This window comes from Drepanopeziza brunnea (genome assembly GCF_022702325.1).
Source record: "Drepanopeziza brunnea f. sp. 'multigermtubi' strain 214-2 chromosome Unknown ctg18, whole genome shotgun sequence".
NCBI classification, from domain to species: Eukaryota; Fungi; Ascomycota; class Leotiomycetes; order Helotiales; family Drepanopezizaceae; genus Drepanopeziza; species Drepanopeziza brunnea.
In genome coordinates this window covers 32,357-103,300 of record NW_027094081.1, presented here as the reverse complement: position 1 = coordinate 103,300, position 70,944 = coordinate 32,357, and the positions used below count along the sequence as shown (strand labels likewise).

Sequence of the window (70,944 nt, the reverse complement as noted above, 5' to 3'; positions counted from 1 at the left end):
ACCCCCCCCCCCCCCCCCCCCTTTCAATAGCCTCTAGCTATACGTATTGACCTGTATTAATCTGTATTACTTATATTGATCTGTATTTACTTGTATTAAGCACTTGCAAATAAGTACCGACAACCCCCCTCCTTAAATAGCCCTCAGCTATACGTATTGACTTGTATTGACCTGTATCGACCTGACTTATATTAACCTTTATTAAAAGTATATAATAAAAATAGAAAATCTTAAAAGAATTATAATTATAGATTCATTATTAATTAAATTGAAGGTCAAAGCATTGCTATAACGATATCAGCGCTTTAACAATCAAGTAGCAATAAGATTACGCGAATTATACCCCCTCCCCCCCCCCCCCCCCCCCTTCCTTGAATAACCTTTAGCTATACGAATTGACTTGTATTGACCTGTATCGACTTGTATCGACCCGTATTAACTTGTACTGACCTTTATTAACCTGATTTAACTTATATTTACTAATCACATTTACTAATCACATTTACTAATCATATTTACTAATCACTTTTACTAATCACATTTACTAACCGACAACCCCCCTCCTTGAATAGCCCTTAGCTATACGAATTGACTTATATTGACCTGTATCGACCTGTATCGACCCGTATTAACTTGTACTAATTTGTATTGACTTGAATTAATTTATATTAATTTATATTAACTTTTATTAACTTGTATTTTATATTTCATAATCGATTTACTAATCACATTTACTAATCACATTTACTAATCACATTTACTAATCATATTTACTAATCACATTTACTTATTATATTTACTAATCACTTTTACTAATCATATTTACTAATCACTTTTACTAATCACATTTACTAACCGACAACCCTCCTCCTTGAATAGCCCTTAGCTATACGAATTGACTTGTATTGACCTGTATTGACCTGTATCGACCCGTATTAACTTGTACTAATTTGTATTGACTTGAATTAACTTATACTAACTTATATTAACCTTTATTAACTTATATTTTATTTTTCATAATCGATTTATTAATTATATTTACTAATTATATTTATTAATTATATTTACTAATCACATTTACTAATCACATTTACTAATCACATTTACTAATCATATTTAATCATCATATTTACTAATCACTTTTACTAATCTCATTTACTAATCTCATATATTAATCGATTTATTAATAGATTTACTAATCGATTATAATATACTTAGCTTTAATTCAAGAGCTCGGCAAGCACGTGCAAGTTAAATCTTTTCAAGTAACGTGACTTATAACTAGCCCCACTTTAAACCCATGGGGTTTCCCTATCCCCCGTGGGTAATTTCACTTAAAAAAATCCTCCCCATGGGGCTTTAAAAAAAAAATCCCCCATCGGCCAAGGCCCCATGGGGCGAATGGGGAGGAAAACCCCGTGGGGCCCCCACCCCATGGAGCAGCCTAAGTCTAGCAAAGCTCAATTAGCTACGGATGCGCTAAACTTTATTTTTGCTAAGCGCTGCGCTATTACAACTCGATAGCTATCCGATTAATATTTAATTAATAAATTAATTAATAAATCAATTGCAAATAGCTGATAAGCATTTATAGAAATTCTTAACTTTACTTTTGCTAAGCGCCGCGTTATTACAACTCGATAGCTATCCGGTTAATATTTGATTAATAAATTAATTAGTAAATCAATTGCAAATAGCTAATAAGCATTTATAAAAATTCTTAAAACCTCGCGCGGTATTGCAAGTCTATAACAAAGAACCGATTTATCCTTGTCCTTTTTTCGCCGAATTTCTTAAGGTCAAGCTAATAAGTATTAATTACTTCATTAATTAATAATTGTTAATTTCTATTATTTTAAGTGACGCTCTTCAAATACTAATAAACTTTCGCGCAAATATAAACTAGCACTTATCATTTCTTAAACTTCGATCCGGTAATGTTTTTAACTTATAATTAATAAATATTTACTAATTAAATTTTTCTTTAGCAAACGCAATCAGATTTACTTTAACTATTGTGGTGAAGTTGGGGCTCTGTATTTGTTTTGTCCATGTATATAGTACTGATGCTAAGCACCTTTATCACGTGGGTGCGCTGCATGCTCTGGCCTTGCTAAGCACGTGGTTAGGTCACGTGCAGGCTCTTATATAGACGAGTAGTTAGTTCTTCCCTGAACCAGCATCACATCACCACACAATACAATACACGTACTCACAGCACACATTCGAGTGTCCTTCGATCGTCCTCCTTTTCCCCCCTTATTCACCTACGATTCTACCATGGCTATATTCATATATATCTCTTGATTTGACGTTAGGTATATGTCGGAGCTCTTCCCCTCCACACTATTTAATCCGAAATAAACAAAAGCATCGTTCTTAATAATACTAGCATAAATACTAACAGCTTTTAATAAGTTTAATCTTTTTAAACCTTTTTCTTTCGTTCGCTAATTGTTTTAAAACTGCTTTAAAAGTAATACAATAATCGACGAGCTTAGCGAGTGCATCAGCTTAGCTTTAAAACGAAGATCCGTTTTACGACTTAAATGCTAGAAACGATTCTTTTGCAGCTGCTAAACCTTCTTTTGCTTTTACTAGCAATCGCATTAAAAAAGCTTTCGCGTAAAAAGCTTTTAAAAAGTCTCTTACTGTCTCGAGCCTAATTATAGCTATAAAAACCGCGACGAAGACGATGCTTTATTATAATACAAATAAAGAAAAGCAAAGCGATAATAAAAAAAACTTAAGTGAAAATGATATTCTTTTTTCTTAATACAAAAGAATTAAAAAATCACTTTCGACGGCTAAAGCTGCTCGCTTTATTCTATTAACTAGCAAATCACATTCGGCAGCTAAAACTTCTTTTCGTTAAAAATCTAAAAAAGGCAAGTATCTCAAGAAGTTTATAATTGTTGCGAAAAAAAGAGGTTTAAACTAACGAAAGCGCCGTCGCTATAAGCCAAGAAGTAAGTTTAATCAATTAATAAATTGATTTTTAAGTATAATTATTAATTTATATAGCTATTGCGTTAAAAGAGATCCGACGATACTAAAAAAGCACCGAGCTTCTTATCAAAAAGACTCTTTTCTAACGTCTTGTTCGAAAGATCACTTACGATTTTAAATAAGACTTTAAATTTCAAAGCAATGCTTTAAAATGTTTATAAAAAGCTTTAAAAGCATTCTTCGTAAGAGAATTTAAAAGTAAGTATTTATATATTTATTTATTAATCGATTTACTAATCACTTTTAATAACGAACTTATATGCTATTCACGCTAAACGAATAACAATTCAAAATAAAGATATAGCGTTGGTTAAGAAATTACGGAAAATTATAACTAGAAGTTTTATTTAATAATTTTAGTTTATTATAATATAATGCAATGTAATTGTAAAGTATAACATATGTGATTAATAAATATAATAAATAAATATAATGATTAAGTAAAATTAATAAATATTCGTAAATTTATTTTATTTTTAGCGGCCTTATATATATTATTTTTAGCTATCTTACTTTAAACTTATAAGGTTTCTCTATCCTTCGTAAGGAATTTGACTTAAAAAAATCCTTTCTATAAGGTTTAAAAAAAAAAGTCCTCTATCGGCCAAGACCCTATAAAGGGAATAGAGAGGAAAACCCCATGGGGCCCCCACCCCATGGAGCAGCCTATTAAGATCAAAACTATAAAAAACTTAAGAATCAATTGATTAGCTTCGCTAATAACTCCGGATTATATCAATTGCTTTAATTCAAGATAGAAGCTAAAGTATAAAAAGGTATTTTTATTAATAAGTGAAAATTCTTTTTTATTAATAATAAAAGAAAGTTTTTACCGGAGGACCGAAATATTGCACTTCGGCTATTGCGGCGTTTCAATGTCCGAACTTATCGAAAATAAAATTTTAATTGTTTTAAAGTTATAATTATCGAGTATAAAGTGTTAAATAATAAACGAAGGTCAACTTGACTGCGAATCAAGCGATTATAATAAGTTGTATAAAGATAAAAACCAAAAGTTTACATCCTTGCGTAAGTCATTAATGTAAAAGCACTAAAAAGGACGTGTCATATAGGCTGCTCTATAAGGCCCCATGGGGCCCCACGGAGTTTTGAGTCTTTTCCACGGGGGAACTTACGAAGGGTACAAAATTCTGCCTTCTTTATAAAGAAACCTTATAAGGCGTAGGGTTACTTTATAAAGTTTATATATATAAAAATATGCATATGCATAATTATTAATTAAGTTTACTAATCACATTTACTAATCACATTTACTAATCACATTTACTAATTATATTTATTAATTATATTTATTAATTAAAGACTTAGAGTATTAGTTAAATTTACTAGTTACAAAAGCTTAAGGGTTAGTAAAGACTTGTTTTTTAGCTCAAGTCTATTAGTTACAAAAAGTTGATAAAGACTCGTTTTTCTGCAGTTACGTAGAATATGTTCAACTCGGTCTCCGCCTTTAGCTTAAGTTCTTGCTTATAAGCATAGTTTAAATGAATCTCGTTTGACTTAAGTAGCTCTTTTAGCTTTTAGCACTTATTACTTTACTTAAACTCATTTTTATCCGAGAACTTGAAAGTAAAGCGTTTGTATGCTAAGGTGCTATCGATAGTGAAAAGGTATAGTATTAATAGCTCTTTTAAGATGCTTTTAGCTTCGGCATGATCGCTATCGAAAAGCTTAAAAGTAAGATCATTTAAGATCAATCGAACCTTAACATTTTTATAAGTGAATTGCTTTTTAATTTAATTAAAGAAAAAGATAAAGTGATCGAAGAGATAAAAGACTTAAGCGTTTTTTTTTTAAATAAAAAATCAATTAGTGATCATAGTATATAGATATTATTATTAACTTTGTTAGCACCGTAGTGCTTGATACCGAACTCGTCGACAAAACCTTTGCGACTCTTTTATTCGTAATCGAGGTCGATTAGTCTTAAAAACAAAGCGGTATCTTTTTCGTTATAATAAGTAAATATTGAATTAACAACGTTATTATCAACATAAACGATTATAAAATCTTTATAGCGATTAAGTATCTCGTTGATTAACTTGTTGCTACCGGTGCTAAAAAGGTTGACCTCGATTATAACGTTATAAAGAAAAGGAATCGACATTATTAAATAAAGAAAATAATTAGCTTAAAGCAAAGAATTAAAAAGCAAAGAATCAAAAGGAAAATAATTACTTAAGTTGTATGTAATTGTAATTGAGTGTTAAGGTTAGTTGAGAAGTTGAGTATTAAGGTTAAGAAGTTGAGTGTTGAGGTTGAGAAGTTGAAGTTGAGTATTAAAGTTAAGAAGTTGAAGTTAAGTATTGAAGTTGAGGTTAAGAAGTTGAATGTTAAAGTTAAAGTTGAAAAGTTAAGTGTTAAGGTTAAGAAGTTAAATAGAATGTAGTTGTAATAATAAAAAAAAAAAGAAAAAGAAAAAGAAAAAGAGCGAGTACTTATATAAAAATAAAAGTATAACTTAATCGTAATCGAGGCATTGCTTCGATTCATTAAAAGTGAATTATAATATTTAAAACAATAAATCGACGCAGAACAAAGAAAATAACGATGCAATGCTTCGATTCATTAAAAGTGAATTATAATATTTAAAATAATAAATCGACGCGAAACAAAGAAAATAACGCGTCGCTTAATAATAATCGATATAATACTTCGATTTATTAAAGGTAAATTATAATATTTAAAATAATGAATCGACGCGGAACAAAGAAAATAACGCGTCGCTTAATAATAATCGATGCAATGCTTCGATTTAATAAAAGTGAATTACAATATTTGAAACACGAACTCGACGCGGAACAAAGAAGGAACGCTTCGCTTAATAAATCTAATTAGTAAATCTGATTAGTAAATCTGATTAGTAAATTTGATTAATAAATACTGCACGAAAGAAACTTTGTATACTGCACGTCCTTTTGCTATACGTGCTTAGCTCGGCTATAGCTCGGTTATAGCACGTGCTTTACCGTACGTAATTTGATTAGTAAATCTGATTAGTAAATCTGAGTAGTAAATGCTGCACGGAAAAAAACCTTGCTTGCTACACGTCCTTTTGCTATACGTGCTTAGCTCGGTTATAGCTCGGCTATAGCACGTGCTTTACCGTACGTAATCTGATTAGTAAATTTGATTAGTAAATCTGATTAGTAAATCTGATTAGTAAATCTGATTAGTAAATCTAATTAATAAATCTGATTAGTAAATTTGATTAATAAATGCTGCACAGAAAGAATTAACGTACTTGAGGCTGCTATACGTAACTTACGTAAAGCTGCTATACGTAACTTACGTAAAGCTGCTATACTTAACGTACTTAAGGCTGCCACACGTAAACTACGTAAGGCTGCTATACTTAACTTACGTAAGGCTGTTACACTTAACGTACTTAAGGCTGCTATACGTAACTTACGTAAAGCTGCTATACGTAACTTACGTAAGGCTGCTACACTTAACGTACTTAAGGCTGCCACACGTAACTTACGTAAAGCTGCTATACCTAACGTACTTAAGGCTGCTATACGTAACTTACGTAAAGCTGCTATACGTAGCGTACGTAAAGCTGCTACACGTAACTTACTCGTAAACTATAGTTTACGGGCTATATAGCTTTACGAATAACTTAACTTTATTAAAAAACTTAATAGTTATAAAAAGAATCAGCTCTTTTAAAGTTTAGTAAAAGTAATACTTATGATTAAAAGAATTACGTGCATTAGCTAATTAAAAGGTTTTATAATTAAGTTAAAAGTCTTTTAATTAATATAACATTTTAAGCGAAGCATGCTAACTGACCCGTGAACTATGGTTCACGGGTGAACTCTTCTTTTAACTACTATTATCGGTATTCTTAGCTAGCTAGATAAGGTCGATATAAATATATTAATAATAATAAAAAAACTAAAGATATCGATAAAAAAGAATTTAATTAATCATTGCAATCAATTGTAAATAAATAAATACAAAAACTTAATAATATAAAAAAAGCAATTTAGTAAATAAAATTAAAATCGCTAATTATAAAACTTAGCAAGAGCGATACTCTTTGTAATTAAACGCTTGATTCTAAAAGAAGCTTTTTTCTTTTTATCTTATATTAATCCCGCTTTATTATCTTCTTTTTTTTTTATTCGTTTGCGCTTTAAAGTTGATAATAGATTTATAATTCGTTCGCTTATAAAAGTATTAGATTTAAAGTCGTTAAACTTATATATAATAATTAATTTACTTTGACTTTGAATAACGATTGAAAGAGTTTTAAGTTTCGAAATACTAGGTTTCGAAGTTTAAGCGGCATTTAAAGTTTTATAAGATAGCAAAGCCGAGTCCGGTATTCTATCAGCTTCTTTTTTACTCATTATCTTTTTATCACTTTGCTTAAGGCTTGATATTTCTTTTGCGTTAAAATAATTTTATTAAGAAATATTATTCGAATCGTTTTGATCGCATAAATTTGCTATCGCTAATATTTAAGTTAGAATTTATATTTAAATAAAAGCGTATATTATATAATATCGTACTTCGTTGCACTTTATTTTTATAATTTATATAGCGTTTAAAGCTAGTCGATTCGTTCGTACCGTTCGAATTTGAATTTTTTAAATCCTTTTCGTTTTTTATATTATTAAGAACGTTTTAATCTGTATTATCTTAAGTTTGCTTATCGAAAAGTAAATCCGTAATTACTTTTAATTGATTTACTTTGCTTAGTTTTCTTTCTTAAGAATATAATCAATTTGCTATAACTTTGCTTTAAAAAGCGAAAGAATGCGCTTTATATAATCTTATATAATAGTTAGTAAATCGATTAGTAAATCGATTAGTAAATCGATTAATAAATCGATAAAAAGTAAAAATATCGCAAGTAAATTAACTTACTTTTTGAATGTCTTTCGTAATTTAAAGACTTTCCGTATTATAATTGTCGCATTTTAATCGAAACATCTTTATTAATATCTTGAAACTTATTTAAGTTCTCTTTTATTTAATATAATTAATAAATATTTATAAAATCAATATTATTTAAACTTACGTGATTTTCGCACTTCAGCTTTTAATATTATTAACTTAGCTTTTCGTTACTTAAAACTTATTGTTCGAAAGTCTTAATCGATCGTAAGATTATCGTAAGCAAAGATATATTTAAAATAAAATAAGCTTTGAAATTAACGATTTTGCTATTCTTGAAACTTTTGTACTTTTTATTCGAATTCTTTTTTAAGCTAATCTTTATTTAAATCATTGTAATTTACTAAAATCGATTCGAATAAGTGCTGAGCTTTATTTAAACAAGTATTATACATTTTAAAATATAAAGCAGTTATTTCTTTTGCGATTATTAATAGCGATAAATTACCGCGACGATAATCGCAAATATCTTTTATAATATTAAATACTTTTTTTACGCAAATACTAATTAAAAAGATGTATAAAAAATCTTTAGCTATTCGAGCTAAATTAAAGTACCGAAGCTTAAGGTTTCGCTAAGAAGTCAAAATCTTTTGTCCGTCGACCGTTAAACTCAATTAATAAAAATTAATAAAATTAAAGTTTTGAATTAAAGTTTTAAACTTACGAGCTGAAAGATAATTATACATTTCTGACGACTCGTGATTTGTATTTTCGAAAGAAGCTTGTAAAAAAGAATATAGTATTAATTTGCCGCGGAGTAATAAAGCGGCTATCGGTTGACGATCGATTGCTTTGATATTATTAATACGTTAAGCTATAAATATTAAAGATTTATAATATTCGTTAAAAAGCTTTTCGAATCTCGCTCGATATATTATAAATTAATCTTTACTTTCGTAAAGCTAAAAAAAATTTAAGTCGAAAGTCTTTAGCTTAGTAGCAAGATATAAGATTATCGCGAAAGCAAAAATATCTTTTAACGGCTTTTGCGTTTTTTTATAATATTTATTTAATTTCTCGATAACATTAATAACGCTTTTTTTTAATTGCAAGATCTATTTAAAATCATTGCGATCTTCTTTTAAAATCTTTATATATTTAGACTTTAATCGTGCTTGTGCTTTATTTAAACGTTCGAATATTTTATCGAATATTAAAAATCCGTATTAAATAATAAAATTAAGCTCTTCACTTAAGTGCATAATTAAAAGGTGAAACGGTTAAAAGATATCGATTAGCTATAAGATTTGCTTTTATTAAGTATTAGATAATTTGAAAATACTTATTTTATCGATCTTTATATAATGTTTTTAAATAACATCTTTAAGAGTTATAAATCGATTAAGTATATAAAATATAGAATCTTATCTTATAATAACATTTAAAACAAGCTTTAAGCTTTTCGTTAAAAGATGTTTTAAATCGTTAATAAAAGCTTTTATCGTTTTATTAAATCGCGATTTTCGAAGTTAGCTAGCCGTAATATACTTAATAAACTTCCGAACTTAAGTACGTTGATTAATAATTAATAAATATAATTAATAAATATTTTTTTTAAAAAAAAAAAACTTATAATCGCAAGTATATATGCAATCTTTCGTTTATTATGTTTTTTTACTCTTTTTAGCTCGTTTATATTAGAATCTTTTTTTTAATGCTTTTTTAAGCTTTCGTTCGTTAACGATAATCGCGGTTCGAATAACGCTTTAAAAGATAATTGCAAGACGTAAGTTATATACGGAACGTATAAAATCTCTTAGCTTATAAAAAGCTTTTTTTTAAACGCATCTTCGACGCATTTAAGCAATTCTTTTATTATTATATTATTCGAAGATGCGTTATCCGTTGTAATCGCGATTATCTTTTTTATTAAGCTTAATTTAATAAAGCGTTCGTGAATAATTCTTATTAATTTTTTTTTTATATAATTAAACTTAACGTATATAAATTTAAGTACAAGCTGAATCGTATACTAATCTTTTGTAATTACAATTCCGATTATGCATATAAAAGAATAGCGCTTAGTGCTAGACTAATAGTCTAGTGAAATGCTAAGTTTTTAATTAGCTAGTAAATTGTTTAGTAGATAGCGATTAATTTTTAAAATCTTATCGTCGAGGTCTCGTTTAATAATTAAAGTACTAAAGAGCTTAAGATGTAGGTTTTGTAATTCGCAAAAAGATTTCTAATTCGAGTTATTAATTATTCGAAACGAGCTTTGCGTAAATAATATAATATTTAAAACACTTTTTCGAAATGCTGATTTTAAGTTTTAATACGAAAGCGTTCCTTGTAATAAATATGTTTATTTGATATTAGTTTTATTATTTATTAATTAGATTTATTAATCCGATGTATTAATCCGATTTACTAATTAGATTTACTAATTAGATTTATTAATTAGATTTATTAATTAGATTTATTAATTAGATTTATTAATTAGATTTATTAATTAGATTTACTAATTAGATTTATTAATTAGATTTATTAAATTTATTAACCGAATTTATAAATAAAAACAAACGTATTAAATTACGTTAAAGAGATTTAGATTTTAATTGAGTTTGCTAAAGCTTTTGTTTTGGCTTATTTACGACGCGTTTGCAAACGTCCGTTTTCTAATGATCGGCTAATGCTTTCGTTCTAGAAGCTTTTAGCTTCGGATGCTTTAAAGCTCGGTCGCACTTTTTATAGCATATTACAAGCTCTTTTGTTGATTTTTCAGCTGCTTAAACGAATCTAATCTATATAAAAGAAGTTTCCTTTTTATTTTAATCGATTCATAAAGGATTTTAATTAGCTTTTTATTGTTAAGAATATTATAAGGTCTATGACTATTAAGTATTAAAAGTCTTAATCTCTTTAACGTTTTAAATATAATATTAATTAAAACATTTAATAGTTGCTAATAATATTAGGCTAAAGAAACTAATTGTAAAGCTTTCGAACTCTTGACTTTGAAATAGATCGGTATCTTCGTAAGTAATTGAAATAATTTAAGATGAAAACGAATTAGTAGCTTAAGAAAACATGTTTAGATTTTAGCGAATTTGCTATGAAACTATTGATTTGAACTTATATATCAACGTCTTATATACTTGAATATTATATAATATCATTTTATAATTCAAATATATTTTATTAAGTTAGTTTATTTTTAAAAAGGGTTTTGCTTACGCTTAATTCTTTTTAAGCAGCATTCTTGCGAGCGTTAAGTTTTAACTAGCGGTTTTTTTTTTTTTTTTTTTTAATTCTTTTTATTTCCTTTTTATTAAAGCTTAATTATAATTATATCTTTTAACGCTTTTAAGCTCTTTTTACTTAAGTTGACTATTACGAACAACCTTCTTATATATAAATTTTAATATCGGTATATTTATATCGACTTTAGTTAGCTAGTAGTATTTAAAAGAGTTTACGAGCTATTTAATATGCTTCGCTTAGCATATTATACTAGTTAAAGGACTTTTAACTTAATTAATAAACTTATTAGTTAGCTAATGCGCGTGATTCTTTTTAATTATATAAAAGGAATCAGCTCTTTTGAATTTTAAAGAGTAATTAGAATTCAAATACTTTTACAACCGAGTGTTTTATAATTGCAAGTACTTTAACGACCGTTACGAAGTTACGAATATATTTTTTAATCGCTTAAAAAGAATCTAATACTTAGTTTTTTTCAACTTTTACTTTCGATAATTATTAATTTCAAATTTAAATAATGATTTTATAATCTTCTTAAGCTTTATATAATCCTTTCGCTTTTTTATAAATTCTTTAAATAATCGCTTAAGGTCGTTATAACAAGTACTTACTTAAATTTATTAAGGTTTAATTAATATACAAGGATAAAGTGCTTATAGAAATCTTAATTTAAATATAATCTTTGCAGCTTTCTTTTCGATTATTGCTATGCGGTAAATAAAATTAATATAATCTAATAAATATTAAAAATAAAAGCATTTAATTAAAAATTTATTATATAAAACGATAGAACACTTTATAATCGTATTAGCTTATAATTATATCTACAAGCTCGAATATCTATTATAGCTAAAAAATAGATAAAAGAAATTCATATTTTAACGGACGCTTGCCGATTTATTTGTAAGTGCCGTTTTATTATCTATATATTAATCAAGTTATTAATTTATTAAGGATTGCAAACCAATTAAACTCGATCTTTACCGAAGTAGATAATAAAACTTATTATTCTTTTTCTATTAGACGAACGAACGGTCGAGACGCTCGATGTGCAATAGAAATGCTAAACGAAGAAGGGCGTAATCGTAGCTAGTTAGTTAAAATAAACGAATATCGAGTTAAGCGGTTTTTAAATAACGGCTATAAAATTAAGCTATCTGTTGAATAGATTAATAAAAACGAACATAACGACGGATATCATAAAATTAGTATTATTAGCGAGCAAAAGACTTTTTATATATAAAAGAAAAGTATCGCAAAAAAAAAAAGTAATAAATTCGATAGCTTGCGAAAGCTTCTTGAATTTCATTATTATAAATTAATAGATGAGTTTATATAGATAGTTTTAAAATCGTTATTATATTAAATAAAATATATATATAATTAACTTTAAATATAATTCATAAATCTAAATATTAAAATAATTTATTAATATATTTATATCGATTTTAAATATAGCAAGTCGGTCAATTCTTTTGATTCAAAACTTCAAAATGTAACGACCTTAAGCGATTACTTAAAAGAACTCACGAAAGCGCGAAAGTTCATATAAGAGCTCAAGAGAATCTTAAAGTAATGATTTAAAATCAACAATTACCGAGTATAAAAGTCGAAAGTAGCTGAGGTCTATATATACGAAAGTAAAAGCGCTAAAGATTCGTAAACTATAGTTTATAAGTCAAAAGCGGGGAATAAAAGAATACGAAGAATACGAAAGAAAAAATAAAAGAAGTAGCTTAACGCATGTAAAGTACGTCTAAAAGACCTAGCGTATCGTTATATAAGAAACCGACGATTAATAAATATAATTAATAAATATAATTAGTAAATATGATTAATAAATATGATTAATAAATATAATTAGTAAATATAATTAATAAATATGATTAGTAAATATAATTAATAAATATGATTAGTAAATATAATAAGTAAATATAATTAATAAGTATTATTAATAAATATAATTAATGAATAAGATAAATAGAAGTATTTTTATAAAATATAAAATTTGTAATTAATCGTGAATTCTATTCTATATAAACTTAAGCATTGAGTTTAAGAATGATTTTAATTCCGTATCGCTATCTTTAACGGCGTAAAACAACTCCGGAGCTAGCTCGTCTTTTTTCTAAATCAATTGTATAACGCGTTAAAATAAAATAAAATCGCAATCAGCTTTTTCAAATTCAGCATTCTTTTCGAATCCTTTTATATTTTATTAAGCGGCTAGACCCGGCAATTCGTATTCAATCTCATCGGTATTTGCTTTAATTTTAGCTCGCTAATACTTCTTTTTATTAAAGGAAAAGTAAACGTAAAGAAGCTTGATTAAATGAAGACTAAAAGTTATAATATTAGTTCAGTTGATTAAAAGCATAATAAAATGAATTCTTATTTAATTCGTTTTAAAACCGTGCTTGCTAAGTCTTAAGCTATCAATTCAAAGAAAGCTTTTTTACTTTTTAAATTAGCAGCTCGGCACTTCTTTATCAAAGACCGCGCTACACTTTGCTAATAGCGACGAAATTGCTAAACGGTTATTATATAGCGTGACTTTATATTATTAGCAAAATATAAATATTTAAATAAAATAAATGCTTACTTATGCGTATTAACGTGCTAATTGCCGAGTGACTTTTTTTATCTTTTTATCGGTAATCGAGACGTATTTATCGCAAAGTATATTATTATTTTCTTTTTCGTCTTTTCGCAAATTAAATTCTTTATAAACCTCTTCGTTTAAATTGAATGCTTCATCAACTTAATCGCTATTCAAGTATTTTCTATCATTAAATCTAATTATAAAAGAAGCGGCTTACATAATAAGATTATCCGCGTAAATGCTTCGATTCTTTTTAAAATCGATTAATAAATTGCTTAGTAAATTAAAGAAAAGAAAAAGTACCGTTCATCTATAAGATTCTTTCGTATTTCGGCTTATCGAGTTTTCCTTTTAGCTTTTAATGCTTAAGAATATTCTAAGGTTTGTTTCTAAATTATAAAAAGCTAATTAACGGCCGCTTGATTTCGTCTTTTAGCTTTTCGAAGCTTATCTGCTTAAAGATCTTATTTCAGCTTTGCTATACGAGCATTAGCTTTTATCGTATAAAGATTAGTTGATAATTAGCTTCTTTTTAGCTTTTTTCTTTAAGAAAAATTAATAAATTAATAAAAGTTAAAATACTACGTAAAAAAGATACTTACTTTGCGCTTGCCAAGGTTTCTTAGTACCGGATTGCTTGCCGCTACGATTGCCGTCGTATCGGCCGCATTTTAAAAAAGACGTTTTTGATTAATAAATAAATTAATAAATAAGAAAATGATTTTTATTATAGATTTTTTAATCTTTTCTATCAAATCAAGCTGATTTGTATTTGCAATGATACCTTTTATCGAATCAAGCTGATAAGCGGCTATATTGAATAGTATTATAAAGAAGCCAAACGTTAAAAGTAATTGTTTAAAGTAAAATCAAAAGTAATAAAATAAAAGTATTAAAATTAAAAGTGAACTCGTACATTTTATTTCTAAAACATCTTAGCGCGGCCGCTAGTGAATTCACGAAGTGATAAAGCAGCCGCAGCTAAGATAAAGCGGCCGCTCTGCGCAATTTTTATTTTATAAAGTAAAGTCTGATTCCTTTCTCTTATTACTTAGTAATCAATTACAACTATTGTTGGATCGCCGGTAGCGATCTCTCGTAATAATTCGTAAAAGTCGTGACGTCGTCAAAGTACTTGCAATTGCAAAACACTCGGTGGTAAAATACTCAATTCTTGCTTGTTTTTCTGGTTCTAAGAGAGCTGACTCCTTTTATATAATAAAAAGGAGTCACGTATACTAGCTAAATACTAGGTTTACAAGCAGGTTGGGGGGCCCCTTGACCTGTGACAGGCTAAGCGAGGCATGCTTAGTGGCCCGTGAACCTTGGTTCACGAGTGAGCTCCTCCCAACTACTATTTAATAGCTAAGGTCGATATAAATATACCGACACCGGCAAAACTTTCTTTGGCAAACAGTGCTTTGCTAACTATTATATCGACCGAAAAGAGGAAGGTAATAAATAAAGAATAATTAAAAAAAATTCAAACGCAAGGAACAAAGAAAATTTCTTCTTGAAACAGGCCCCCTTTCTTCTAAAAAACCCGTCACCTTGCGAAGTGTTCACAGTGCTCTCTTCCGTATTGGCAGCCTTGAATAAAACACTCGTACTCGTCTTTAAGGTCTTCGGAATCAGTGCGCTGAAGGGAGGTTTAAGAGGAGTGCTGAAAAGAGTGCTGAGGAGAGTGCTGAGAGGAGTGCTGAGAAGAGTGCTGAGAGGAGTGCTGAGAGGAATGCTGAGCAAATGGCTCGCTAAAGCTCGCGTAAGCTCTGCTTGCTTTGGCGGGAGGTCGTAAGCTCTTAGTTGCAAACGCAATTGCTCGGCGAATATCAGCAATTGCGGCGGTAGAGGTAGAGGCGGGGTTCATCCGAGCTATAATCGTCTTTAGCACGTTTTTACAAGCTGAATATAGCTTGTCAACGAGACTCTTATCATCCTTCAGACTTGGCCGAAGAGCTCTTTGCACTGCTTTCAGCTCTTTTTCGAGCTTTTCAAAGCATTTAGCTAACGAATTGGCTGGATTTTCCTTCCGAATCAGCTTTAAAGAAAGCTCTTCTTACCGATCGTATTTAGCTTAGCGTCGGTGTTCAGTCTTAAAGTAATCCTTGACTGCTATAGCGTTCTCCTTGAAAGTAAGAAGTTTAGCTTTGATTACGTAGTTGTAATAAAACTTAATTGCTTCTTCGGCGAGCATAATCGGGAAAGCAGCTAAGTAATCATCGGTTGTCAACCCGTATCGGCACGCGTGATCGGCAAAAATCTTGAGCCGAGTATTAAAATCGTTTTTCGGCTTTGAATATTTCAATTCCTTAGGAAAACTCCTTGCAAGTAGAGCCAATTCCTTCGCTTTCGGGTGTGGGTCTGCCGTTTCGAGCTCAAGAAAATCGTCGTCGTTAAGGGCTCTCGGGGTGCCGTAGGTGTGCCTAGCTATTACTCGGGTCGAAAAAGGAGTGCTGGTAAAGGGTCGGTTTGGCCCAGGTTCGCCGGGGGGCTCGTATTTTCGTCCAAGGTCTCGTCCAAGGTCCTTTGGCGGCTCATTTCCTTGTCCCTTTGTCGGGCTACCGTGTCCTCTTCCTCTTCTTCCGTGCCTATTCTACTCGCTTCCCTTTCTATTCCCTTCTTCTAGATCACTGTTCGAGCTATCTGGATCGCTAAGGTCGCTAGCAAGAGCTTGCTCTCTTTTTTAATCGTATCCTTGGGCTCGGCCTTGGCGGTATCTATTGCCTTGGTCCTCTTCTTTCCGACTTTCTTCCTTGAGATTATACCCTCGGTAGGTTTGATCTCTGCTCTGGGCTTTAACATTAAGAGGCTCGTCGTTATACTCGTTGTACTCCTTTGCGTATTCTTTCGGTGACAAAATCGCTAGCTGAAGTAACAAAGGGACGGGAGAAGGGAATGAATCGCGAGAACTTCGCTTTAATAACGATTGCCTTGCTGCTTTGAGCTCCTCCTTATGCTTTGTAGCCTCTTCGATTCTCTCTTTACGCTGTTGCGCGTCTTTCGTAATCGTCAAATTGCGTAGATCATCGAAGTCACGAGCAATAGCGTTATTTCGGCGCTAGAGTTCCTCGTTCCGTAGTATTTGCCTTTGAAGTTCCTCGTTTTCCTCTTCTCGGAGTGATTAGCGAAGCGAATTCGAAGTTGTAAGTGGAAGTGAATTCGAAAGTAAAGGTTCGTCGATGATTTTAATAAGACGAATAAGACCTGATTGATTAAGAAACCTCTCGACTTGCTTCCTTTGAATTTTAGCGACCTCTTCAGTTTGTCGATTTAAGCGGGCGATTGTAATATCGTTCCACTTAGAATCAAATCCCTCGATTGATTGCTTTCGCTGTTCTTCTTAGGTCCATTGGTGCTCCTTTTCTATTTGAACGATTAAGGCTAGTCCATTAGCGTAGCCTTTTTGCCTTAGGAGGCACCAAACTCCCTTAGACATTAAGTGATCCTTTAATCTAATAAGCAAGGTAAACTTGCTTCTTCGGTGGCCGTAAGCTTGTTTAGCGGCTAACGAGAACTCGTCCGCGCTCTATTTAACAAACGCGTGTCGGAATAAAGACTAAAGCTCGTGGTCTTTTAAACCTTTACTTTTTATATCTAGGAAGTCTTCGATAATTAACCTTGCTCTTGTATGATTCTCTGGCCTTAGATACGGTAGTGAATCGAGGTTAAAACCGAGGTCCGACGTATCTTCGTTTATATCGTCGAAAGTAGTTTGAGTGCCTGGATTAAAAGGTTGTGCCGGTAATCTAAGAGGAAGATCCGCACGCGTCGTAGAGATTCGAGGTGCTTGAATCTCTATTGTTTAAGCTCTTGCTAATGTTCCAGAAGCTCTTTGTATATTCTCGCTGCTTCGGGGATCGATTGACTGCATGTTGCTTAATTGAGGTTCCTTTAGCGTCGAGTCGTAGTGTTGTGCTGTGTGTAGCTAGCGTGGCTCTACAGCGTTGATAAGTTGTATATAAGTGACTTGGTTCGGAATCACTCTTCCGTAGTAAATGAGGTATTCGAGGTGTAAGAAAGCGACTTGGTACGGAATCGCTCTTCCATGGAAAGGTGTAAAGGTATCGAAATGTAAGAAAGCGACTTGGTACGGAATCGCTCTTCCGTTATAAAAGGAGGGAAGTATCGTAATAAAAGGTAAGTGATTTTCATTGCGGTTGCAGGTTTCTTATAGCGCAAACTCACCACTTTTACACTCTTCGAATAAGTAGAAGTAAAGTCCTAACTCTTCGATCGATCTTAGCTTCTTTGTGATTGAGTAATGCTATTAGCGATTAAACAATCACTGATCAGTGTTGGATCGCCGGTAGCGATCTCTCGTAATAATTCGTAAAAGTCGTGACGTCGTTAAAGTACTTGCAATTGTAAAACACTCGGTGGTAAAATACTCAATTCTTGCTTGTTTTTCTGGTTCTAAGAGAGCTGACTCCTTTTATATAATAAGAAGGAGTCACGTATACTAGCTAAATACTAGGTTTACAAGCAGGTTGGGGGGCCCCTTGACCTGTGACAGGCTAAGCGAGGCATGCCTAGTGGCCCGTGAACCTTGGTTCACGAGTGAGCTCCCCCCAACTACTATTTACTAGCTAAGGTCGATATAAATATACCGACAACTATCGCTTTTTTATTTGCTACGGTTTTAAATACAACGCTATTCATTGCTTTATAAGGTCGTCCTTTTCTTGTTTAAAATTATCAACTTACTAATCGTAAACTAAATTATCGCGATTAAGTCCTTCTACTAATACTTTCAAATAGCCTTTCTATTAAACGAACCTTTGCTTTCGAACCGACTTCTTTTTATCGATATATTAAGCATTACGGTTAAAAAAGATAACGCAAGCTAAGATAAGTTAATTAATAAAGCAATTGAGAATCAAGCGATTAAAAGTTAAGCGGCTGAAAGTCAAGCGGCTAAAGGTCAAGCGGCTAAAGGTCAAGCGGCTAAAGGTCAAGCAGATAAAGACGAAGCATAAAAAAGTGAAGCAGATATAATACGCGGCGAAAGCGTAGAAAAAGAAAACTTAAATTTGCAAAGTGAATAAAGTAAGTTTATATTTAATTAATCGAAGTACTATTAATACTTTTTCAATTACTTTGCTTAGCGCAAATCCTTATTTTTAATCTAGTAAAGCTCAATTAGCTACGGATGCGCTAGACTTTACTTTTGCTAAGCGCTGCGCTACTACAACTCGACAGCTATCCGGTTAGTATTTGATTAGTAAATTGATTAGTAAATCAATTGCAAATAGCTAACAAGCATTTACAAAAATTCTTAACTCTACTTTTACTAAGCGCCGCGCTACTACAACTCGATAACTATTCGATTAATATTTGATTAGTAAATTGATTAATAAATCAATTGCAAATAACTAATAAGCATTTATAGAAATTCTTAAAACCTCGCGCGGTATTGCAAGTCTATAATAAAAAACCGATTTATCTTCGTCCTTTTCTCGCCGAATTTCTTAAAGTCAAGCTAATAAGTATTAATTACTTTATTAATTAATAATTATTAATTTCTATTATTTTAAGTAACGCTTTTTAAACACTAACAAACTCTCGCGCAAATACAGACTAGCACTTATCATCTTTTAGACTTCGATCCGGTAATATTTTTAATTTATAATTAATAAATATTTATTAATTAAATTTTTCTTTAGCAAACGTAATCAGATTTACTCCGGCTATTCAATCCGAAATAAACAAAAGCATCGTTCTTAATAATACTAGCATAAGTACTAACAGCTTTTAATAAGATTAATCTTTTTAAACTTTTTTCTTTCGTTCGCTAATTGTTTTAAAACTGCTTTAAAAGCAATATAACAATCGACGAGCCAAGCGAATGCATTAGCTTAGCTTTAAAACGAAGATCCGTTTTACGACTTAAGTGCTAAAAACAATTCTTTTGCAGCTGCTGAACTTTCTTCTACTTCTACTAGCAATCGTACTAAAAAAACTTTCGCGCAAAAAGCTCTTAAAAAGTCTTTTACTATCCCGGGCCTAATTATAGCTATAAAAACCGCGACGAAAACGATGCTTTATAATAATACAAATGAAAAAAAGCAAAGCGATAATAAAGAAAACTTAAGTGAAAATAATATTTCTCTTTCTTAATATAAAAAAGCTAAAAAATCACTTTCGACGGCTAAAGCTGCTCGCTCCGTTCTATCAGCTAGCAAATCACTTTCGGCAGCTAAAACTTCTTCTCGTTAAAAATCTAAAAAAAGCAAGTATCTTAAAAAGTCTATAATTGTTGCGAAAAAAAAAAGTTTAAATTAACGAAAGCGCCGTCGCTACAAGCTAAGAAGTAAGTTTAATTAATTAATAAATTAATTCTTAAGTACAATTACTGATTTATATAGCTACTACGTTAAAAGAGATCCGACGATACTAAAAAAGCATCGAGCTTTTTATCAAAAAGATTCTTTTCTAGCGTTTTATTCGAAAGATCACTTACGATTTTAAACAAGACTTTAAATTTCAAAGCGGTGCTTTAAAATGTTTACAAGAAGCTTTAAAAGCATTCTTCGTAAAAAAGTTTAAAAGTAAGTACTTATATATTTATTTACTAATCGATTTACTAATCGATTTACTAATCGATTTACTAATCGATTTACTAATTACTTTTAGTAACGAACTTATGTGCTATTCACGTTAAACGAGTAACGATTCAAAACAAAGATATAGCGTTAGTTAAGAAATTGCGAGAAATCATAACTAAAAGTTTTGTTTAATAATTTTAGTTTATTATAATATAATACAATGTAATTGTAAAGTATAATATATATGATTAATAAATATAATAAATAAATATAATGATTAAGTAAAATTAATAAATATTCGTAAATTTGTTTTATTTTTAGCAGCCTTACATATATTATTTTTAGCTGTCCTACTTTAAACTTATAAGGTTTCCTTATCCTTCGTAAAGAATTTGACTTAAAAAAATCCTTTTTATAAGGTTTAAAAAAAAAGTCCTTTATCGGCCAAGACCTTATAAGGGGAATAGGGAGGAAAACCCCATGGGGCCCCCACCTCATGGAGCAGCCTAAAAAAAAATACTTACTTTGCGCTTATTAAAGTTTCTTAGCACCGGATTGCTTGCTGTTACGATTGCTGTCGTATCGGCCGCATTTTAAAAAAGACGTTTTTAATTAGTAAATAGATTAGTAAATAAGAAAATGATTTTTATTATAAATTTTTTAATCTTTTTTATTAAATTAAGCTGATTTGTATTTGCAATAATACTTTTTATCGAATCAAGCTGATAAGCGGCTATATTGAATAGTATTATAAGGAAGCTAAACGTTAAGAGTAATTGTTTGAAGTAAAATTAAAAGTAATAAAATAAAAGTATTAAGGTTAAAAGTGAACTCGTACATTTTATTTTTAAAACATCTTAGCGCGGCCGTTAGTGAATTTACAAAGTGATAAAGCAGCCGCAATTAAGATAAAGCGGCCGCAACTAAAATAAGACGGCCGCTTCGCGCAATTTTTACTTTATAAAGTAAAGTTTGATTTCTTTTTATTATTACTTAATAATTAATTATAATTATCGCTTTCTTATTTGCTACGCTTTTAAATACAACGCTATTTATTGCTTTATAAGGTCGTTTTTTTTTTCATTTAAAATTATCAACTTATTAATCGTAAATTAGATTATCGCGATCAGGTCTTTTTATTAATACTTTTAAATAGCTTCTTTATTAAACGTACCTTTGCTTTCGGACCGACTTTTTTTTACTAATATATTAAGCACTACGGCTAAAAGAGATGACGCAAGCTAAGATAAGTTAATTAATAAAGCAATTGAGAATCAAGCGATTAAAGGTTAAGCGGCTGAAAGTTAAGCGGTTAAAGGTTAAGCGGCTGAAGGTCAAGCGGCTAAGAGTCAAGCAAATAAGGACGAAGCATAAGAAAGTGAAGCAAATATAATACGCGGCGAAAGCGTAGAAAAAGAAAACTTAAATTTATAAAGTGAATAAAGTAAGTTTATATTTAATTAATCGGAATATTATTAATACTTTTTTAGTTATTTTGCTTAACGCAAATCTTTATCTTTAGTTTAGCAAAGCTTAATTAGCTACGGATGCGTTAGACTTTACTTTTGCTAAGCGCCGCGCTATTACAACTCGATAGCTATCCGGTTAGTATTTGATTAGTAAATTAATTAGTAAATCAATTGCAAATAGCTGATAAGCATTTATAGAAATTCTTAAAACCTCGCGCGGTATTGTAAGTCTATAATAAAGAACCGATTTATCTTCGTCCTTTTCTCGCCGAATTTCTTAAGGTTAAGCTAATAAGTATTAATTACTTTATTAATTAATAATTGTTAATTTTTATTATTTTAAGTAACGCTCTTTAAATACTAACAAACTCTCGCGCAAATATAGACTAGCACTTATCATCTCTTAGACTTCGATCCGATAATCTTTTTGACTTATGATTAATAAATATTTATCAATCAAATTTTTCTTTAGCAAACGCAGTTAGATTTACTTCAGCTATTTAATCCGAAATAAATAAAAGCATCGTTCTTGATAATACTAGTATAAGTATTAATAGCTTTTAATAAGTTTAATTTTTTTAAACTTTTTTTTTTCGTTCGTTAATTGTTTTAAAACTGCTTTAAAAGCAATATAATAATCGACGAGCTAAGCGAGTGCATTAGCTTAGCTTTAAAACGAAGATCCGTTTTACGACTTAAGTGTTAAAAACAATTCTTTTGCAGCTATTAAACTTTTTTTTACTTTTATTAATAATCGCATTAAAAAAGCTTTCGCGTAAAAAGCTTTTAAAAAGTCTCTTACTGTCTCGAGCCTAATTATAGCTATAAAAACCGCGACGAAAACGATGCTTTATAATGATACAGATAAAGAAGAGCAAAGCGATAATAAAGAAAACTTAAGTGAAAATAATATTCTTTTCTTTTAATACAAAAGAGCTAAAAAATCACTTTCGACGGCTAAAGCTGTTCGCTCCGTTTTATTAGCTAGCAAATCACTTTCGGCAGTTAAAACTTCTTTTTGTTAAAAATCTAAAAAAAGTAAGTATTTTAAGAAGTCTGTAATTGTTACGAAAAAAAGAAGTTTAAGCTAACGAAAGCGCTGTCGCTATAAGCTAAGTAAGTTTAATTAATTAATAAATTGATTTTTAAGTATAATTACTGATTTATATAGCTATTGCGTTAAAAGAGATTTAACGATACTAAAAAAGCATTAAGCTTCTTATTAAAAAGACTCTTTTTTAACGTTTTGTTCGAAAAATCACTTACGATTTTAAACAAAACTTTAAGTTTTAAAGCGATGCTTTAAAATGTTTATAAAAAGCTTTAAAAGCATTCTTCGTAAAAGAGTTTAAAAGTAAATACTTATATATTTATTTACTAATCGATTTACTAATCGATTTACTAATCGATTTACTAATCACTTTTAATAACGAACTTATATGCTATTCACGTTGAACGAGTAACGATTTAAAACAAAGATATAGCGTTGGTTAAGAAATTGCGGGAAATCATAACTAAAAGTTTTGTTTAGTACTTTTAGTTTATTATAATATAATATAATATAATTGTAAAGTATAACATATGTGATTAATAAATATAATAAATAAATATAATGATTAAATAAAATTAATAAATATTCGTAAATTTGTTTTATTTTTAATAGCTTTATATATATTATTTTTAGCTGTCTTACTTTAAACTTATAAGGTTTCTTTATCTTTCGTAAAGAATTTGACTTAAAAAAATCCTTTTTATAAGGTTTAAAAAAAAAAGTCCTTTATCGGCCAAGACCTTATAAAAGGAATGGGGAGGAAAACCCCATGGGGCCCCCACCCCATGGAGCAGCCTAGTGTCATATAGAAGCTTGATACTAAAGCTAGACCTTATGGTTTCACAAAGAAGTGCTAAAAAAAATAAGTGGAAAGCTCGTTGATTGTTCTAGCTAAAAGATCTATGCCCTTTTATAAAAGATAGGTCCGTCTAGTGTGGCCTTAGTGGCTATAGCAAGTACCCCATCAGGCTGGGTGTTTACATTATATGCCTTCGATCTATTATATACGATTATATTATATATATAAAGCAGACCTTACTCGAAAGCTAATTCAAAAAAGCATGCGAAAAATTTATTGCATTAATTATTTAGCAAGCTATTGATACGCGATAAAAAACCCTTCGACTTTATAACTTAAAGCTAAGTAGAATAGTACGAGAGCATTTCGCAGCACTTTAAGCATTGCTTTTATTTTTTAAAGACTTATCGATATTGCTACGGCTAAAACCTTTCGAAAAACTATCGGTATTGCCGCGATTAAAAGCCGTGCGAGCACTTTTGCGAAGTCTTTTTGCAAAAAAAGCAAGAAAAGCAAAAAGCGATAGCGAAGATAAACGAAACGAAGCTTTATCGGAAACTTATTATAATTAGATCGAAAAGGAATTATAAAAGTCTTTTAATATACGCCTACGCAGCTAAGAAAATTGCTTAGCAAAGTATTATTTCGATTTATAGCGGCTAAGATCTAACGCAGCAAGTCTAGCGAAGCTAGATCGGCGGTAATAGCGGCGGCAAATAAGCGTAATATCGAGACGAGACTTAAGCTAGCTAAGAGACCTTTAGCATTAGCAACGGCAAAAAAAGCAGCGGCGATATAGGCTTAAAAAAAAGAAGTATCACCGACTCGAAAAGCATTCGCGCGGCGGGTTTTAATAAAAAAGTTATTCGCATTTGCATTTAAGCGAAAAACCTTAACGGCCGATCCAATTTTATTATTTATAGCTATTATTGCATTTATTAAAGCTATGCCGGCCTCGACGACTTTTACGAAAAGCTATCGAAATTAAAACGGGTATAAAACGAAAAGTAAAATAATTTATAAAGATATAAATCGATTTTATATTACGGTAGCGCTTGCATTTAATAAAGGTAAAAAAGGAAAAGATGTACCGGTTCGTAGTATTATCGATGCTTTTGCTTGCGTAGCTTACGTATCGAAAACAAATTAAAAAATAGCAATTAATAATGAAATTAATAAATAATACTATTAAAAAAAAGATAGAAAGAGTATAAAGTTAATAAAAAAAGAGGATTAATTATTTATAGCAAGACCTCGAGTATTATATTGCCGCTTTTATTTTTTTTATTACGTTATCGCTTTAAGCTACGCGCTATTACCGATTCGATAATGCGTTACCACTTAACTTTTTAAGCTAGCTTACGCTTATTTTAACGATAATATTAACGCTCGGATTAATATTATTTTTATAATTAAATAAAAATGTTATAAAAGATATAAAAAAAAGTTAGACCCGAAAGATTATTTTGCATTTTCGTTGCTATTTTTATCTTTTTTATTATATTATTAATACGCCTCCGTATTAATATTGATCCGGCGATATATCATTGAATAATACTTTAAGATCGTATTGCGATTATACAATTCAATTATATGCTCGTTTTGCAAACTAACTTTACTACCTTAATAAAAGATAACTCAAAAGCGAATTTAACTCGAAATGAAGACGTATATAATAAAGTTAAAAGTCTATATTTATTTTGTTTATATATATAATACTAATGCTAAGCATTTTTATTACGTAGATGCACTGTATATTTTAGCTTTGCTAAGCATGTAATTAAATTACGTATATACTTTTATATAAACGAGTAATTAGTTCTTTTTTAAATCAGCATCATATTATTATATAATACAATACGCATATATATAAAACACAATCGAGTGTCTTCGAACGTCTTTCTTTTCCTTTCTTATTTACTTACGATTCTATCATGATTATATACATATATATCTTTTGATTTAACGTTAAGTATATGTCGGAGCTCTTCCCCTCTATAATATCTATTAATTAGCCGAATACTTTTGCGGATCCGATAACGCGGTCGCGGTACGAAGATTTTTAAGATTTTTAAGATTAAGATTTAAAAATGAAAAACTCTTTTTTTAAATATCTTTCGCTTTCGCTTCGTCTTTTCGCATTTTATTTCGAAAAGTAAACGAGATTCGGCGGATAGCAAAACGAAAAAGAAAGCTATTGCCGCATTTAAAGCATAAGAATAATAGCTTTCGTTAAAAGATATTACGATTTTCTTAAACGAATCAAAACAATACGATTTAAGCAGCCGATTAATAAGCTACGGATACGTAATTTATTAAAAACAATAAAAGATAATTTACGAGTATAATTTTATTAATTATTGCCTTTACGTTTTTAACGCGAAAGCGATAAAAGCATAAAAAAGCCTCGAACGAATGATGCACGCTTATTCGACGGCGAAACGGATTTAGTTTTATATCGATAATATATTAATTATTTAATGTTTTCGCGAAAATGCTATTTTATTATTATAATAAGCGTTTTTAAACGTTTAAAAAATAATAAAAACTCGAAATGTACGAATACGATAGTTTTTAAAGCATATAAGCATTAAAAGAAACGAAAAAGCGAATAAGCTTGCAAACTTAAAAATAAAAAAACCGAATTAAGATATTAATTTAGCGTTGCAATTTATAATTAACGGCATTCGCATACTCTTTCGCGATATACGAAATAAAGTACGAAAAGCGTAATAAAGCGCAAGCTTTTTTAAGCTCTTTCGCTTGTATCGAAAATAAAGCTTTTTATACTTAATCAAGCCTTTTTCGAAATTAAAACTTTTACGATATACTTTATATAAATTATTTGCGATCCGGATTACACACGAAAACTTTACTTAATATTTTATTAAGTTTTAATATTACGACGCTAATTTAAAGTATGCTTATAGCAAACGCAAATCCTTTTTGCATTTAGCTTTTTATCGATTTACGCAACGACGCTTTTTCTTCTAGCTATATAAACCTCGATTATAAACCTTTTCGAGTACGATTTCGAAAGCTTATAATTTTTTTAAAGATTTTTTTAATAATTCGGCCGACTTTTAAGCTTTTTTTAATTATTACGAAGTTTTAATTTAAGCATTGCACTCGATAAAAGTGCTATTTTAGATAATTAATATTACTTTAATAAAAAGAACGGAGTACGCTCCGCTTTATTAAAACTATAAAAGCTCGTTAGATTAACCGTATAATAAGACTAAGACTTTAAGATAGCGTAATGCGGTTTCGAAAGAACTCTTTTTAGCATTAATACATTATATTAAGTTTTTTTTTAAGTTTAAGCTTTTATATTAAACCTTTTTCTTTTCTTTTATATTCGGTTAATTCCGGTCCGGCCTCGACCCCCGTCGCTATGCGACTTAAATAGCTCGCTTTTAGCTAGCTATAGCAATCTATACTTGCTTAATTCTCTTTTATAATTTTCCTTTAATGAAAGGTTTCTTTTTATATGATTCATCTTATTTATAAAGGAAAGGCGCATGCGATAATAGCTTTCGCTATAGCATTACAAATTGCTTTCTAAAGCCTTTTTGTATATAACTCCTTAGCTTAGCACGTCGCCGTACCTTATAAGAAGTCCTAGGGCGGCAGGCTTCGCTTGCTACCCGCCCGACGTAAATAAATACAACAACAACAATAATAATAACAATACTCGGCAGTTATTGATTCTAAGTTATTACTTTAAGATTTTCTAAAGCTCTTATATGAACCCCCGCGCTCTCGTAAGTTCCTTTAAGTAATCGCTTAAGGTCGTCATATTATATATACGAAAGTAAAGAAGCGCTAAAGACGCGTAAACTATTAAGAGCATTAGCATACGGTACGGATCTCCGCTCCGAGCTAGCAGCGTAAATAAGTCTCGGCAAACTATTAGATAAGAAGTTTTAAAAAAGCGTTCTTTTTAATTTTTTAATGCATTTGATACTTATGCTTATTATCGAGTCCCGGCTTTATGATCTTAGAAGCTACGTTTGTGCCTTAACAAAACAGAAATCGCGCGCTAGCTATATATCAGAAGATAGCTTTAGAAACAAGCAAAAATAGAAGTGTAAGAGTTTAAAAGTATGAATTAGTAGTGGACTGATCTTTAAGGCTTTAAAGAGCTCTTTCGGATCAATATATATAATTCCACGCTACTATTGAAATAAGACTCTTTAATAGCCCGGATTTAAATACGATATAATACGAGATTATAATACGCATTATTAGAATCTTCAACTTGTCGGATCTTCATTTTAATTATAAGTGTAGCGAGGGTTTCCTTGTAGTTAAACGGATACTAGGTATTCAAATAAAGTTTTTTTATCGGGTGTGATATGGTAATCTTATAAGGTATTACTGTCCCGCATGACATTATACGATATAAAAGCCGCTATGACCCAGCTTTTCTTTGAACCGGTATCGCTCGATCGGCCGCTTTCTAATATTAAAAGGATAGGATGACCTTTTGTAATATAAGTAATAAAGCTCGGTACCGTTATTTACGTCGCATGCGTCGAGTCGTCGATGCTATACGGGTCGTCGATCAGCTTGCCAAGGTCTCCGCTTTTATTTTTATCCGCAGCCTTCGGCTGATTATCAGCATTACTTATCGATATCGATAATCGCGTAGATACGGAGTTTATATTGGAACCTCAATCTTTTTTAAAGTAAAGATTGCTTAAGCGTTGATCGTAAGATTAATGATAGGATCTCGCTTAGTATTGTTATTATAGTTGTGGTGGTTAATTTCGATGTGGTTTTTCGTGGGCGTGTCGATATTAAAGTACGTATAGAAGTTGATCTTGAGGTTCTTTATCTTGGGGTCAATCTTTTTAAGGTTGGCCGCCGTTTTTTTGAAGTTGGTATTCTTTCAAAGGTTAATCGTTTTAAGATTGATACTATTCTGCATGTTTATTAATAGAATCTTAGAAAAGGAAAGACGAAGTATGATGGCGCAACATTGGAAGAGGCGTCGTAGCATAAGAAAAGGGCGGTAAAGAAGACTTAATATTAGTTCTAGGATTATCGGTTCGCTAGTAGCGAACGTTCTTCCCTCGTATCTTACTAAGGTGCAGAGCACGTGGTCTTTTGCAATTACAAAACAATGGGTTTGGATAGTATCTGATTTCTGATCACTTTTCGAGAATTAAAAGAATAAACCCATTTTATATGATTAGAAGGAATTGCATTGACTAGCTATACGATAGTGTTTACGGGGAAGTTGGGGGTCTTTATATATATGGCTCGCTAAGCGAGCCGTATCCATCTCTTTAAGCAATCTGTGACGACCTTAAGCGATTACTTAAAGGAACTCACGAGAGCGCGGGGCTCATATAGGAGCTTAGGAAGATCTTAAAGTAATGACTTAGAATTAATAATTACCGAGTGTAGAGGTCGAAGGTAGCTGAGGTTTATATACTCGAAGGTAAGAGCGCCAAGGACTCGTGAACTATGATTCATAGGTCGAAAGAAGGGAATGAGAAAATACGAAGAATACGAGGGAAAAGATGCAAGGTAAAGAGAAAGGAAGAAGGTAGCTTAGCGCATATAGAGATACGTTCAAGAGACCTGGCGTGTCGTCACACAATCTATCGGTACCGGTCGATATTGATGAACCGATAAAGGTGGAAGGAATTAAGAAGGACCGGAAAGCTAAAAGGAATTGATAGAGATAGAAAATAAAGATTAAAGGTTGAGAAGAAAAAGAAAAAATATTATTAATTCGTCTTTTTCAAACCGAATTTAATTGTTTTATCCGTACGACTTTTACGGCCATGAAGTCTGCCCGCCCAAGCGAGAATTGCTTTAAATAAGATGCAGGATTGTGCATTTTCAAGATTTTCGCTTTAAGCGGGCAGACTTTATGCCGCACGATACTCGTGCGGACCAAACAAGTGGATAGTTGCTTAGATAAATATAAGCTTCTGCTGTCTCCTTTTCGCGGAAGCAGCTAGCTGAGCTTGTTTGGCTCATAATTGCACGTCCGTGCAACTATAGAATTGAGATGATCCGAAATAATTATCATGCGCTTGATGAGAAGCTGGGGTAAATGACAAGTAAACACAATTAATTCCTTTGCAATTTGCATTGATTCTACATTCTGCTTTCTCTTATTATTGACTATGCGTCGAGCACTGCAGAAAAGGGACGTGGCCCGCTCGTCATTTGGTTTCGGTACTCTGAACGCATTATTTTACGTACCTGGTACAAGCCCGAAATAACGTACATACGCTGTCTGAGCGCAATTCTACAGTAGAGGTTTCCGTTGCCAGGGCCCTTGTGCCAGGAGTACTACCAATCATGTAACGATAATACTACGGTACAGGCCTAAGTACTACGTAGTACGCAAAGAAGATGTTCGAGGCGGGCCGAACCTTAGTTACCCTCGACTGGGATTCCTTATCAGATCGAGCTAAGCTGGGTTGGGGCTGAGGGCTGAGTTGCCTTGGTCCCGCCATCTCACGTGCCCTCGCTCCGCAATATTCAATTCTCCGTCGCGCGGCACAGCGCGTCTCTTTTTTTTGGGTCGGCTGTGAATGAACGATTCCCGTTTGTCTTCCTCTGATCCTCTTGATCTTACTTCCTGTTCACAACACACCAACATCAGATTTTCATCACATCTACCTGCAGCGATATTAACTGCTTTAGTCCATTATCATCTTCATCACTTCTCCAGAACGAAGGTAATCTGAAGCTCGAACTCAAGGCGAACCCAGCTATGGCAGCACATTTAACTTTACAATCCGCTCTGGCACTGACCAGCCATGATCAAAAGACGCAACCAGCTATCTCAGGTGGCCCACGCGTTCGGCTTAGCACACCATCGAAGGACACCGACCATGACCCTACCAAGGAGTACACGATCAAACATATACTCGCGACCGAGATGCGGATCGTACGCTGCCTCCTTTATCCTTTGCTCCTGCCCTTGCCCTTGATGATTACACACAGCTAACAAACATTCTCTTGTCTAGGCACCCGGCGACACCAGACCTACTCGACACGCTCTTATCCATTGGTGCTACGAAGACTTTACGGACGCGTTGACTTGGGAGCCGATGCCCGGCGCCGTGGCCAAGTGGAAGCCGTACTGGTCTCTGAGGTGGCAATACCAAGAATACAAGCTGGTGAGGGTGTGGGCCGGTCGGAAAGTGAGTGCGCTCCGTCGCGTGAGATACATAGGTATGGATTCCTTGCTTCGTTACTGACGAGCGTATAGACCGCGAGAGGCGTGGAATATCTCGTAGAATGGGACGAGTTTCCTTTCGTAGACTATCTTACATGGGAGCCCGAGGAGACAATCACGTAAGTTGCTGATGCTTGATTCTAAGGAAGATGTCTGATGAGTGTGTAACAGGTCGACGTTTCCCGAGGGGCTGCAAGAGTATAAGAAGACGGGTGGCATGGTTGCTGTATAAGCTTCATCGTTCAAGCATAGTTTTGGTTTGGGCCGGTGGAGGTGACGTCGATAGTTTGCAGCTCGTGATGCGCATAGCAAGGGTCTGGTGTTGCTGATGTTGCTGGCGTTGCTATAATGCTAGATGCATCAAATGAAATAATTAGTATACGAATCCAGGTCCAAGTCTTTCAGCCATCGACACTCATCATCCTCCAACCTCTTGTCCACTTAACCTCGACCCTGTTTCAGATACAATAGTAATTGTAAGCACGGACAGATACTCAGCTTCAAACAACATTCCAGCCTTAGTTCTATACCATATCACAGCTCAATAGTCTATCATCATCGCTACTTTTCACCGATCCCTTTCCTTTATGCCGCCGACATAGTCTCTTCTTCTTCCTCCTATCTGCAAACAAAAGCCGTCACCAAGTCCACTTATGTCCGATTCTTAGTCGAAACCCAAGTCAACCAACTGGAGGATCTCCATCGAGCCGTTTCTCATGATGCCGATTGTTTTCTGCTAAGTAGACGAAAAAGTACGGGATGGCTATCTTCTCCCGATCCGTGAATTTGACGTTATCGACCGCTTCGACGAGTGCGGTAATCTCGACGGCGACCTTATTATCGCAATGCATTTCAGCGTCGAAAGGAGCAAAGAGTTTTACGCGGTGTTCGGTTTGCGGACCGTGTTTATTTCCAAGTTCGCGCCGTCGCCCGTTCCCGAACAGCCATCCTTCATCGATCCTAATAGCGTGCAGATCGCGGGTACCTTTCGTCCTAGCGATGCTATGCTTGCTTGCGTCTATGCCGGTCCTGTATACGGTAATGGTCAACTTCGCGGTCGCGCAGGTCAACGGGTGCATTAAGGTCGGGAAGTTTATTAAGGGCATCGTAAGCAAGGCCGACGAAAAGACTCGATATTGTCCTCTTTATAATTAACACCCGACCCTACTATCATGCCAGTTCTTACCTATGTACCCGTACGGCCGTACGGGCCAGCCAATCCGTTCTTGTTAAGGTCCGTGTAGTAGATCCTTTCCTCGCTCCTCGCGATAGACATCTTCTAGTAATTCTCGGACATCATAAGGTGTATATATAGTTCCATGACTTAGGCTCGAAAAGTATTTGCCCGTATACATTCTAACTCGAGTGCGTCCTTATTTCCTTTAAGTTATCGTAATGAATATCGCCGGGTCGGCCTCCAGCTCGATAGTCGTTGGGATTAGCGCTTCGAACACGCCCTTGGGTCTGTCGGTCAGCCAAATCCTCCTTTAATTCTCGAGCGCCTTCTCGACCTCTTTTTAATCAAAGGCACGATCTGCTAATCTCGTTTCTATCGAAGTCCGCATTCGTCAAGGTCTTGAGCTCTAACGAAAAGAGGGTAGAATCGACGCGTTGAAGGGCGAGGGCCATTTTAAGCGGGGTCTTGCTGTCGTGTATCTGCGGAAGGTGGCTCGATAATCACTATTTCTTTCAACTCTATCTTTCTTGTGCTGCAGAACCTGTTCTCCGAGATGGATATGAAGTTGGCTTTATTAAGGACCTTTCTCGGTACGTACGCTGAGCCATTGGGCGGCACGTTCGGGCCGACGTTGATCCGCAGAGCAAGCGACGAGACGAGCTTAAAGCCGTTGGTCGGCCTCGTCTCGTTGATCAGCTTCTAAAGCAATAGTTAGCTATTTGGCTTTTTTGGATCTCGCTTTTCGAGAAATTCTGATTGATGATGCTGCTTTTTAATAATTCGTCTTTTCTTTTTCTCGCGAATCCGTATGGTATTAAGAATTTATTAGAGTCATCGTCGTAGCACAAGTGCCTTAAAGCGGTCCGTTTCTACCTTTTTTTCGTCCGTTTCCTCTTCTTTCGTATCCGTCTGCTCCGTGTCCGTCTGCTCCGTGTCCGTCTGATCCGTGTCCGTGGCCTTTATTTCTTCTTAGTAAATTTTCATCGGAATTTCTACCGCCGTCAAGGTCGCTTGCTGGTGCTTAGGCTTGTCTTTAGTCGTACACGCTCGTTCCGGAGTAGATGTGAAATTAGACTTAAAGATATCGATATCCGGCCGATCCTTAAAGCCGTTACTAGCACGGGTATAATATAAACTCGTCGTTATCGACCACGAAAACTCTTAAAAAGAAGCAATCGTCGTCATTCGTTAAGCAGATTAAGTTGGTATCGTTTATTTACGTATCGGGGACGCCCGTTCCGGAGTAAATATGAAGTTAGACCTAAAGATATCGATGTCCGGCTGATCCTCAAGGCCGTTACTAGCACGAGTATAATATAAACTCGTCGTTATCGACCGCGAGGACCTTTAAAGGGAAGCAAGTGTCGACATTCGAGCAGATTATGTCGGTGTCGTTTATTTACGTATCAAAGACGCCCGTTCCGAAGTAAATGTAAGGTCAAATCTAAAGATATCGATATCCGTATGGAACGTAATGCTTTCTCGGTGCTTCGAGGTTTGCGCGGAAACTAGCTACACTAAAATGCCGTGCATTAAATATATGCCGATGTACGAGACTAACGCGTCGATTAAAGATAAGACCAACGACGATAAAGACTATCGAGTTTGTACCGAGGATGGTTTCTTTACGGCATCGGAATGAGCTTAAAGAAGCAGTTGAATGCGCTAACATGGTCTTAAAAATAAATCTGGAAATCAGCCCTCACCCTTTCCCCTTCCCTTTTTCCTCACCTTACCTTTCCTTTCCTCTCTTATCTTTCCTTCTTTCCCCTCCTTTCCCATCTTCCCTTCTTTCCCTTCTTCCTTCACTCAAATCAATAAACCCTTCGACTTTTAATTCTGATTTCCGCAGCGCCTTGGGCGAACACGACCATATTGCTGCGGAAGAACGTATCGCCGAGGAACTTGAGCTGGCCGTCCGAGCCACCGATGCCGCTCTAGCAAGCATCCGTGCTACTAAAGTCGTCGAAGATAAGCTTGCCGGTTTTGACGGCAATAAAAACTCTAGTTCCGGAGAAAGTAGCCTGTCCAGTTCCGGTTGCTTAAAAAGCCAGTATTTCTTTATCTTGTTTTTTATATTTGTTAGTATTTATTCTTGTAAATCACGTTGTATATATTTATATTAACCAGCAGCCGCGACCATTATCCTTAAGTCGTCCTTTCGCGGATCACGTCACTAAATTAGCTAGCAAATATACCGTAGCTGCTAGCTCTCGATCTAAATGAGCCGCTCACCTTCTCTATTGTTTCTCTTTGCCGTTGTTGGTTGATAGCGATACTTCGGGCTGCTCTTGCGCCCTTTAATGCGATGTCCCTTCTTTAAAGAATTTCTTAGCCTCAACCAGTATCAAGTATATAAGCTCCCTCCCCCTTTCGGTTTTTCTCCTTTCCTTTCCTTTCCTCTTTAATGCTATAGCGGAGGATTACTATGCAGTAATCAAGACCGCCGAATAAGAGGTGTGCGGTGCCGAAAAGCGACTCAACTACCATTTTGTCATAGATTGGCAGCCAGCTTAAATAAAATAGCATATTTACTTATATTTGCTGCTGCTGCTAGAATGCAAGGAAACTGCAATTCCAGCTCTAATTCCAACTCTAGCTCCGGCTCCAGCTCCGGCTCCAGCTCCGGCTCCAGCTCCGGCTCTAGCTCCGGCTCCGGCTCCGGCTCCAGCTCCGGCTCCAGGTCCAGGTCCAGGTCCAGGTCCAGGTCCAAGTCCAGCTCTAGCTCCGGCTCTATTCATTAATCGAGTCGACCACGGTAATGCTCTTCTTAAGCCTTAAGAATTATTTCGCGCACCTCGGGTTCTTTAACCTTTTTTTTTTTCCATCTCGTCTTTTCGAGATGCAAATGCTAAATATATTTTCGTGCGGCTTTGCTTCGGGTTAGATATTAAATAAAATTAAATAAATGCAGAGATTATAGATAATGGATTAAATTAGATGCATAGCTAAAATCGAAGAAGATAATAATAGTAATGATAAAAAAAGCATATGTACCGGTATATGCAACGCTCGGGTCGATCCGTCCTTAGCAGCTTTCTTGACTGTTTCTTCGAACTCGTGCGGCCAGCAGTATTTCAGGCTGTCCTTATATCGAAAATAATCCAAAACATAAAGTCAAATCTATTTAATTCAAGCATAGCCAATTATATAAAGCGTTGCAATCTTTTTTATCAGTAGATATGCTAGCCACACGAATACCGTTCGAAAGGAAAGCATATCTCGTCTCGTCACGTCGCATAAATCTTGATCGTCTTGACCCTTTTAACGACCAAGCAAAGGGCCGATAACCATTGACCAAGCAATACCGTATTCCTAGATCGCAGCCGCCTTTAATAGCTGAAACTCATTCTTGCAAGTGGGGATCAAGCCGGTCAGACTCCGAGTTATCCGCTTCGATATTAAAAAGGATTAATTCTGCTTGGTACTGCTACTTATTACGATGTTGGTTTTGACGACCAGCCGTAGGAATATTAGACGAGGGACACGGAGAAGTCGGAGTTAAAAACTCAAACTCGGATTTAAGGACAAGCATGATGGCCCGTGAGGCCTTGGCACTACTATAACAATCGGTACCAAGCTCAACCGGTACAACCATATTCTCCTTTAAGACTTAAGGGTGTGTTTGGCTCGCAGTTGCAGGTCCGTGCAACTAAGCACTTGAATTGATCTTAAATAAGATCAACTTAACTTAATAGTAGAAGTTGTACGGACTAAGGCTTGTTTGGCTCGCAATTAGCAAATTAAACAAAAATAAAAATAAAAACGATAAATAATAATAAATAAGCGAGTAAACAAAGTCCCGATCGAAGGCTAAAAATCGTATATATTTATCTTATATTATCTTGAAGCGTTGTTCTTGCATATGAGCGGTATATTTACTTGAAGGTTGTTATTGTTATCATCGTTATCATTATATTTATTTTCGTCGGGCGGGTAGCAAGCGAAGCCTGCCGCCCTGAGACCTCTTATAAAGTACGGCGACGTATTAAGCTAAGGAGTTACAGACAAAAAGGCTTCAGAAAGCCATTCAAGGTATTGCAGCGAAAGCTATTATCGTCTGCGCCCTTTCCTTGCGGATAGGATGGATTACAATAAAAAGGAATCTCTCGTCAAGGGAATATTATAAAAGAAAGTCAGGCAGGTACAGACTTCTATAGTCAGCTTATAGCGTGGCTATGCGAGTCGCATAACGACCAATGTCAAGGCCGGACTGAAGTCAGCCGATTTACTTGAAGGTGGAAAGCTTAAATAGGAAGAGTCAATGCTGAAGCCCGCAGTTCGTATAAAGTAAAGCGTCAGCTCTCTTTCTACGAGCAGCTGCCAGCTAGCACGGCGCATTATTATGTGCAATGCTAGGAATAGAAGAACTCCGTTATTATCAAAAGTGCTTAAGAGCCCGATGTTGAACAATTAGTTAAAAGCAGATTAGAAAAAGAAATTATGTTCGATTAATATTTTTTTTTTTATTCCGCGTCCGCTTCGGCTTCCGCTCGATGCTTGCGCTTCGTTCTTTTACACCAAAATCTTTTATGCTCGCTCGGGACGAGCCTCGATATCTCTTTATCTGAGGATTTTTCCCGCCCGCCCGAGACGTGCATCGATATCTCTTCATCTAAGGATCTTTCCCGCCCGCTCGAGATATGCATCGATATCTCTTCATCTGAGGATCTTTCCCGCCCGGCCGAGACTTGCATCGACATCCCTTTGTCTAAAGATCTTTGCCGCCCGGCCGAGACTTGCATCGATCTCCTTTTATTTAAGGATCTTTCCCGCCCGCCCGAGACTTGCATCGACATCCCTTCATCTAAAGATCTCTTTCGCTCGCCCCAGACCCGAACCGAATTTCCTTTCGAAAAGCTTTCCCGCCCGCCCGAGACGTGCATCGATATCCCTTTATCTAGGGATCTTTCCCGCCCGCTTAAGACTTATATCGACTTTCATTTTAAAGAATTTCCGTGCCCGCTCGAGACTTGCATCGACCTCTCTTCATCTAGGAATCTTTCTCGCTCGCCCGAGATCCGAACCGACTTTCCTTTCGAAAAGCTTTCCCGCCCGCCCGAGACTTGCATCAACTTCCCTTCGTCTAAAGATCTCTCTCGCTCGCCCCAGACTCGAACCGACTTTCCTTTTAAAAAGCTTCCGTGCCCGCCCGAAACGTGCATCGACATCTCCTCATCTAAAGATCTTTTCCGCCCGCCCGAAGCTCGAACAAACCTTCTTTTCGAAGATCTTGCGTGCTCGATAGAAACACGTATTATACTCTTTCCCGACGGTCTCTTATGCTCGATAAAAACACGCATCGGATTTCTATCTAAAGATTATTCACATTCGATATTAACACGCACCGAGCTTTCTTCCGAAGATCTTTCGGCCTCGATAGAAATACGTATTGTAATCTGTTTAAAAGATCCGTCGTGCTCGCTCGAGATTCGTAGTGATCTTGGTGATGCAACCGGTCTTGGCGTTAGCGGGAATATCATCTGTGGTGACATTGGTATTGGTGATCCTAGTGGTAGGTATCTTATTGGTGACTATAATGCTGATCTTGGTGATGCAGCCGGTCTTAACGTCGTCGAGTATCTCTTTTGTGGTGATGATAGTATGCGCAGCGGCGATAGTGCTTTCGGCGGTGGTGATCTGCCCGTCGATCGGGGCATCAGAGGTCGGTCCCAAAAGGCGATATCACGAGTGCTAGGCCCGTGACCGCTAGGAGCAGCAAAGGCCGGAGCAAAAGAAGGCTTGGTGCGATTGCGCTTTTGGGGCATATAGTAAGAAGAGGAGGCGACGTTGGTATTTGGAAGTCGTTATCGATATCGTTTTGCGTAAGATTGAGATATTTAAAGTCTTCGTCGTTTTCTGGCTTATATAAATGATTAAGCCGAAGGTCGAATCGAGAAGACGAGAAAAGAAGAGCCGGAGATAAGAGAAACGGTCGAGACGAGCGGCCAGTAAATGGATGATCACGCGACATGATGGGTAGAGGGGAGAGGAGAAAAGGGGAGGTAGTAGTGATAGTGGTAGTAGTGATAGTGGTGATAATAGCGGTGATAGTAGCGGTACTGGCTTACAAGAAGACAAAAGAATTCAACGAAATGATGGAATAGATAAACGAAAATATGGAAAGAAGCGAAGAGCAATAGTATTATAGCTTAGCTGGCTTGATTTAATATAATTTTGATACTATCAGATCTGAGACCGATATGCGAACGAAGGGACGGAAAGGAGGGAGGAGGGAGGCGAGAGAATACGTATAACTTGTTGCGTTTGCAAGAGAGACAGAGAAAGCGAGAAGAAGAAGCGAAGGGAAAGATGGAATTGTAAGAGCGGTGACAAACGGAGCATCGGCTATTAGTACGTATTATTTTTACTCACTTATCCGGTAGGTATAAACATGTATAAATCCGTGCCCGCAGCATTATATGCAACAAGATGAATGAATAGAAAGCGATGTGCGTTGACCTATGTTTGATTCATTTGCCTTATAATACGTAAGGTAATGCTGCTTGCCGTGAGGTCGTCGAATCTCATGTTCACCGCAGCAACGACTTAATCCTAATCCTTATCATCCGTCTTCTCGTATCTATCATCACTAGCAGCCTTACTTTCGGGGTTTCCGGTAATCGGCTTTACTTCCCGCTCTCGCTCCCGCTCCCGCTCCCGCGTCTCATCTTCTCTTGTAGCCGCTGCTACGTTTGCAAGTCGTCAGGATCCAATATATGAACGGACAGACGAACAAACGGGAAGGGGATATTGCAGCGCGCCATTTCGAATTAAAGAATCAGCAGCTCCATAGCGGGGTAAAGCAGACAGCGTCAGGACCGAGTACCCTAATGGCCGTTCGTATAAGAAGGTGTAGGTGATGGCACGTTATCTTACAATAGGTAATCCACGGTAGAATAGGAGTTGAGTTGTCCTTTCGCTTTGCAAACGGGAGATGCCTTTACTAAAGGCGGAAGTTCGCCATCATCCGACTCCGAGCTGACCTTCACATCTCTTGGTGATAGACTCCGTTTGGCATGGTTTTCCTTCGAGATGGATTGCTTGAACTTTTTGAACATCTATTCCATCAATCGCTTATAGCATCGGACGAGATTCTATTCGAAAAATCGATATCCTTCAGCCTTTCTTCGATGTTCGCCTCTTTTTCTTTTGGCAATAATCGCAAACGCAAGGCATGCAGTCTTGGATGAGATGGCCCATGACAGAAAGGGAGTTAAGTCGCTCTTCGGCATTCGCCCTTTCCTATCGGAATCAAGACCGACCCTTTCCTTTCCCTTCCGCTGTCGAATCCTTCTGCTAGTCATATCGAGTATATAGGCAGCAACTGCGCTAAGCTTCCTCCGTGCTTAATCCCCGGTCCTTGATAACAGAGTATGTGTGGTGAGTGTGGTGATTAGTGTAGTTAGTCTAATTGGTATGGTTGGCGTTGTTACTCATATAGGTAGGTGGTTTAAGCGGTACGAATCAATGCCGTGAGTTCGAAGATACCGTCGTTCGATGCTGTATCGTCGGTCAGGATTCGAGAGTCCGACGACGTACGAAGATGCTAAGAGTCAACTGAATTGGATCGGTCACCACTTTTATAAGCTGGGAGGAACGGCAGCCCGCAGTTCAGCTGATGCTTTTTAAGCATGACAGGTTCTGCCATCGACTCTATCGTGAGCCTTTCATGACTCCTGGTCTCGTAAGCCGTTCCCTCCCATCGGACGGACATACCTCCGCTGCTATCGTAACACGCGCCGTCTCCAAGAGCCTCGCCTTCTCGAACACTACGAGCCGCGGTCCGACCTTATTCGCCGTGTTAGCCTCGTACAGTTACGAGGACCGCCGCTCAGGGTTTGAGGGAAGAGATATTTAGGCTTGGAGGAGTTGGATTGCGAAGGATCAACTCACACGGCAACAGCAGCAGAGAAAGATAAGGGTAAAGCCGTGTGCAGGTTAGCACACAAGACGATGTTGTTCTATGTGCGGCACTGGGGGGAGATGGTAAACGATGATGCGGCCAGAGGGGAGGGCTTAGCAGCCTGGTCGAGTACAAGCAGCTGCGAGTATGCTGCAGAAAAGGACCTGGCAGGATGATCAGGGTCAACGACAAGGTTCGCATCAAATTGATTGAGGGAATCAGATAATATAGCAAGGGGCTTGGCGGAATGGTCGAGGTCATGGGATCAGACTGCGTGGTAGAAGAAGAGGATTCTCGACAAGTCTAGCAACAAATGGATCCGATGTTTTGAGATCGGAGTAGGAGTGCTAGAAGCGAGCTTCTTTTTTCCCTGTGACCCGTCACTAACTGTCCCGACGCCTCCAGGTTATTGTACCACGATACTGAACTTCTCTACGATCTTGGTATTGCCCGCTCGGGTTTTTGGGCCGCGCAGGTCCGGGATGCCTAAGCTTCCGTACCGCGGCGGCACCCAACCACCTACGTGCTTTCATCTGTTCCGTTTGTCTATTAACTGAGGTCAGCAAGTTGTGATGAATCTCTCTTTATAGATTTTTTTATTAACAACTAATCTTGTTCTTCTATTCATCTATTCATTTTAGCTACCTCGCAATGATGACACTAATCCCGAATCTAGATCAACGTCCTTTTCGGCATCTGCCTCTTCCTCCCTTTTCGTTAAGGAATAAGAACGCTGTCGCCAGGAGACCTACTTTGAAATATGCCTCTCTCGTGGACTATGGAGAGGAGAGCCTGCTTTCTACGCTCGATGGCGAAGAAGAGCGATGCGCTGACAGCGTCAAGTGGCGGCTCGTCGAGCTATGGCGCGGTGGAGCGGTGGTGTGTCCATGCGTAGTATCGGCGACGTCTTATAAGAGGAGATGCGAGATAAAGGGACGATGGGAGAGGATAAGGACAGGCGCATCACTAAAGGAGCCATCCCATCATCGCCAGCCTTAAGTCCCATCCCAGCACGAAACACGACAACACTAAACCTACCATTAGTGTCAGCGTCAGCTTCAGCTCCGATCCGCCCCTTACCTCTAGATCCAACCGTAATCGCTCCTCGGGAGCCGCAGCAGCATATCACCATCGTCAGATTGATAAAATCGGGATCGAAAGCAACGGGACACTTGCCAATTCCATATGGGAGGTCGTAGAGCTTACTGCGACGCTTACCTCGGGCACATGCTGTACAATCCATCTTCTAAATCTTAACATCTGGTTTTTAACTAAGTACGCGGCATCCTTCTTTCGCCTTTTAGCAAGGGTATCAATACACTCTCTCCAAGGCGAACCATACTTTTCCCAGCCACGACCTTTTCTGGCATCCCGTCTGCGCTTCGACGCGATACTTCGACTCGGCAGCGAAGCTGAGAAGCGGCTGAGCAACGAGGCCCAGCTGCTCGCCACCGAGTTCGCGGGGCTGGTCACCTCGACGTCCTTCTCTAGAAGTCCAGCCACAGCCGTAAGGCGGCAGCCCAGATGCAGAACCAGGACACAAAGGTGGCCACGGGCGGCGCGGTTGCCTGGAGGATGACACGCCGGCATCCGGCTTCGCGGCCAGTAGCGCGACCTGCAAGAGCTCGAGGGCGTCCAGCACGAGGCCGACTTCTACCTCAAGGCTGCCGTCCAGAGGTGGAAGTCGGCCGTCCAAGTCCTTAGCGCCATGAACGACAACCTGTTCCGGCTTGGGCGGAGCCCGGGCTACCTTGACCATATGACGACGCATTATCGCTCGTGGCATGCCTCAATACACGAGATGGCGCGTCTGTATTCGTTGGTCCAGGCTCGGGGTTGCATGGGTGGGAGCCACGACTTCGCATGTCGCGGAGCACTGGCGGCAAGATTAGAATTTCGGTATACGGCAGAGTAAGATGGCGAAGAATAAGCTGTCGGATATAGGGAGTAGATGGGAGGATTGTCTGCTTCCGCCGGAGTCATTAGTAAGTGTTTGCTAATAATGAGGAGGATAATGGTTGTGGTGAAGGCTATAGTAGTGATAGTGGTGATAGTGTTGATAATGTTGAGAAAGACTGTAGGAATGGTCATGATAGGAATGATTTGGTGGGTGTAATCAATGGCAGTTTTGATGTAGAATAGTAGTGACGAGGATGATGGTATTGATAGGATGTATTACTACAGCAGCTTGATCCTTCTTATCTTACGCTGTATCTATTATATTTCGGGCCACGATTCTGGCCACTTCAAGCTCCAGATATGTATATGAGTGCGAGGCGATTACCTCCGATCACTTTGTGGACCGTCATCAAGGCGCAAGTATCTTATGGTATGATAGCGATATTGGGCACTGGTGAGATGAAGAATGGCCGAACTAAGAGATGGAACTTGCGAAGTACTGGTGATAATCCGGAAAATGATCCGTCGTCGAGTCGATCTGGTCGACCTAGTTCCCGCGCGGCTAAGTCGACTGTTGCCATGACCTACGGCAGCTCCCGTGATCTCCCTCGCTCAGTTGGCCCGTGGTTGAATGTGGGGAATGCGGGGAATGTGGGGAATGTAGAGTGCATAGATAGTGTGGCACGTGATACGCACGTCCCTTGCTCCACCTTCACCTTCATCTTTCCTTCCCTCTGCTCTTAACTTTCTTTCTTTTCCTTATCATACCATCATACCACTACATCACCACATCATCATATTACCACACCACCGCACCACCACACTACCACACTACCATACCACCACACTACTACACCATCCTCCGTCATCGCAACCGCAATCGCAACTGCAACTACGATGTCGCCCTCCTTTCCCATCGCCCTGGCAACCCGCTTATTAGGAAGGAAGGAGTCGAGGACCGGCTCAACACCTTGAAGCAGAGCGCAGAAGGAGTATCTGCTGTCTGCTTCCCGCCGCACCACACCAAGCCTTGACTCCCCTCCTCTTCGATGTTGCTCTCCTTCCTTCCTATCATCGCCCTCGCACGGCACCCCGCTCGATGGTAAGGAAGGAGGTGAGGGCCGGCTCAACACCATGAAGTAAATCGCAGAAGGGGCTGTCTGCCTCCCGCCGCAGTACTTCAAGCCTCCGCTCCCCTCCTTTTTCTCTTTTTCTTCTTCTTCCTCTTTCTCCTCCTCTTCCACCTCTCTCGCCGAGTCCTTTCTGCTTTTTTCTCGATCTTGTCCAACCTCACGTCAACCTCACGATCTTTGCCAACTTCACTTCAGCCTTCTCTTCCGCCTTCTGCTCTTCTTTTACCGAGTCCACTCAGTTGCCTTCCGATTCGATCTACCCCAAGTTAACGTCAATCTCTTCGTCGTCGCCCTATTATCATCCTCCCCCTCGCCTTTCACCGAGTCCATTCCTAACCTTACGATCTCGGCCAACCTCACGTCAACCTTACGATCATTTTCAACTTCACTCCAACCTTCTCTTTCGCCTTCTGCTCCTCTTTGATCGAGTCCATTCATTTGCCTTCCGATTCGATCTACCCCAACTTAACGTCAATCTCCTCGTCGTCGTCCTCCTTATCATCCTCCTCTTCGCTTTTCGCCGAGTCCATTCCCAACCTCACGACCTCGGCCAACCTCACATCAATACAACACAATATGGGTCTGCAAGAAGCATTGGCTAGTTTGAAAACCACCTGTGTCGACGCTGTCCTTCAGAAGTGGACCGAACTCGAAGAGGCCTACGACCAGGAGGTGGATGCCAGCATGCCATGCTTTCAAGCCTGGATCCTCGCGCCAGGAAGGGTCTTGTGGCCCATACTGCGACTCGTTGCCGAGTTGAAATACGGAGGATTATACAATAGCTTGCACGAGCGGAGCAAGAAGGTGCTCCGTACCTTGATCAAACGCCTGCACTTGGAAGACTACTGGGCTCTGTTTTTGGGATTGGGAGACTATTTCATGCTATCGCGGGATGCTCTGGAAATACTGGCTCGGATCACGAAGAATCGTCCCCACACCGGCTTCATTGAGCTCCTTAATGCCTTGCATGCCGGGAGAATGACTCGGGGGACTGCGTCGCTGCGCGGCGTGAGCACTGACATGTCCCGATTCACGACCTGGGACGCGTTGAAGGCGGAAGAGATCTTGCTTGGCCACACCTCCTTGCCCACACCCCACAAGTCGGAGTCTATAGGGAGACTTGAGGTCGCGGCGGAGGACGGAGTGCTGACGGGCCTAACATCGGCCGGGGATGACAATGCGAGTGACCACGATCAGTCGATGGAGTTCCAGGGGGCGATCGAAACACATCTTACATCGCTGCGCGCGAACGATGGATCTGCGGAGGGCGGAAAGCACGTTGACGAAGCTGATGCTGCGGAGGAGGAGGACGACGGGCCGGGTCGCGAGGAGGAAGAGGAGAGTCATGACGATGACCACGAGCAGAACTTGTATGGGGAAGAGGGGGGCCATGGCGACAGTGACTGGGAAGTTGAGGTGGAGATTGGTCGCGGGAATACCAAGTCACCGAACCCAGGGAATGAAGATGAATTCGAGATCTCGGACCTCGAATCCCCTCCGGCCTACCTTCTTACTAGCCGCGAATCCTCCCTAGTACCGTCCATTCAATTTCCCGAACCGGATCCGGACTCGAATTTGAACGCAGAGCCATTGGTCATGGAGGATTCACTAGTGGTTGATACGCAAAACAACTCGGGTGTGGGTGGCACAGTCTGGATTGGCGCAACTCCTATCACCCCCAAAGATTTGCTGACTGTGGCGGGCAAGAATTGGCTTAATGACGAGGTGGTCAACGGACTTGCAACGCTGCTTCTAGCTGGCCGGCAAGATATACACTGCATGTCCACCTTTTTCTTCGCTACACTCTCTGGAACTAAAGATACTATCAACTATGCCAAGGTCGAGAAATGGACCAAAGGCGTAGACATATTTACCAAGAAGCATCTCTTGGTCCCAATCAACAAAGACGGCAATCACTGGACCTTGGCAATCATCACCATGGCCCCCCTGACCGGAGGCACGGCGTCACCTTTCGAGATTTGCACGGTGGATAGCCTCAATTCAGTTGGCGGGCAATCATACGCCTTGATCGCCAATCAGCTCTGGACATACCTCATCTTAGAGGCCAAGTCGAAACGAGGAGCCGTTCTGTCGCCAGACCAGGTCAAGTGGAAGCATGCACGAAACTCTCCGCAGCAGAACAACGGCCAAGATTGCGGTGTTTACATGTTGGTATGCTTGGAACGCTTCGCTGATGACCCGGAGCACTTTCTGCACACTATGGAGCAAGCGTCTGCCGGATCCTGGGTTGTGGATGCTGCTTCTGAACGAGCGCGGTTCCAGGCCATGCTGCTATACCAACTCCAACAAGCGACGACGAGTCTTAAGGCTGTCCCCGAAACAACATCAAATTCCCAACACATCGGATCTGAAGACGGCATCTACTCCTCTGTGTCATCGACGTGCCTTGAGTCACCTGACTCTGCGTTGGGCGATGCATGCGGCTCCCGAGACGCGTCACCAGCGCCTGTGGGGGCTTTGCCTGGCCCACCAGCGTCATTCTCCGGAGAGGGATCCACAATGGGCAGCCATCAGCAATCTACGTCTACGAAACGGGTGTTAGTGCCAGATGATTCAGGCGGAGTTCCTTCAGCGACGCCGTCAGCATCAAAGGTTGGTTTGACAAGTCCGCCCGAGGAAAGCATCGATCAAACTGTTCTTCCCACGATCTCCGCCGCCGCCCATCTCGGAAACACGCAAAACACTGCCGATACACTGATCACTCAACGTCTGGCGATGGAACACCTTGCCATGAATGAGGCTATTTCTCTGGATCGACGACAAGAAGCTTTGAAAAGCCTGCCCAGCCACACTTACCCTGTCTCTTGTGGTCAATGGGCGAAAATCGCAGACATTCCTGCGCTGGGCGACATTTCCACAGTCTTGAGCACCCTCGATGCCCTGCAAATCGCGGAGCATGTTGACCTACTGCTCGTATCATCCTCTCAAAGTCCACAGAAACGATATCACGAAGTGTCGGCTCTCGAAGCACAGCGCCTAGGGAGCCAGTTGGCCACTCAAAACGCCCGCCTTACTTTCGCTGCACACCTTGTCCAAGTTTCCCAAGCCCTCCTCCGAACTTTGGAATCCTTTCACGCATCCCAGGCCGAAGCCTCAAAAGCTCTACAAGATCAAGTATTGGCTGAAGAAGCCTTTCGCGACAATACTATGCAAGAGAAGCAGTTCGACTTTTACCGCGAGAAGTGGATGTTGGACGTCGAGGTTAGGATCAAGGATTTGAAAGGAATGTGCCGGCAGGCGACGGACGAGGAGATGAATATGCTAAGGTTGTACGAGCGTGTCTTGGTGGTAATGCGGAACTCGTCGAGGATCAAGGAGGTGTGTGAGGAAAGACTTGGGGGTGCCATGGCGGACGTTGCAGGTTTTTTGAAGAAGGAGGAAGAAGAAGAGCAAGAGTGGGCAAGGAGGAGACGTAGGGGGGAGCAGTTGAAGGAGCTCTTGAGGACAAGTCAGTTGTAGGTAGATGCGAGATTAAAGGACAGGCCGTGAAATGAAGCTTTGTTCGTATTAATTGGGCTTTTGACCGCTCGGTTTCCTTTTTTGTTTGCAATGCAAGCAGATGTGTCCTTGATATTCTCTTTGTACTGGTTTCACTCTTGATTACAATGCAAGCAGCTATTCGTTTCTCTGATAAAGGCATCCTCCGTAGTGTTTCCTTATTAATTGTAATGCGTCTAGCTATATACAGTTCTGACATTCTCTAGAATTCCTCCTCCTCTCAACAAAAAGGCGTCTAGCTGAACCCTTCACATTCTCTTCGATGGGCCTCGCTGGATAAGGGCTCGCTGGATGGCATGGCCTCGCTGGGTGGCATGGCCTCACTGGGTGGCATGGCCTCGCTGAGGGCATAGCTTCGCTGGATAAGGCCCCGCTGGATGGCATGGCTTCGCTGGTGACATGGCCTCGCTGGTTGGCCCGCTGGATGAGGCCTCGCTGAATAGCCCGCTAGATAGCCCGCTAGATAAGGCCTCGCTAGGGAAATGGCCTCGCTGGATGAGGCTTCGCTGGATGAGGCTCGCTGGATGGCCCGCTAGATGAGGCTTTACTGGGTGGCATGGCCTCGCTGGGTGGCATGGCCTCGCTGGTGACATGGCCTCGCTAGTAATATGTCCTCGCTGGGTGGCCCGCTGGATGAGGCCTCGCTGGATGGGGGCTCGCTGGATAAGGCTTCGCTGAATAAGGCCTCGTTGAATAAGGCTTCGCTAGGGACATAGCGTTACTGGATGGGACCTTACTGGATGAGGCCTTATTGGACGAGGCCTCGCTAAATGAGGGCTCGCTGGATGAGGGCTCGCTGGATAAGGCTTTACTAGGTGGCATGGCTTCGTTGAATAAGGCCTCGCTGAATGAAGGCTCGCTGAATGAAGGCTCGCTGGATGAGGCCTCGATGGATGGCATGGCCTCGCTGGGTGGCATGGCCTCGCTGGGTTGTATGGCTTCGCTGGATGGCATAGCCTCGCTGGTGACATAGCCTCGCTGGGTGGCATGGCCTCGCTGGATGGCATGGCTTCGCTGGATGGCCCGGTGGATGAGGCCTCGCTGGATAAGGCCTCGTTAGGTGGCATAGCCTCGCTGGGTGGCCCGCTGGATGGCCCTTTAGATGAGGCCTCGCTGAATGAGGCCTCGCTGAATAAGGGCTCGCTAGGGAAATGGCCTCGCTGGATGAGGCTTCGCTGGATGAGGCTTCGCTGGATGAGGCTCGCTGGATGGCCCGCTAGATGAGGCTTTACTGGGTGGCATGGCCTCGCTGGGTGGCATGGCCTCGCTGGATGAGGGCTCGCTGAATAAGGCTTCGCTAGATGAGGCCTCGCTGAATGAAGGGTCGCTGGATAAGGGGTCGCTGGATGAGGCCTCGCTGGATGGGGGCTCGCTGGATGAGGCTTCGCTGGATAAGGCTTCGCAGGATGGGGGCTCGCTGGATAAGGCTTCGCTAAGGACATAGCGTTACTGGATGAGGCCTTACTGGGTGGCATGGCCTCGCTGGTGACATGGCCTCGCTGGTGACATGTCCTCGCTGGGTGGCCTCGCTGGGTGGCCCGCTGGATAAGGCCTCACTGGGTGGCGTGGCCTCGCTAATGACATGTCCTCACTGGGTGGCCCGCTGGATGAGGTCTCGCTGGATGGCCCGCTAGATGAGGCTTTACTGGGTGGCATGGCCTCGCTGTGTGGCATGGCCTCGCTGGTGACATGGCCTCGCTGGCGACATGGCCTCGCTGGATAAGGCCTCACTGGGTGGCATGGCCTCGCTGGGTGGCATGGTCTCACTGGGTGGCATGGGCTTGCTAAGGGCATCGTTTCGCTGGATGAGGCCTCACTAGGGACATGGCGTTGCTGGATGAGACCTCGCTGGATGGTCCTTTGGATAAGGCCTCGCTGAATAAGGCCTCGCTGGATAAGGCCTCACTAGATGGCATGGCCTCGCTGGGTGGCATGGCCTCGCTGGATGGCATGGCCTCGCTGGATGAGGCTTCGCTGGATAAGAGCTCGCTGGGTAGCATGGCCTCGCTGGATGAGGGCTCGCTGAATAAGGCCTCGCTGGATAAGACCTCGCTGTATGGCATGGCTTCGCTGTATAAGGCCTCGATAGATGGCATAGCTTCGCTGGGTAGCATGGCCTCGCTGGATGACATGGCTTCGCTGGATGAGGCCTAGCTAGGTGGCATGGCCTCGCTAAGGGCATGACCTTACTAAGGGCATAGCTTCGCTGGATGAGGCCTCGTTGGATAGCCATAGCGTCGCTGAATAACTGGATGATGCTTCGCTGAATAAGGCCTTACTGGGTGGCATGGCCTCGCTGGTGACATGTCCTCGCTAGGAGCATGGTCTTACTGAATAGCATAGCTTCGCTGGACGAGGCTTCGCTGAATAAGGCCTTACTGGGTGGCATGGCCTCGCTAGTGACATGGCCTCGCTGGATGAGGCTTCGCTGGATGAGGCTTCGCTGAATGGCCCGCTGGATGAGGCCTCGCTGGATGAGGCTTCGCTGGGTGGCATGGCCTCGCTGAATAGCCCGCTGGATAAGGCCTCGCTGGGTAGCATAGCTTCGCTGGATAAGGCCCGTCGGATGGCCCGCTGGATGGCCCGCTGGATAAGGCCTCGCTGGATGAGGCCTCGCTAGGTGGCATGGCCTCGCTAGTGACATGGCCTCGCTGGGTGGCCCGCTGGATAAAGCCTCGCTGGATAAGGGCTCGCTGGATGGGGGCTCGCTGGATAAGGCCTCGCTGGATGAGGCTTCGCTGGATGAGGCTTCGCTGAATAAAGCCTCACTTGGTGGCATGGCCTCGCTAGTGACATGGCCTCGCTGAATGGCTCGCTGGATAAGGCCTCACTGGGTGGCATGGCCTCGCTGGTGACATGGCCTCGCTGAATGGCTCGCTGGATAAGGCCTCACTGGGTGGCATGGCCTCGCTGGTGACATGGCCTCGCTGAATGGCTCGCTGGATAAGGCCTCACTGGGTAGCATGGCCTCGCTGGTGACATAGCCTCGCTGGATGAAGGCTCGCTGAATAAAGCCTCGCTGGATAAGGCCCGTCGGATGAGGGCTCGCTGCATAAGGCCTCGCTAGATGAGGCCTAGCTGGATGGCATGGCTTCGCTGGACGAGGCCTCGCTGCATAAGGCTTCACTCGGTGGCATGGCTTCGCTGGGTGACATGGCTTCGCTGGGGGCATGGCCTTACTAGAGGCATAGCTTCGCTGGTGACATGGCCTCGCTAGATAAGGCTTTACTGGGTGACATGGCCTCGCTGGATGAGGGCTCGCTGGGTGGCATAGCCTCGCTGAATGGCCCGCTGGATAAGGCCTCGCTGGATGAGGCTTCGCTGGTGACATGGCCTCGCTAAGGGCATGGCCTTACTAGAGGCATAGCTTCGCTGGATGAGGCCTCGCTGGGTGGCATGGCCTCGCTGGATGAGGACTCGCTGGATGGCCCGCTGGATAAGGCCTCGCTGGGTGGCATGGCCTCGCTGGATGGCATGGCCTCTTTGGATAAGGCCTCGCTAGGTAAATAGCGTTGCTAGATGAGGCCTCGCTAGATGAGGCCTCGCTGGATGAGGCCTCCTTGGATGAGGCCTCGCTAAAGACATAGCGTTACTGGATGAGACCTTACTGGATGAGACCTTATTGGATGAGGCCTTACTGGATGAGGCCTCGCTGGATGAGGCCTCGCTGGATAAGGCTTCACTAGGTGACATGGCCTCGCTGGGTGGCCTACTGGATGAGGCCTCGCTAGGTGGCATGGCCTCGCTGGGTAGCCCGCTGGATGAGGCCTCGCTAGGTGGCATGGCCTCGCTGGGTAGCCCGCTGGGTGGCCCGCTGGATGAGGCTTCGCTGGATGAGGCTTCGCTGGATGAGGACTCGCTGGATGATGGCTCGCTGGATAAGGCTTCGCTGTATGGCCCTTTGGATGAGGCTCGCTGGATAGCCCGCTGGATGAGGCCCGTCGGATGAGGGCTCGCTGCATAAGGCTTTACTGGGTGGCGTGGCCTCGCTAGTGACATGTCCTCGCTAGGTGGCCCGCCGGATGAGGCCTCGCTGGATAAAGGCTCGCTAGATAAGGCTTCACTGGGTGGCATAGCCTCGCTGGGTGGCCCGCTGGATGGGGCCTCGCTGGATGGCCCGCTGGATGGCATGGCCTCGCTAGGTAGCATGGCCTCGCTGGGTAGCATGGCCTCGCTGGGGGCATGGCCTTACTAGGGGCATAGCTTCGCTGGATGAGGCCTCGCTGGATGGCATGGCTTCGCTGTATGAGGCTCGCTAGATGGCCCGCTGGATAAGGCCTCGTTGAATAAGGCTTCGCTAGGGACATAGCGTTACTGGATGGGAACTTACTGGATGAGGCCTTATTGGACGAGGCCTCGCTAAATGAGGGCTCGCTGGATGAGGGCTCGCTGGATAAGGCTTTACTAGGTGGCGTGGCCTCGTTGAGTGGCATGGCTTCGCTGGTGACATGGCCTCGTTGGGTGGCATGGCCTCGCTAGTGACAGGGCCTCGCTGGGTGGCATGGCCTTGCTGGGTGACATGGCCTCGATAGGTGGCTCGCTAGATGAGGCCTCGCTGGATAAGGCTCTACTGGGTGACATGGCCTCGTTGGATGAGGGCTCGCTGAATAAGGCCTCGCTAGATGAGGCCTCGCTGGATAAGGCCTTACTGGGTGGCATGGCCTCGCTAGTGACATGGCCTCGCTGGATGGCATGGCTTCGCTGTATGAGGCCTCGCTGGATGAGGCCTCGTTGAATGAGGCCTAGCTGGATGGCATGGCTTCGCTGGATAAGGGCTCGCTGGATGAGACTTCGCTGGACGAGGCCTCGCTGGATGGCATAGGTTTCGCTAGATGAGGCTTCACTATATGAAGTTTTTTAGGAGCATAGCGTCGCTGAATGAGGCCTCGCTAGGTGATGCTTCATTAGATGGCATGGCCTCGCTGAGGACATGACCTTACTAGGGGCATAGCTTCGCTGGATAAGGCTTCACTAGGGACATGGCGTTGCTGGATAAAGCCTCGCTAGGTGGCATAGCTTCGCTGGTGACATGGCTTCGCTGGTGACATGGCTTCTCTGGTGACATGGCTTCGCTGGTGACATAGCCTTACTAGGGGCATAGCTTCGCTGGATAGGGCCTCGCTGGATAGCATGGCGTTGCTGGATAGGATGAGATGCTGTCACCGAACCTTCGTATGTGGCTGAATGAAATACAGTCGACAGCACTTTTTGAGAACACTATTGCACACGATCCGAAAAGAATGGGAACCTTGCAGACACGCTGATAATATTGGCCCTTTATTCAACTTGCTTTTTAAGTCTCTTAGCCTCGCCCGCTAGGCATTACTATAACATTCGTCGTGCTGCTCGCGTGTCCTATCTTGCCATCGCTCTACTTCCTCGCCGTTCTTCTTCCTTATGAGCGTTATTCCTTGCACCTTCAAGTCACCGGCCTTCTTTATCAAATGTCGAGAGCAACGAGATCCGAATTATCCACCGCAGACTCTGAAAGAGTGCTTTCCCGCTTCTTCCACTTCAGCGCCGAATTAGCAGTGTTCCTCGATGTTTCTCGATGGTGGAGGCATCCTATTGACCGAAGAGAAAGCTTGGGAGCTATTTGTAAAGCTCGCTCTTGAAAGTGAACGCCGCAAGATCTTCGAGCGTCGTGGTAATATGCTTTCGATCGTACTGATAATGCACCGCAGTTAGCTGGAATGTCTCGATGCTCAACGACGGCTGCTGCAGTCGTAGCTGGTGCCTACCTTTCTGTCATCTTTCCGAGCGCCCGTCTGCTTTTGATCCCTTAGCTTGTTTTCAATGACGCTGCAGCAAGAGATTTGACGTACGAACTTGGATTATTGGCATCAGCTGGTAATCTGTCGCGTATGCGAGGGAGTGGAGAGGAGCTTGGAGACGATGAGGTCGCTGCTCTGAGGGCCGAGAGAGTGAGAGAGTGAGAGAGTGAGAGAGTGAGAGAGTGAGAAACTGAAAGACTGAGAGACTGAGAGACTGAGAGACTAAGAGACTGGGAGACTGGGAGACTGAGAGACTGAAAGACTGGGAGACTGGGAGACTGAGAGACTGAGAGACTAAGAGACTAGGAGACTGAGAGACTGGGAGACTGAGAGACTGGCTGGGTGTCTGAATCCTTACACTGAAGAAAGGAAGATGCTACGAAGAAGGAGCAGCAGATATCAATCAGTATGTTATAGTCAGAGCCCCATTCCTTCATAGCTCTCACTTCTTCAGTCCCCCTTCCGAGGAATTTCGTGATATTACTAGCGCCGGATATCAAGCTGTCGCTCGCCGCTCTGAATAAAGAGGTCGCGGAGCTTACGCGGGCCGCAGGTTTCTTAGTATTACCCTTATGACGTTCGTCTCTGACATACCACCCAGATACTTTCATCATGCTCATTATTGTTATTATCATTATCAGCTAGCGTACGCCAGTCAGCCAAGATTTCTCATCTTCCGTCCTTTTATTTATCTGTTTTAAAGACTTTCTTTCCCTTCATATTACTCTTTTACTTACCTTTTATCTTTGCGTTTTTTCTTTTCGCGAGAATGCTTGGCACGTTAAAGGAAGACATCTGCGTATCGTAATGATCTAGCCCTCGCTTACGTCGTGCATTTTCGTCAGGTTGCCTCGAGCATCTGCCCTAGCTTTTCCCTCTAGTGCTTGGCCCAGACTTTTTACTTCGAGCACTTGCTTTAGTTTGCTTCTTGCACCTGCCCTAGCCTTTGCCTTTGCTCTCGCTCTTAGAGTCGCTCTTGCTCTCAGTCTTGCTTTTGCTCTTGCTCTCGGTTCTGGCCCTGCTCCTGGTCCTGGCATTGCTCTTGCTTCGGTCTTAGTATCGTTCTTAGTGCCGCTCCAATTCTCTGTCTTATATAAACGAACAGAATTCCAGCGTCAGCTCCAGCGTCAGGGTCTGCATCAGGGTCTGCATCAGGGTCTGCATCAAGGTCTGCATCAGGATCTGCATCAGGATCTGCATCATGGTCTGCATCATGGTCTGCATCATGGTCTGCATCATGATCTACATCATGGTCTGCATCATGGTCTGCATCATGGTCTGCATCATGGTCATTTTCCGGCGTGGGATTCTGGCGCCTCGTCTTAAAAGCTATGAAACTGTTCCGACGCGTTCTCGAAGTCTGTCTTCTATATCATCATCGGTATCTTCCTCTTCCGCAACGTGGTCATCAGCTTTTCAATCATATGCGCAAAGGGGTGGTCGTCTTGCAGCATCTTTCTTAGCTGCGTTGGTTGCTTTGCTTTGAAGTGGCTATCTGTGCCAGCGTTCGGCGTGGGGTTCTGGGAGCCATTATTATGGTCGATGGGAATGGAGCTTTAAAAGTGGAAAGGCAAATAGTGTTTATTTAGAAATGGATTAACAAGGAGTTTGACGTCAAAAGCTTGATAAATGGGGAATAGAATACTCTAGTATCTAGTATACAATAATCATCGGTTGACTTAAATATATCGGAGCCACCAAAGCGGGGCACGCACCCGGGTCACTCATCCGGATCACCCACCCGGGACACTCACCCCGGACACCCACCCGAGACACCCACCCGGGACACCACCCGGGACACCCACCCGAGACACCCACCCGGGACATCCACCCGGGACACCAACCCGGGACATCCACCCGGGACACCCACTCGGGACATCCACCCGGGACACCCACCCGGGACATCCACCCGGGACACCCACTCGGGACATCCACCCGGGACACCCACCCGGGACATCCACCCGGGACATCCACCCGGGACATCCACCCGGGACATCCACTCGGGACACCTACCCGGGACATCCACTCGGGACACCCACCCGGGACACCCACCCCGGACATCCACCCGGGACACCCACTCGAGACACTCGCCCGGGACACCCAGCGACCTGGGATACATAGCGATCCGGGACTTTTACTTTACTTGTAAAATCGATAGAAAATCAACTACCGATCGCATCGTAATTATTTTCAAATAAAGAGATGCATTGTATCCAGCTCAAAAATCATGAAACGTTATTATTCTAAACATGTGTTATTGTATTGTAGTTGTGCTGAGTTAAAGCAGTGAGAGCTGCATTTTTTGATGTTTCTGATCTTGTTCGTAAATACTAAAATAGCCGAAGAACACGAAAAATCGGACTTTCTTCAAAAACATGTTTTCTATATCACTAATTTTTATGGAATAAGGATTTACTTTCGTAGTATAGTAGAATTAATTATTTACTGAATGTGCTCGGTTTTTTTCTAACGATTGGATTTGTAGTTGTCAAGATAATGAGATCGGACAAACACCATCTGATTATTTTGATCAATTTTTCGCAAGTATTGTGGTGGAGCTGGCGTTCCTGGTCTATTTTGGCCTTGGCTTTCTGGTCTACTTTTGCTCCTGATGTTTTGACTTGGAAGATTAACGCATCTTTAGCATTAAAATACACAGTTGTGTAATTATTTTCTTTAAGCATAAGCATAATTTTTCATTGTATTTATAATAATAGTTGTGGTTTAATAATTATTTTGATGGAAGTGTCTCGGGTTGCTAGGTGTCTCGCTTTGGTAGTGCCCGCGACCGGGCTGTGCCAAGTCGGTATGCTACCCATGTTGTGATGGACGGTGCGGAGAACTAGGATAGGTTGCTTCCGGACTTTGGCACCGGAGAAGATAGATGCGCCTTTAAAGATACTTAAAAGACGCTCGTACAAGACTTCGGCGAGCAAATGGCTGTGTCGCAAGTAGATGTGGTCTTTAGCCGGGCGCTTAGCTCTACGACCCTTACGGATCCTTACAGCTATCGATCGGGAAAAGATATCTCGAGACGCAAGATCTTTAGCAGTCGGTGCTTATCTTTTTGTAAATCGCTCTCCTTTCGAGTTAAGGGGGTATTTACCTTCTCTACAGGCACCTTCGGTAATCAAGCAGCTAGCTCCGTAAATACTAGTCGATAATCGACGATTAAGTCGCTCGAGAGAGATTCTGGTCACTTTATAACGTAGCGAAAATCAAATACTAATTTATATCTAGGCGTGTGTTCTCACCGCAGACAGACCTCTTTGCTACGGTGAGAATTTAATGATTTCAATACTAATTAATTATCTTGGCCTAAACTTTTTCTGATACTGAAGTTCTTTCGCTCCTTCACTTTTAAAATAGCATCTTTTCTTACTAGCGAAGCTTTTGAATTTTTTTCAATTATCGTGATCAATAATGAATTGTTAGTTCGCCGACAGCGAATTTTTTTTTTTACCAACATGCATCGCCCGTGGTCACTTGCAATTGCAAAACAATCAAGTTGAATGGTATCTGAATTCTGTTTGCTCTTGAAAGCTAGGATCAGCTAAAACTTTTTACATTATTAGAAATGATTCTTCCGAATACTTATATAACAAAACGTTTATAAGGAAGTTGGAGGCCTTTAAATACACATCTCGCTAAGCGAGTCAGGTCGGTGTTAATGAACCGACAAGTTCTCCGCTCGTTAATCTTCTGCTCTAATATAGATAGGGTAATGAAATAATAAGACTATATGAAAGTAAGAGATTGAAGCCGATGTTGGTATGAAGGAGTTATAAGGGAATGGATGGAGCCGATGGAGCTGAGTGAAGAAGGTCAATTTGCGCGCGGCACGGACCTGCTGCTTTCAAATCAGGTCAGCGGAATCAATACTCAAGTCATCGCCGCATAAGGAATCAAACCAATGTAAAAGGAATCTATTTTATTTTTTGCTATATATAATTTTAGGATTGTACTTATCGCAGTTGACTCAATGCAATTCGAATATGGAACAGAGTGAGTTTTTAACGTGGTGTGTGTGCCGAAGTTGACCCGGAAGAAAACATTGTTATTATGCCCCCGTTTCAATAAGTAGGATCGCAATAGGGCATGTGAGCCAGCCAGCCATTACATACCATGCCCTAGTATTTTTTGTTATTATCTATCATTTAAGCATGCTCTCGTCTGCTGAGTAAAAGAAAAGGAAAAAAAAGGAAAGGAAAGGTGGTTGACGGACGGAACTGGATGCTACCCTCCCTCTAGGAAAGCGCTGATCTAATATAAGTAATATATTATATGAAGTTTTGCAAATATGGCGCTGTATCTCTTGCGGATCTGAAATCTGGCCTCGTACTCTTTTTCCACCTTTCCAAGTCAATTTCGTAGCTACGTAGTACCGGTACATGTACAACCACCAACCCTCTTGCTCTTTCAACAACACTAATATCTTTTATAGATCGGACTATCCATCTTTGATGATTGATTTTCTCTCTACAAGCACGTATTTATTTGAAGTTGATATAATTGAGTTTAATAGTCTGCCGATTTCAGAAACAACGAGATTAGCCAGGTGGGCTAAGACCACCCACCTTTTGTTTTTTCGTTAACACTAATGCTTTTTAAATATCGGCTTATACATTTTTAATTATTAAATTTCTTTCTGTGAGAAGATATTCATTTGAAGTTAATATAATTTATTTTGATCACATGCTAATTTCGGAAACACGAGGTTGGCCCGGGGGACTGATACATATCATTAGTAGCAATTATACGTTGGCCTGTACTTTGGCAGTGTTAGTCTGTATCGCTTAACCTTCGCAGATTTGGGCCTGCAGCGTCTGTACTTTTAGAACATGGCTTATATCTTCATAACGTTGGCTCGAGCAAGAGAACTCGTTAAGCTCTCTCTTGATATAGTACGTCAGCCTTAGAATATTGATAGGAATCACAGGTATCCTCGTCACCTTGCCAGGGGTGCTTGTCGGTTCCTCATTATCGACCTGGTTCGCTGAGTATGGATATGTCTTGCTTAGTGAGATGAAGGAGCTGTAAGAGCCCTAACCTCTTCGCAAACGCTATTATATAGCTATTTAATTCAATTCCTTCTATTGATATCAAAAGAGCGAACCGCCATTAGCCTCAAGAAGTAAACAGAAACAATATGCCATTCACACCTGTCGTTTTGCATTTGCGAGTGACCACGTGCGATATACGTTGGTGAGAGATACGTTCGGTACCGGCAAACCAACAGTGCCTTATGAGCCCATTACGTGCATACAATTTTTTTAGATGTAGTATATTCAATTCTAATGCAGCTACTTTGGTATTCAGACTCTTTATGTTCTTACTTGTCGTTCTTAATTGCTCAGACTGAATGATCTAACTTCCTTGTATTCCATTAACCTTCTTGGTTAGACTACTCATCAACTCGCTCATCTCCTTAAGTTGTGTCGGTTTGCCGGTAACAAATATCAAACTAATAAAGGTTCTTTAATGTATCTTAACAGGAATGAATAAAGTATCACAAATTAGGTTTCTCTCAATATTGGGGTTTATGTATAATCCTTCTTTGCCCTCTAGCTAACATAATGAATAGCTATTGAAGTAATTAGAAAAATCCATCGTAAACTTTGATACGAACGTGTAACGAGGAAGTGGGTGCTCTTAAACGCACGTGGATTAAATCCAAACGGGTAAGCGACGCTTGAGCAATAGTTATGAATAGCGTTAAGACATTGCGGGAGTTATAGAAATACTTTGCCCGTCAGTTTGATGAGTAGGGAGCCGATAGCTAGTAGTGGTAGTATTGATTAACGTCGGGCGGGTGGCAGGCGAAGCTTGCGGCCCTGGGACCTTTTATAGGGTGTTGCTTTATAGAGAAGGCTACCGTCAGCTGCGCCCTTCCCTTACAGATGGGATGGATCATAGTGAGGAAAGGAGCTCTCGTTAAGGAAAGAAAACCCGAGGATCAAAGCAGAGATTGCCGGATCTAGGTATGCAGCGAGGAACAATAATTTAGTAGTACTACCATAAGAACACGGTAACTATAGCCCGGTAAAGCTTACGGCGGAGGTGTTCAAAGGATGGAATTCAGCCGTAAGAAGCACTTTATATCTTACGGCATCTTAAATCTAGAGATGCTCGCGATTATAAAGGATGACTTCCGGGTGCAGTGAGGAGTCTTTATAGCGCGAGAAGCAAATCTTTGTGATTAAAGCATGCGGAACACGATTCCAGTTTCTTCGAGGCATTAAAAACGATCGACCAGATGATAGAGTGGTTATAGATTGGACCGAGGCTGTCTTGTAGCTTGTATTATTTCTCCGTGCAGACATTAAAGAGCTTTCTATCGCAAATGCCAATAGTCCGACACGCGTTGCCATAAGAAGCTCACTAACTAGAGTGACTATGAAGATAAACTCTTTTAACATCCTTATACTAGTATGTATCGACGCGAGGCATATGCTACTTGTATTTATATCAGCTGCCCACAGGTATACCGGGCGGAGGATTAAATTCTTCATGATATCATCTAATGATTGATTAGAATATTCAATTCAAAGCAATACTGCTGCTCTACCGGCAGTAAACTCTAATGTAAACGTTCAAGCTATGTTTTCATATCTATTGCAATAAGAATGATCTTTTGCGTACGTGAAGTAGGTGTAAGTAGCGCGAGACGTTATAAAAAAGGGTTTTCTAGGTTTTTGATTGTAACATTGATTGCTGAATACCAGCTGACTAAGGAGGCTGTAATATATCTATACTTATAGACTTTTATTCTACAACTGTCTATATAACACGTTTTATAAAGAAATTGGTGGTCGGAAGTGAATGCAAGACATCAGGTCCTTAAGCGAGGCCCTTGAAAAGGGGTCGACGGATGAGAAACAAATATGCTAATTTCAAAATTCCGAATCTCATTAAAGTTCTAGCAATTATAATAAGCCTTTTAGATCTGCAAGCAGCTATGTTTCTGAATTACCTCTTCGTATTACTAAATCCCCCCAAAATTGCAATGCATCCAGCTACTCCGTACTGTCCCCCCTCCCAATCGTAATGCATCCAGCTATGTCCTTGAGACCATTTCCTTACTGCTTTGCCTTTCAAGTGCGAGTGTCTAGCTGTATCCTTTGTATCTTTGGTGATGCGCTCAGCTGTATCCTGTCATTCTCTTCGTACTGCTCCCTCCTCCCTCACCCCAATTGCAATTCATCCAGCTATGTCCTTGGCATCCTTTTCGTATTGCTTCCCACCTCAATTTCGAGCGTTCAACTGTATCCCTGGTGTCCCTGGTGTCTTTGGTAACAGATTCAGCTGTATTCCTGGCATTTTCTTCGTCCTGCTCACCCCCCCCCCCCCCCTCCAACTGTGATCCATCTAGCTGTGATCTTGTCGTTGTCTCCGTACTGCTCTTCTTTTAACTGCGGTCGCTGTATTCCTGGCATTCTCTTCGTTCAGCTCCCTTTTAACTGCGGCCCATCCAGCTGTATACCTGGCATTCTTTCCGTCCAGCTCCCTCTTAATTGCGGCCCGTCCAGCTGTATTCCTGGCATTTTCTCCGTCCTGCTGCCCCTTATAACTGCGGTACATCCAGCTGTGTTCCTGACTCAAGCCCCCGAGGTCTTCCCATCTCCATTTCAGCAGAGCCGTCCTTCTCTTGACGGGCTTGGAAACCGGTCGAAGAGCGCAAAGCAGAATAAGGTCGGCCAGCTGCTTCCTAATCCCATTCCAGCTCATAAGGCAAGACAACCATCGACTGGCCTTGCTAATGATAATCCTTTTCGTCATGTTTCTATTTCAATTGAGGTGCATTCAGCTGTATTCTTGTCATTATCTTCGTGCTGCTCCTCTTCCAACTGCGGCCCGTCCAGCTATGATCCTGGCATTGCTTCTGTACCCCCTTAATTGCGGTGCCTTCAGATGTATTCCTAGCATTGTTTCCGTACTGCTCCTTTTCCAACTGCGGCCCGTCCAGCTGTATTCCTGGCATTGTCCTCGTACTGCTCTTCGTCCAACTGCAGTCTATCTATCTGAATACTTAGCATTGTCTTCGTGCTAATTGCGCCTATCCAGCTATGATCATGGCATTGTTTCCGTACTGCTTTTCTTCTAATTGCGGTCCGTCTACTTGTATCTTGACACTCTCTTCGCATTGCCCCCGTCGCAATAGCAATGCGTGCAGCTGTGTCCTTGAAATCCTCACCGTACTCTAACTGCAATATGCCCGGCTAGCATCCTCTTCGTCCTGCCCCCCCTCTCCCCTTCTCTCCTCCTCCCTTTTAATTTGCGGTTCATCCAGCTGTATTCGTGGCGTCTTCTCCGTCATGCTCCTCCTTTCAATTGCGAGCGTCCAGCTGTATCCTTGACATTGTCTCCGTTCTGCTTAACCCCCCCTCCCCAACCCTTGATTGCGAGCGTCCAGCTGTGTCCTTGATAGCCTTGATATCCTTGGTAATATGCCCAGCTGTGATCCTAGCATTGTTTCCGTACCCTTCCAACTGCAGTCCGACTAGCTATGATCCTAGCATTCTCTCCGTGCTGCTCCCTTCCTTAACCGCGGTCCGTCCAGCTATATACCTGGTATTGTCTTCGTGCTGCTTCTGTTCCAATTGCGATGCTTCTAGCTGCATTCCTAGCATTATCTTCGTGCTGCTTCTGTTCCAATTGCGGTGCCTCCAGCTGTATTCCTGGCATTGTTTCCGTACCCTTCCAATTGCAGTCCGTCTAGCTATGTCCTTGGTGGCCCTGGTATCCTTAGTGATATGCTTAGCTGTGATCCTGGCATTGTTTCTATACCCTTTCAACTGAAGCCCGTCTGGCTGTGACCTTAGCATTCTCTCCGTACTGCTCCCTTCCTTAACTGCGGTCCGTCCTGCTCCTCCAGCCGCCACCTAGCGGATCAACGTCAAACCCGCTAGGTCACTCGCAGCATATATGTCGCAGCTGTCGATGATGTACTGGTAGCTGTTGATGAAGATGCATAGAATGCCGGCCGTACTCGAACAGTACGCTCGCTCGCTGCTAGATTCGCTTTCGTACGAAATGGTTCAGGTCGTTGGTCCATCTTGCAAACTTCTTTTCCGAGGGCAGAGAAGCAAAGGGCGGGCTTGCTGTTCTTGGAGAGATGCGTATAGACTAGAAAAGCAAAGGCCGATAGCGATGTCGAGGAATGCGAATCTAATAATGTTATTTGTGAGTAGGTATGTTTGCGCTGCAGTCTCGGGCTGTCAATACCATGCGCGCCTTATATGTGGGGGCACTATAAGGAGGCTCACGGGAGCACCCAGCAATAGAGCGTTTTTGAAAACGGAGCATATAATCGTCGGTTTCCTTAAATTTTAATTCGAATTAATTGACCGACTTGCTGTCGGGATTTTTTACAGATTAAATTCAAAGTAACCGACGATTAGATAGAAGAGCCTCTTTAAATATTTATATTAATGCGATGCGCTGACGAGATCTATAGGCCGCAGGCGGATTGATCTCGCCTTCTATCCTGAGCACCCCCGACGGCAGCGGCATCTACAACATAAGTCTGACCGTATAATTTTCTTAGCTCACCCTTTCAGAAATACGCAGGAATTGACGCTGCATATCTTCCATAAACTACCGCTCACCTCACGATTATAATGGAATGCTTTAGAGCCAGCCGATAAGCGCAGTGTTATGCTCCACGCTGGCCTGTGCTGCACGTCGGCCGACTGCGATGCCGAAACGGATATCGAAACCATCGGCAAGCTGCCCGACCTCGTCTCTTCAGCCTTTACGCTCCTATTAATGCCAGGAACAGGCACCCAAATCCCCGCCGGCCCGCAAGCCTAAGATATCCTCAAATCCGTGCCCGTCGATTCCAGCGCGGCAGATGGCGGCTAAGGCTAGAAGAAGCCTAAACTGTTCAAGGCGGTCCCGACTGTCTACTGCCTAGTGCGCGCTCGGATCCCGACCACTATCGGTGGGTCGGGGACCGAAGCAAGCTTCTGTGTGACTGCTCCGTATGGTGTTCTTAGTGTCCCCGATCTTTTTGGTGTCCTTGGTGATGCGCCCAGCTGTGTCCCTGATGTCCTTGATGTCCCTGATGATCTTGGTAATGTTCTTGATATCTTTAATAATGCGTCCAGCTGTGTCTTTAGTATCCTTAATATATCTCTGATGTCCTTAACGTCCTTGGTGTCCTCGATATCCATAGTGTCCCTGGTGATGCGCTTAGCTGTCTCCTTGATGTCCCTGATTTCCTTGATGTCTTTGATATCCTTGGTGATGCACCCAGCTGTGTACCTCCCAATTGCAATTCGTCTAGCTATGTCCTTGATGTCCTTAGTATCCTTGATGTCCTTGATGTCCTTGATGTCCTTAATGTCCTTGATGTCCCTGATGTCCTTAGTGTCCCTGGTGTCCTTGGTGTCCCTGGTGTCCTTGGTGTCCCTGGTGTCCTTGGTGTCCTTAGTATCCTTGGTGTCCTTGGTATCCTTGATGATGCACCCAGTTGTGTACCTCCCAATTGCAATCCGTCTGATATCCCTGATTTCCTTGATGTCCCTGATGTCCCTGATGTCCTTGGTGTCCCTGGTATCCCTGGTGTCCCTGGTGTCCCTGGTATCCTTGGTGTCCTTGGTATCCTTAGTGTCCTTGGTATCCTTGATGATGCACCCAGTTGTGTACCTCCCAATTGCAATCCGTCTGATATCTCTGATTTCCTTGATGTCCCTGATGTCCCTAATGTCCTTGATGTCCTAGATGTCCTAGATATCCTAGATGTCCCAGATGTCCTAGATGTCTTAGATGTCTTAGATGTCTTAGATGTCTTAGATGTCCTAGATGTCTTAGATGTCCCAGATGTCCTAGATGTCTTAGATGTCTTAGATGTCCTAGATGTCCTAGATATCCTAGAGGTCCATGATGATGCACCTAGTTGTGTACCTCTCAATTGCAATCCGTCTGATGTCCTTGATGTCTCTGGTGTCCCTGGTGTCCTTGGTGTCCTTGATGATGAACCCAGTTGTGTACCTCCCAATTGCAATCCGTCTAGCTATATCCTTGGTGTCCCTGGTAATGCGCTCAGCTGTGTCCTTAATATTCTTTCCGTATTGCCTCCCTCCTCAATTGCAATCCGTTCAGCTATGGCCCTAATGTCCTTGGTAATGCACCCTAGCTGTGTCTTGACATCCTCTCCGTACTGTATTCCTTCTTCGTTATTGAATAGATCGAGGCTTTCGGTAGAGGATATAGAGATCCCGGGAGAGGTAAGGCGAAGGGTTAATGAAGGCATAGTTATAGTATAACAGCTGAGATTGATTTGGCGGCGTCGGCGCAGTCGAATCCAGATCTATTGTAGATTAGGGATGCAATGCGTTTGGTAAGGTTGTGCGGGTAATGGGTACAGTCGTGGGCTGCATGGCAAAGTGCGCATTTAATTCAACACCTTCCTTTCCCACTATATTCTACGAGTTTATACCCCTCAATACCGCTGTAATGCCGGGCTCTATGATGGAGGCCTTCCACTATAAGGTGGGCCATCTCCCGGTGCCATGTCCATTACAGGCCTTAAACCTTGGTTTGTTGCACGTCGAATTCTTCTACGCCACGCTCGTTACGGATGCTTCCGTCCCGCTTCAAGTTTTGTTGCACGTCGCAGTTGGAATAATGTATACTCGTGCGGACAGCACGCACCAAGTAAAATAATTAAATTGAACCCCTTAAAATTCGCAAAGCTTATCACGTGTAAACTCTCGGAGTGTTTTGGTGAGAAAAATTCCAGAAGTTCGCTTAAGGATTATGACGTGGAACTCTCGGAGTGTTTTGGTGAGAAAAATTCCAGAAGTTCGCTTAAGGATGGATTATGACGTGGAACTCTCGGAGTGTTTTGGTGAGAAAAATTCCAGAAGTTCGCTTAAGGATTATGACGTGGAACTCTCGGAGTGTTTTAGTGGGAAAAATTCCAGAAGTTCGCTTAAGGATGGATTATGACGTGGAACTCTCGGAGTGTTTTAGTGGGAAAAATTCCAGAAGTTCGCTTCAGGATTATGACGTAGAAACTCTCGGAGTGTTTTGGTAGGAAAAATTCCAGAAGTTCGCATAAGGCCTAGCACGGGGAACCTCTAGGATTTTTTTTCAGCAAAGGAACCGCTGCACTTGAAATTCAATTGTACGTCGCAGTAAAAGCAGTAAATACTCTTGCGGCCAGATTAGAACTCTCCAGGCTCATCATATAAGAGCTCTTAGGATATGTGAGGCTTATCACGTGGAAACTCTCGGAATGTTTTGGTGAAGAAAATTCCAGAAGTTCGGGTAAGGATTATCACGTGAAAACTCTCGGAGTGTTTTGGTGAGGAAAATTCCAGGAGTTCGCTTAAGGCCTAGCACGCGGAAATTCTGGGAATTTTTTCAGCAAAGGAACCGCTGCACTTTAATTTAATTGTACGTCGCAGTAAAAGGAGCATATACTCTTGCGGCCAGATTAGAACTCTCCAGGCTCATTATATAAGGGTTCTTAGAATATATAGGGCTTATCACGTGTAAACTCTCGGAATGTTTTGGTGAGAAAAATTCCAGAAGTTCGCTTAAGGCCTAGCACGTGCTCCCGATACTAGAAAAGGATGTACCGGTATTACCGCTTACTACATCAATATGGATCGAGAGATGTTCTCCTTACGAATTATTCGAGAAGCTTGAATTTCGCGAAGCCGATGGACAAGTTATTCCATCCAATGCTTGGATGTTAAGGGCAAAGCTGAAGATTCTGATAGAGATCCTCTTGCTGCTAGCCAAGATGTTGTCCCAGCTAATCCCCACGACCCCTGCAGACTACCGGTACGCAGCCATTAAAAGAAAATTGTAAACGGCCGAAAGGTCTCGTCTTTTGGATTCTGTCTTCTAGGAGCGAGCATTTAGTATTAATTATTGCTATTTCTTAGAGAAGTCTCAGATACAGGATAGCTGTGCTTATAGGCATGCGTGCCGTGCCCTTGGATCGTGACTTCCGTGCTTTCACCCAAGCTGCATAGACTGGGCGCTGCTGGCCTTCGCGAGCTGTGCAAGTCGGTATGCCGCAGAATACTTTAATAATATATACCGTAAGATCTTTCCATGATATTAAACTATGAAAGCATCAGAAATCTGCTTGTGACCCATCACGTAAGAACCCTTTGCATTTTTTAATAAAGAAAGAAAATGCTAGGAATTCGCATGAAGCCTATCACGTGGAAACTCTCGGAACGTTTTGGTGAAGAAAATTCCAGGAGTTCGCGTAAGCCAAATCATCACGTGGAAACTCTCGGAACGTTTTGGTGAAGAAAATTCCAGGAGTTCGCTTAAGCCAAATTATCATATGGAAACTCTCGGAATTTTCTTCACCAAAATGTTCCAAGAGTTCGGTTAAGGCTTATCACATGTAAAACCTGCAAGGCCAACACTGCCATCATCCTATTAAGTACACCTACCCTTATATCACCCTATTTTCTACCTTGCTGTGCTCTGCCCTCTACCTTGCTATGCTCTGCCCTTTACATTGTTGTGCGTTGCTATCTTATACTTCTTTTTACTACTGCTGCACCAGCTATGAAAGTTCAATCCTTTCCATCTGTCGAGATCATTCGACACAGGAGACATCTGGCGGCAGCGTGACAGGCCGTAGCACTTGTCCACTCACAAGGGAAAGCTTGGCTGCATTTCAATGAAGGTCAGAAGCACGAACGCGCGTGATAGTGGAGGAAGGGGCTGCCCATCACACAGCGCCGAAGCAGCAATACTCTGATTCTGCTTGAAGGCCCGTCTTACTTTATATGCAAGCATCTATTTCGCATCAGATCAATTAATCTTACGGAATCTTGTAAGATTGTCTCCTTCGAGTCCCTCATTGCGCTCACCAATCCAGTCACTGGCCTTACCAGAAAGACTCTACCACTGCTGCTGCTGAAGGAAGTACTATCGTCAGATACCGGTAATAGAGCCTGCAGTCGCTGGGGTACATACGTCATCACAGAGCCTGCAGTTGCCGAGGTCCATTCGTCATAGAAATTGTACGGACAGTCCAAGCGGCAACTGCAATCATCAGATGCATTGCAAGTTGATCTCTATATCCAATACTGGATATATCGCGGTGCTGGAGCTTCGTAGCTCCGAAAACTTTTGTGTTCTCGAGGTCCACGTTTTCATATTTCATTTCCTTAGTGCTTAAGAAGCCCGCAAAGGCGACCTTAAGGGCTGTATCGTGATATAGCTGGTTGAGGGCTGAATTGATGGGCGAGGTCTCGATGTCCTCCTACTCGTTCTCGTGTTCGCTGCTACTAGAAAATTGAGGAGCAGGGGATGTGATGGCCTCTAGCTGCTTTACTGACGGAAGCGGAGCTTTCTTTTCGAAGGTCTTTTTTACTGTACTTCCGAAAGGTAGAAACGCTTTTGTATTGCTGAAAGTTCAAGGAAGTCTTACCATAATAATTTGCCCAACCTCTCAACAGTATAAGCGATGTCGGATGTGGTCAGATGATAGACCTATCACGTGTCAAGACCTCTCCAGATGTATAAGTAGAGGGCTATTTCCCAAGTTCATCAGACAATCAATCAAGAATCATTTCACTTATATTTATATCCTCGTATTACCGTTTAACAAGCGAGGGGGCTGTAGTTGCTCAGAGTAGCCATCTCTGCCTGGTGTTTTTCCTCTTCCCTTCGTCGTTTATTTTCTTTCTTCCCTTGTTTGTTTTCGAAAGCAAGGCGAGCGCGCTTTTCGACATGTAATTCATTAAGGAAACGTTTGAAAGGGCCTTTCGCGTCGTTTACTTCCTCCTCGGATCTTTTTGTCATTTTCCTCCACGTGTTCTTGTTCGGCATGTTCGAGGGTTAGCGCTGAGGCGCGGCGCGGGTCTTCTTCGCAGCTGCAGCATCTCTCCTCGCTGCCTTGGGCCTTGGTTGCCTTTGCTCTGGCTGTGCCAGCGATCTGTGCGAGAGTTTTGGTATCCATTAAAAAGTCTGAAGATCGATGGGGAAGGATTTTGAGAGTGGAGAGTAGGTTGGGGGGGGGGGGGGGGGGGGGGGAAGGGGAGGAGGTACTAGTACTTAAATGTAATCAAGTTCAAAGGGAGTTTTAATAGCTTATTCGCAAAAATATTTATCTAAGGGTCAGAGCATTGCTATAACGATTGCAATGCTTCACGTTTGTTTAGGCCCTTCGCTCAGCCCTCGGCTACACGTTTGGACCTGTGTTTGAGAGCACCTACTTCTTCGTTGCACGTTCCTGACGCTTTGTACGAGCAATCCTATTAATCACTTAAGTAGCTACGTGTCTAATTAACTACAGAACAATTCAAAATAATAGATACCATACTAGATTAAGAGAAAACTATTGTTGTAACAATTTTTACTCCGATACTTGTTAGGATATACTAAAGAAGATTCACTAGTTTGACGTCTATAAGTCGCAGCCAAGTTTGATTTTGTCGGATTTTTTTTAGAAACCGAAAAGTAATAATCAATGCGCTGACAATGAATCTTGATCAGTATTAATGTACCTGTAACAAATGCCAAACTAATAAAGCTTCTTCTATACATCTCAATAAGAAGGAACGAAGTGTTGTAAAATAGGATTCTCTCAAAATCAAGATTTATGGACGATTATTTCTTCCTCTTTATTCATTGGGGGGGGGGAGGGGAGGAGTATAGCCACCGTATTAATCATCGGCCGCTGGATCACCCCTACTCGTGCAGCCAGCATATTTGTCCCTATGCGTTGATCTTTTTAAACCAATGATCAGGGAAAAGGGCTGCAACGATTTATATAATTGGCTACGCCATAGTTTAGTAAATCTGACTCTGTAATTAGGAGATTTTCGACGTAAGGACAAACATGCTGGCCACACGAGTAAGGCTTCGTCACTGACTCCCACGACTGCCTACTCAGGATAAGTAAACCGGTGGTGAGAAGTACGAACTATACTCAAGTATAAGTAATCTGTATACTAAAGTATATTCGTGAAGTCTGAAGGAGCGAAACTATTTTAAGTAGGAGGGAGAGCTATATGCTGGTGCTAAGGCCGGCGTACTTAGTGAAACTACGTAATTTGGTGCTTACATCTTTATATTGCGGCTGGCTGCTTGCTGTCCTTAGAAAAAAAGCTGACGCTGTGCTCTACACGGACTGCAAGCCCCAGAATCCGCGTGCCTTTACCCGGGCGCCTTACCTGCCTCACTTGTTTGGTTTGACACCCCGCCGACAGGCCTTTATCTTTATGATCCATCCTATCCGTAAGGGAAGGGCGCAGTTGATGGTAAATCAATACTACTACTACTATTACTACTACTACATTCTTATACTAGCAACTTTTATTTTTTACTATTGCTGTAGCCATAGCAATTATAAAAGTTCGGCCCTCCTTCGGTGTCCATCAAGTCCCTTGGGTTCTATTCCAATCGCAAATCCATGTTGAAGCAAAGCTTGAAAACATCACTTTTATATACAAATCCAGTACTAATCTTATGCTTTGCTCATTCATCGGGCATTTCACCATTCTTTATCATCGTACCTATTGCCATAGCCATCGTCATCGTCAGGTTGATAAGTATACCGAGGTTGGAAAGTGCGCTGAGCTTAAGATTGATAGATGTATTAAGGCCGAATCGGAGGGATATGTTATAAAGCTAGCAGAAGTAAAGAGTGTGTTCTAAAGCTTGGCAGATCGAAGGGTGAGATTCGAATTGAAAAGGTACGCGGAGCTCGGGATTGAATGTATTGAGGTCGAACCGGGAAGGACCGCGATAGTATATTTGAAGCCGACAGATCGAAGAGTGAGATCCGCGGGATTGATTGTAATAAGGCCGAATTAAGACGATCCGCGAAATTTAAGATGGCTAAACTGCTCGAAAATTAGCTGAATTGGCCGGGGTGTGTTCTGAAGCTGGCAGAGAAGGATAAAAATCGCGGTATTATTCTTGAGATGGCGCGAAAGGTCGAGTTTCGAAGAAGAAGGCTTCTGAAGCTTGCAGATCGAAGAGTGAGAATCAAAGTTGAGGTGTGATGTCCGAGGAGGGCGAGAGTGTTTTTGAAGCTGGCAGAGAGTTGTAAGATTCCGAAGCTGATGGAAGTATGACTTAGTGCAAAGGTGTTCTTAAGGCTAGCAGAGATGTGTGGGATCCGTGGGATTGATTTTAATGAGGCCGAGTCGGGGAGGTACGCTTAGCTCGGGATTGAATGTATCGAGGCCGAATCGAGAAGAACCGCGGTGGTGTGTTTGAAGCTTGGCAGAAATGTGAAATCGAAGTTCAATATGAAGATCGAAAATTTGAAGGTTGACGCTATTAAAGAGGTCCTCAAAGAATATAAGCAGAGAGAGTTAAGCAGCGTGTGTGTTTACTCAACCTACCGAGTATGTTTCCTCGGAAAAGCAGCTTCCCATCGATCTTTGGCCAAGAGCCCGAGAGGCTATAATTATTTGCTTGTACGAAACTTCAGCTCTCTTCTGCGGCAGAGAATCTTGAAAGCTGAAATTGAATCCATCGATACGCTGCCTCTTCGAAAAGAACGGGTATGAGAGATAGGAAGAGGTTTAAGACGACCCACGATATTGCGCTTTCGAAAAGCGGTTCGCGTGCATAGCTGGCATTTCTCGGCTTCGAATCACTTGGCTGACCTGAGGCCCAGCTTCGAAATATGTCGATATCGATACCGACACAAGTTACTTCTGCAATATGCTCTTAAGTTTTTCCTTCGATGAAAAAATTCTCTTTTTTAAGATCCATACTATATGTGAAAAGCATAGTCGATAACAACTGCGCTGAATCAACTTGTAATGCTTGTAAAGACTATATATACAAGACTTATACTTAGCACGTTCGCTGTAATCTATAGGATGTTTACAAGGTCTAAGCATTGCGTTTAGAATACCCGCCCAACGTAAATCACCACCACTACTACTACTACTATTACTAAAATTTGGCCAAAAATCTTTTAAAAAAAGTATAAATCATGTTCGGATGTGCCGTCTAACAGTTCCAAGAGTTCCAGGAGCGCATAGCATGTGATGATAGAAGTTCGAACTTTTATTATTTTAAAAGCTGATCATTTCAGGAATCTAAGTAACAAGCTTCGGACATCCACGAGTTCTCGGAGCGCGTGGCATTTAGTAATAGAAGTTCGACCTTTCATTTTTCAAAATAAAGTTCACATGATTTTCCAGGAGATCCTAAAGCGCATCGCACGGCTCTAGGGCCCTTTCGGCCACACGTCTATTATAACTATGTGGGTCAATATGATTGTCACAGACAGGATGGACGAACGCTATCCATACGGTCTGTTACTCGATTATTACAACTGTACCGCACTCGTAAGATCTAGTACAGGTCCGTTACCCTATAGGCCAAGATCACATAAAAAATCGTTCGAATGGCCATCATAACGGTACGGGACTATTGAGCTTTCTAAGCTTTATACCTTAAAGAATAGATACAATCTTGTAAAGTAAAGCTGTAATTATAGTTCGTAAAGAACCTACTTACTTGGGCGAACGTTATATCCACGGTCCATCACTAATCCATTACAATTATCATGGACCAGTGATGGACCCGCACGCCCCAGTTCTATGTTATGGAGAAAACGGTAAAGGATCTCTACTGGACTAATTATTAGAATATAGGAAAATCGGTGGCCGAATACGCTGTTAGGTAGAAGGGGCGGCTGTTTCTCCTGTTTCTCTTGGTAGTCCTGCTGGCCAGGTCTTCGAAGGTGGCGGCCGGCGCG

At 40.9% G+C, this 70,944-nt stretch overlaps 11 protein-coding genes across 11 annotated transcripts; 5 read left to right on the top strand and 6 right to left on the bottom strand.

The window, feature by feature from the left end:
- Nucleotides 1-30,353: 30,353 nt before the first annotated feature.
- On the top strand, nt 30,354-31,053 carry L3040_008805 (uncharacterized protein; the record flags this gene model as incomplete). Its single annotated transcript, XM_066157201.1, has 4 exons — nt 30,354-30,530; nt 30,610-30,786; nt 30,855-30,940; nt 30,993-31,053. 4 exons carry the CDS (start codon nt 30,354-30,356, stop codon nt 31,051-31,053), a joined length of 501 nt encoding a protein of 166 aa, XP_066010307.1.
- A 448-nt stretch (nt 31,054-31,501) lies between these two features.
- On the bottom strand, nt 31,502-32,450 carry L3040_008804 (uncharacterized protein; the record flags this gene model as incomplete). Its single annotated transcript, XM_066157200.1, has 3 exons — nt 31,502-31,850; nt 32,008-32,100; nt 32,353-32,450. The coding sequence occupies 3 exons, from the start codon at nt 32,448-32,450 to the stop codon at nt 31,502-31,504; spliced, it is 540 nt and encodes a 179-aa protein (XP_066010306.1).
- A 6,329-nt stretch (nt 32,451-38,779) lies between these two features.
- On the bottom strand, nt 38,780-39,059 carry L3040_008803 (uncharacterized protein; the record flags this gene model as incomplete). The annotated part of the gene is made up of 2 exons (XM_066157199.1): nt 38,780-38,828; nt 38,878-39,059. 2 exons carry the CDS (start codon nt 39,057-39,059, stop codon nt 38,780-38,782), a joined length of 231 nt encoding a protein of 76 aa, XP_066010305.1.
- A 488-nt stretch (nt 39,060-39,547) lies between these two features.
- On the bottom strand, nt 39,548-40,165 carry L3040_008802 (uncharacterized protein; the record flags this gene model as incomplete). Its single annotated transcript, XM_066157198.1, has 3 exons — nt 39,548-39,642; nt 39,718-39,789; nt 40,069-40,165. 3 exons carry the CDS (start codon nt 40,163-40,165, stop codon nt 39,548-39,550), a joined length of 264 nt encoding a protein of 87 aa, XP_066010304.1.
- A 1,051-nt stretch (nt 40,166-41,216) lies between these two features.
- On the bottom strand, nt 41,217-41,675 carry L3040_008801 (uncharacterized protein; the record flags this gene model as incomplete). The annotated part of the gene is made up of 1 exon (XM_007291057.2): nt 41,217-41,675. One exon carries the CDS (start codon nt 41,673-41,675, stop codon nt 41,217-41,219), a length of 459 nt encoding a protein of 152 aa, XP_007291119.2.
- A 1,837-nt stretch (nt 41,676-43,512) lies between these two features.
- On the top strand, nt 43,513-46,416 carry L3040_008800 (uncharacterized protein; the record flags this gene model as incomplete). Its single annotated transcript, XM_007291056.2, has 1 exon — nt 43,513-46,416. The coding sequence occupies one exon, from the start codon at nt 43,513-43,515 to the stop codon at nt 46,414-46,416; it is 2,904 nt and encodes a 967-aa protein (XP_007291118.2).
- Nucleotides 46,417-48,279: 1,863 nt separating this feature from the next.
- Nucleotides 48,280-48,609, top strand: L3040_008799 (uncharacterized protein; the record flags this gene model as incomplete). Its single annotated transcript, XM_066157197.1, has 1 exon — nt 48,280-48,609. The coding sequence occupies one exon, from the start codon at nt 48,280-48,282 to the stop codon at nt 48,607-48,609; it is 330 nt and encodes a 109-aa protein (XP_066010303.1).
- A 1,050-nt stretch (nt 48,610-49,659) lies between these two features.
- L3040_008798 (uncharacterized protein) lies at nt 49,660-50,650 on the top strand (the record flags this gene model as incomplete). Its single annotated transcript, XM_066157196.1, has 4 exons — nt 49,660-49,779; nt 49,837-49,957; nt 50,043-50,346; nt 50,449-50,650. The coding sequence occupies 4 exons, from the start codon at nt 49,660-49,662 to the stop codon at nt 50,648-50,650; spliced, it is 747 nt and encodes a 248-aa protein (XP_066010302.1).
- A 9,892-nt stretch (nt 50,651-60,542) lies between these two features.
- On the bottom strand, nt 60,543-61,054 carry L3040_008797 (uncharacterized protein; the record flags this gene model as incomplete). The annotated part of the gene is made up of 3 exons (XM_066157195.1): nt 60,543-60,684; nt 60,798-60,965; nt 61,017-61,054. The coding sequence occupies 3 exons, from the start codon at nt 61,052-61,054 to the stop codon at nt 60,543-60,545; spliced, it is 348 nt and encodes a 115-aa protein (XP_066010301.1).
- Nucleotides 61,055-62,141: 1,087 nt separating this feature from the next.
- L3040_008796 (uncharacterized protein) lies at nt 62,142-63,486 on the bottom strand (the record flags this gene model as incomplete). Its single annotated transcript, XM_066157194.1, has 4 exons — nt 62,142-62,312; nt 62,381-62,933; nt 63,138-63,263; nt 63,395-63,486. The coding sequence occupies 4 exons, from the start codon at nt 63,484-63,486 to the stop codon at nt 62,142-62,144; spliced, it is 942 nt and encodes a 313-aa protein (XP_066010300.1).
- A 2,403-nt stretch (nt 63,487-65,889) lies between these two features.
- On the top strand, nt 65,890-66,230 carry L3040_008795 (uncharacterized protein; the record flags this gene model as incomplete). The annotated part of the gene is made up of 3 exons (XM_066157193.1): nt 65,890-65,895; nt 65,949-66,045; nt 66,091-66,230. 3 exons carry the CDS (start codon nt 65,890-65,892, stop codon nt 66,228-66,230), a joined length of 243 nt encoding a protein of 80 aa, XP_066010299.1.
- Nucleotides 66,231-70,944: the final 4,714 nt, after the last annotated feature.